General features: G+C 48.1%; 3 protein-coding genes and 1 pseudogene across 10 annotated transcripts; 2 read left to right on the top strand and 2 right to left on the bottom strand.

Moving 5' to 3' along the window:
- Positions 1-43,402: 43,402 nt before the first annotated feature.
- Positions 43,403-51,180, bottom strand: LOC103648522 (protein phosphatase 2C 50-like; annotated as a pseudogene).
- Positions 51,154-52,800, top strand: LOC109943983 (DEAD-box ATP-dependent RNA helicase 30). 5 transcript variants are annotated; one of them, XR_002267129.3, is made up of 4 exons: positions 51,154-51,455; positions 51,562-51,771; positions 51,902-52,014; positions 52,519-52,800. XR_002267129.3 is itself a non-coding variant. In XM_020548238.3 (4 exons), exons 1-4 carry the CDS (start codon positions 51,179-51,181, stop codon positions 52,553-52,555), a joined length of 660 nt encoding a protein of 219 aa, XP_020403827.2. In that variant the 5' UTR covers positions 51,169-51,178; the 3' UTR covers positions 52,556-52,800. The 5 variants fall into 5 exon arrangements, 4 of the variants coding, with proteins under 4 accessions (XP_035821122.1, XP_020403827.2, XP_035821121.1 ...); XM_020548238.3 differs by having other exon boundaries at positions 51,169-51,455; positions 51,879-52,014; XM_035965229.1 differs by lacking the exon at positions 51,902-52,014 and having other exon boundaries at positions 51,162-51,455.
- Positions 52,801-60,995: 8,195 nt separating this feature from the next.
- Positions 60,996-65,511, top strand: LOC100382635 (uncharacterized). 4 transcript variants are annotated; one of them, XM_020547863.2, is made up of 8 exons: positions 60,996-61,283; positions 61,911-62,033; positions 62,206-62,295; positions 62,398-62,769; positions 62,878-63,126; positions 63,649-64,032; positions 64,163-64,403; positions 64,541-65,511. In XM_020547863.2, exons 1-8 carry the CDS (start codon positions 61,235-61,237, stop codon positions 65,211-65,213), a joined length of 2,181 nt encoding a protein of 726 aa, XP_020403452.1. In that variant the 5' UTR covers positions 60,996-61,234; the 3' UTR covers positions 65,214-65,511.
- On the bottom strand, positions 65,463-68,081 carry LOC100277268 (uncharacterized). The gene is given in 6 exon segments (NM_001150885.1): positions 65,463-65,778; positions 65,854-65,941; positions 66,308-66,372; positions 66,449-66,574; positions 66,817-66,949; positions 67,671-68,081. Coding segments are annotated over 6 exon segments (681 nt in total). The 5' UTR covers positions 67,866-68,081; the 3' UTR covers positions 65,463-65,704.
- Between the last annotated feature and the right edge of the window lie 3,514 nt (positions 68,082-71,595).

The following is a 71,595-nucleotide window of genomic DNA, read 5'->3' as shown; positions in this document are numbered from 1 at the left end:
TAGAGTTCCATGACACCAGGGACCTTCCTAAGAATTGGCACGTCCCCGATGTACTCTTCCTATCGACCTTACATCCAGCATAGTCGGAATCTGAGTACCCAATCAAGTCAAAGTTAGACCCCTTTGGATACCAGATCCCGAAGCAAGGCGTAGCGACTAAATATCGAAGAATTCGCTTCACAGCCACTAAGTGACACTCCTTAGGATCGGATTGAAATCTAGCACACATGCATACGCTAAGCATAATATCTGGTCTACTAGCACATAAATAAAGCAAAGAACCTATCATGGACCGGTATGCTTTTTGATCAACGGACTTACCACCTTTGTTGAGGTCGGTGTGTCCGTCGGTTCCCATCGGCGTCTTTGCGGGCTTGGCGTCCTTCATCCCAAACCGCTTTAGCAAATCTTGCGTATACTTTGTTTGGGAGATGAAGGTGCCGTCCTTGAGTTGCTTCACTTGGAACCCAAGGAAGTAGTTCAACTCGCCCATCATCGACATCTCGAATTTCTGTGTCATCACCCTGCTAAACTCTTCACAAGACTTTTGGTTAGTAGAACCAAATATTATGTCATCGACATAAATTTGGCACACAAAAAGATCACCATCACAAGTCTTAGTGAAAAGAGTTGGATCGGCTTTCCCAACCTTGAAAGCATTAGCAATCAAAAAGTCTCTAAGGCATTCATACCATGCTCTTGGGGCTTGCTTAAGTCCATAGAGCGCCTTAGAGAGCTTATACACGTGATCGGGGTACCGTTCATCCTCGAAGCCAGGGGGTTGCTCCACGTACACCTCCTCTTTGATCGGCCCGTTGAGGAAAGCGCTCTTCACATCCATTTGGTATAACCTGAAAGAATGGTGAGCGGCATATGCTAGCAAAATACGAATTGATTCTAGCCTAGCCACAGGAGCGAATGTCTCCTCAAAGTCCAAACCTGCGACTTGGGCATAACCTTTTGCCACAAGTCGAGCCTTGTTCCTTGTCACCACCCCGTGCTCGTCCTGTTTGTTGCGGAACACCCACTTGGTTCCCACAACATTTTGCTTGGGACGAGGCACCAGTGTCCAAACTTCGTTGCGCTTGAAGTTGTTGAGTTCCTCCTGCATGGCCAACACCCAGTCCGGATCTAGCAAGGCCTCTTCTACCCTGAAAGGCTCAATAGAAGAGACAAAGGAGTAATGCTCACAAAAATTAACTAATCTTGAACGAGTAGTTACTCCCTTGCTAATATCACCCACTATTTGGTCGACGGGATGATCCCTTTGGATCGTCGCTCGAACTTGGGTTGGAGGTGCCTGAGGTGCTTCTTCCTCCTCAACTTGAATATCCTGGGCTCCCCCTTGATCATGCGCCTCCACTTGAGGTACATGTTCGTCATCTTGGGTTGGGGGATGCACCATTGTTGAGGAAGACGGTTGATCTTGCTCCAATTGTTCCTGAGGTCGTTCATCTCCAATCGCCATGGTGCGTATTGCGGCCGTTGGAACGTCTTCTTCATCTACATCATCAAGATCAACAACTTGCTCTCTTGGAGAGCCATTAGTCTCATCAAATACAACGTCGCTAGAGACTTCAACCAAACCCGATGATTTGTTGAAGACCCTATACGCCTTTGTATTTGAATCATAACCTAATAAAAACCCTTCTACAGCTTTGGGAGCAAATTTGGAATTCCTACCCTTTTTCACTAGAATGTAGCATTTACTCCCAAAAACACGAAAGTACGATACATTGGGTTTGTTACCAGTTAGCAGCTCTTATGAAGTCTTCTTGAGGAGGCGGTGAAGATAGACCCTATTGATGGTGTGGCAAGCCGTGTTCACGGCTTCCGACCAAAAACACTCGGGGGTCTTGAATTCTCCAAGCATAGTCCTCGCCATATCAATGAGTGTCCTGTTCTTCCTCTCTACCACACCATTTTGCTGAGGTGTATAGGGAGCGGAGAACTCGTGCTTGATCCCCTCCTCCTCAAGGAACTCCTCCACTTGAAGATTCTTGAATTCGGACCCGTTGTCGCTTCTTATCTTCTTTACCTTGAGCTCAAACTCATTTTGAGCTCTCCTGAGGAAGCGCTTGAGGGTCCCTTGGGTTTTAGACTTATCCTGCAAAAAGAACACCCAAGTGAAGCGGGAAAAGTCATCAACAATAACTAGACCATACTTACTTCCTCCTATGCTCAGATAGGTGACGGGTCCGAAGAGGTCCATATGCAGCAGCTCCAGAGGTCTTGACGTGGTCATCACGTTCTTGTTGTGATGTGCTCCTCCCACTTGTTTACCTGCTTGACAAGCTGCACAAGGTCTATCTTTTTCGAAATGAACATTGGTTAGACCTATCACGTGTTCTCCCTTTAGAAGCTTGTGGAGGTTCTTCATCCCCACATGTGCTAAGCGGCGATGCCACAACCAGCCCATGCAAGTCTTAGCCATTAAGCATGCATCTAGACCGGCCTCTTCTTTTGCAAAATCAACTAAGTAAAGTTTGTCGTCTAGTACACCCTTAAAAGCTAGTGAACCATCACATCTTCTAAAGACAGACACATCTACATTTGTAAATAAACAGTCATATCCCATATTACATAATTGACTAACAGATAGTAAATTATATCCAAGACTCTCCACTAAAAACACATTAGAGATAGAATGCTCATTTGATATTGCAATCTTGCCTAAACCTTTCACCTTGCCTTGGTTCCCATCACCAAATATGATTGAATCTTGGGAATCCTTATTCTTGACGTAGGAGGTGAACATCTTCTTCTCCCCCGTCATATGGTTTGTGCATCCGCTGTCGATAATCCAGCTTGAACCCCCGGATGCATAAACCTGCAAGGCAAATTTAGGCTTGGGTCTTAGGTACCCAACTCTTGTTGGGTCCTACAAGGTTAGTCACAATTTCCTTAGGGACCCAAATGCAAGTTTTATCACCCTTGCATTTTGCCCCTAATGTCCTAGCAACTATCTTCCTATCCTTCCGACAAATAGCAAAGGAAGCATTCAAAGCATGATAAATTGTAGAGGGACCATTCATAACTTTTCTAGAAGCATGAACAAAATTTTTTCTAGGCACATGATGAACATTTTTCCTAGGCATATCTCTACCATGCATATAGGAATAACTAGGAGCAAACATAGCATACGAGTCATGTGAATCAAAAGCATTGCAACTCCTATGAGACTGTCTTCTATTGTTGTACATAAAAGCATGGTTCTTTTTAGTGCTCCTTGCCATAGGGGCCTTCCCTTTCTCCTTGGTGGAGATGGGAGCCTTATGGCTTGTTAAGTCCTTGGCTTCCCTCTTGAAGCCAAGTCCATCCTTAATGGAGGGGTGTCTACCAATCGTGTAGGCATCCCTTGCAAATTTTAGTTTATCGAAATCACTTTTGCTAGTCTTAAGTTGGGCATTAAGACTAGCTACTTCATCATTCAATCTCGAAATCGAAACTAGGTGTTCACTACAGGCATCAATATCAAAATCCTTACACCTAGTGCAAATCATAACATGTTCTACACAAGAATTAGATTTATTTGCTACTTCTAATTTAGCATTTAAATCATCGTTAACACCTTGTAAAGTAGAGATGGTTTCATGACAAGTAGATAGTTCATAAGAAAGTATTTCATTTCTTTTAACTTCTAAAGCATAGGATTTTTGTGCCTCTACAAATTTATCATGTTCATCATACAACAAATCCTCTTGCTTTTCTAAAAGCCTATCCTTTTCATTCAAGGCATCAATCAACTCATTGATTTTATCAATTTTATTTCTATCCAATCCCTTGAACAAGCTAGAGTAATCTATTTCATCATCGCTAGAATCATCCTCACTTGAAGAAGCATAAGTAGAGTCTCGAGTACATACCTTCTTCTCCCTTGCCATAAGGCATGTGAGACGCTCGTTGGGGAAGAGGGATGACTTGTTGAAGGCGGTGGCGGCGAGTCCTTCATTATCGGAGTCGGAGGAGGAGCAATCCGAATCCCACTCCTTTCCTAGATGTGCCTCGCCCTTTGCCTTCTTATAGTTCTTCTTCTTCTCCCTCTTGTTCCCTTGGTCCTGATCACTATCATTATCGGGACAGTTAGCAATAAAATGACCAAGCTTACCACATTTGAAGCATGAGCGCTTTCCCTTTGTCTTGGTCTTGCTTGGCTGCCCCTTGTGACCCTTTAGCGCCGTCTTGAATCTTTTGATGATGAGGGCCATCTCTTCATCATTAAGTCCGGCTGCCTCAATTTGTGCCACCTTACTCGGTAGCGCCTCCTTGCTTCTTGTTGCCTTGAGAGCAAGGGGTTGCGGCTCGTTGATCGGACCATTCAAGGCGTCGTCCATGTACCTCGCCTCCTTGATCATCATTCGCCCGCTTACGAATTTTCCAAGGACTTCTTCGGGCGACATTTTGGTGTACCTGGGATTCTCACGAATATTATTCACCAAATGAGGATCAAGAACGGTAAAGGACCTTAGCATCAGTCGGACGACGTCGTGGTCCGTCCATCGCGTGCTTCCGTAGCTCCTTATTTTGTTGATAAGGGTCTTGAGCCGGTTGTATGTTTGAGTTGGCTCCTCGCCCCTTATCATCGCGAACCGTCCAAGCTCACCCTCCACCAACTCCATTTTGGTGAGTAAGGTGACGTCGTTCCCCTCATGAGAAATCTTAAGGGTGTCCCAGATCTGCTTGGCGTTATCCAAGCCGCTCACTTTGTGGTATTCATCCCTGCACAATGAAGCTAGAAGAACAGTAGTAGCTTGTGCATTCTTATGAATTTGTTCATTAATGAACATGGGACTATCCGAACTATCAAAGTGCATTCCACTCTCTACAATCTCCCATATACTAGGATGAAGAGAGAATAGGTGACTACGCATTTTGTGGCTCCAAAATCCGTAGTCCTCCCCATCAAAATGTGGGGGCTTGCCGAGTGGAATGGAGAGCAAATGCGAATTTGAACTTTGTGGAATACGAGAGTAGTCAAAAGAAAAGTTCGAATTAACCGGTTTCCTTCTCTCGTAGTCGTTGTGGTCGTCGTCCTTTTTGGAAGAAGTAGACTCATCGTTGTCGTCGTAATAGACGATTTCCTTGATGCGCCTCGTCTTATTCTTTTTCCCTTCCTTCCGTCTATGGCCCGAGCCGGAGTCAGTAGGCTTGTCGTCCTTCGGCTCGTTGACGAAGGATTCCTTCTCTTTGTCGTTGATCACGATTCCCTTCCCCTTAGGATCCATCTCTTCGGGCGGTTAGTCCCTTTGTGAAGAGAACGGCTCCGATACCAATTGAGAGCACCTAGAGGGGGGGTGAATAGGTGATCCTGTGAAACTTGAAAACTTAAGCCACAAAACTTGGTTGATCGTTAGCACAATAATTGCCAAGTGGCTAGAGAGGAGTCAAAACACAATAACCACAAGAAATCAATCACAGAGATGACACGGTGGTTATCCCGTGGTTCGGCCAAGACCAACGCTTGCCTACTCCATGTTGTGGCGTCCCAACGGACGAGGGTTGCAATCAACCCCTCTCAAGCGGTCCAAAGACCCACTTGAATACCACGGTGTTTTACTTGCTTTTTCTCAATCCCGTTTGCGAGGAATCTCCACAACTTGGAGCCTATCGCCCTTACACTTTAAGATCACAAAGAAACATGGAGCAAGGGAGGGATTAGCAACGCACTCAAGACAAGAAATCACAGCAACACCACGCACACAAGTCGCAACGAGAGCTCACAATACAACTCAATGAGTTCACCACTCAACTAGAGCTCTAATTGCTATCGCAAAGAATCAAAGGCGCGGAATCGATGTCTTGGTGCTTAGGAATGTTGTAGGAATGCTTGGTGTACTCCTCCATGCGCCTAGGGGTCCCTTTTATAGCCCCAAGGCAGCTAGGAGCCGTTGAGAGCAATCTAGGAAGGATGATCTTGCCTTCTGTCGACTGGCGAGACAGTCCGGTGCACACCGGACATGTCCGGTGCCCGATTTCTTTCCATAAATGGCGCAGTCGACCGTTGGCAGCCAGAGAGCCGTTGGCGCACCGGACATGTCCGGTGCACACCGGACAGTCCGGTGCCTTCTTCTAGCCGTTGGCTGGGCCACGTGTCCCGCGCAGATCGCGCGGCCGACCGTTGGCCCGGTCGACAGTTGGCTCACCGGACAGTCCGGTGAATTATAGTCGTACGACGTCGGTGAATTCCCGAGAGCGGCTAGTTCGCCCGAGCCAGTCTGGCGCACCGGACACTGTCCGGTGCACCACCGGACAGTCCGGTGCTCCCAGACTGAGCAGACTTTGGCTGAACAAAGCCATCTCATTTCCAATTCAATTTTTCCTGTTTCCAGCACTTAGACACAACACATTAGTCCATAAAATAATGTACTAAGTCTAGAAACATACCTTTTGACATGATTTGCACTTTGTCCACCATATTGCATAGATCAACACAAAAGCACTTGCGTTGGCACTCAATCACCAAAATACTTAGAAATGGCCCAAGGGCACATTTCCCTTTCAGAACTCCGCTCCGCCCGACCCAGGGCTCGGACTCGGGCTTAGCCCCGGAAGACGGCGAACTCCGCTCCGCCCGACCCAGGGCTCGGACTCGGGCTCAGCCCCGGAAGACGACGGACTCCGCTTCGCCCGACCCTAGGGCTCGGACTCAGCCCTGGCCTCAGCCGACGGTCTCCGCCTCGCCCGACCCAGGGGCTCGGACTCGACCACGGCCACGGAAGACAGACTCGACCTCGACCTCGGAGGAGCCTCCACCTCGCCCAACCTAGGGCACGGACCGACCATGTCGACAGGAGGCGCCATCATTACCCTACCTCGAGCTGACTCAGGCTACGGGGAACAAGACCGGCGTCCCATCTAGCTCGCTCCGCCAGATAGGCAATGATGGCGCCCCGCACGCTCTGTGACGATGGCGGCTCTCGGCCCCCTTACGGAAGCAAGAGGACGTCAGCAAGGACTCGACAGCCCCAACAGCTATCCTCTCGCCAGGCTCCAGCACTCCTCCGACGGCCACGACACCACACGAACCGGGTGCCAAAACCTCTCCGGTTGCCACGACGGCGTGTACTTAGGGCGCTAGCTCTCCTCCGCTAGACACGTAGCACTCTGCTACACCCCCCATTGTACACCTGGATCCACTCCTTACGCCTATAAAAGGAAGGACCAGGGCCCTCTTACAGAAGGTTGGCCCGCGCGGAGAAGGACGGGACGGCGCTCGCTCAAGGCCGCTCGCTCCCACTCCCGCGCGGACGCTTGTATCCCCCTACTGCAAGCGCACCCGACTCAGGCGCGGGGCTAACACGAAGGTCGCGGGATTCGCTCTCTCACACGCCTGCCTCCCTCTGGCTGCTTCCTTTCCCCCCTTCGCGTTCCGCCTTGCGTCAACCCATCTGGGCTGGGGCACGCGGCGACATTTCACTCGTCGGTCCAGGGACCCCCCGGGTTTCGAAACACCGACAGTTGGCGCGCCAGGTAGGGGCCTGCTGCGTGTTGACGAACAGCTTCCCGTCAAGCTCCAGATGGGCAGTCTCCAGCAACCTTTCCAGCCCGGGACGGTGCTCTGTTTCGGGAATCTTGAGTTCATGTCCCTCGACGGCAGCTACGACATGATACTCCTTCCCCCGCCACGCGACAGCGACAATGGCAGTCGACAACCCGCTCGCCGGCGGGGAAATCAACGACACCTTCCCCACGTGGTGGAAGGACGACATTCGGGCTTGTCCCGTCCCCTCCCCCGCCGACGGAGGAGGAGGCGGGGCAACCAACGCCAAGCAGGAAGCGGCATCTCGTTGGCTGTCGAGCGAGTCGACGGCGCCGGCGCCCCCAACGGAGGGCGCGCCGGGCATCGATCTCGCGTCTGAGACGAAGACGAGCGACGCCTCCCCGCAACGCGCTGATCTCAAGCAAACGCACGACGCCAGCACGCTCGCGAAGGACTTGCTGGGCGTCACCCTTGTACCTGAGACGACGGTGCAGTCAGTCCTAGACGCGACCTCGTCACCGACCGTCGACCGAAAGGTACCGATCGATTCCCATCTCGTGTCTTTTGGATTCGGCCTCGACCCACCGAGCGACTCCGCTTTGGTGAGCACTTTCATAGAGGCGAGTCCAAACCCCCGGGGGTATCGTGTGCGGTCACCTTGGGACCGACTGACGGCTGACTCGACCTACGAGCCCTCGGGGTCCGAGGAAGATGGCGAGCTCGACCTCTGTTGGGACTTCTCCGGACTTGGTAACCCTAGTGCCATGCGGGACTTCATGACCGCATGTGACTACTGCCTTTTCTGACTGTTCCGACGGCAGCCGCGGCCTCGACGACGAGGACCGCGGCCCAAGTCGTGAATGTTTCCACGTCGATCTAGGGGGTCCCGGCGAAGGTAACCATCTTGATATGCCGGAAAACGGTGATCCCCCTAGGCCCGCGCCTCGCGTTGACATCCTTCGGGAGCTAGCTGTGGTCCCCGTCCCGGCGGGGGGTCCTGACCCACAGCTCGAGCAAATCCGCGAGAGGCAGGCCAGGCTCGACGAGGGAGTAGGAACGCTTGTGCCGATCCGCCGGGACGTCGGGCAGGAATGGGCGATCAACCCCCGGCCGGAGAAGTGCGTCATCTCCCCCAGGACATCCAGCACCGCATCACCGACGACGTCAGGGTGAGGCCGCCGCCGGATTCCAGCGGAGTCGGCCAGAACCTGGCGGCAGCAGCAATGCTTCTCCGCGCGATGCCGGAGCCATCAACCACCGAGGGGCGGCGTATCCAAGGAGAGCTCAAGAATCTCCTGGAGGACGCCGCGGTCCGATGGGCCGAAAGCTCTGCCTCCCGAAGGCAGGGGTACCCCTCGGAACATCGCGCCGCGACTTCCCGACTCATGCGGGAAGCCTCGGTCCACTCCGGGCGCACGCGCAACACAGCGCCTGCGGCCCCGGGATGCCTCGGCAACGAGCGCCATCATCACGGCCGTCAGGCCCACCTCGACGACAGGGCACGCTGAGGCTACCACCCCAGGCGTGGGGGACGCTACGACAGCGGGAAGGATCGGAGTCCTTCGCCCGAACCACCCGGTCCGCAGGCTTTCAGCTGAGCCATACGACGGGCACCGTTCCCGACCCGGTTCCGAACCCCGACTACTATCACAAAGTACTCAGGGGAGACGAGACCAGAACTGTGGCTCGCGGACTATCGGCTGGCCTGCCAACTGGGTGGAACGGACGATGACAACCTCATCATCCGCAACCTCCCCCTGTTCCTCTCCGACACTGCTCGAGCCTGGCTGGAGCATCTGCCCCCGGGGCAGATCTCCAACTGGGACGACCTGGTCCAAGCTTTTGCCGGCAATTTCCAGGGCACATACGTGCGCCCTAGGAACTCCTGGGATCTCCGAAGCTGCCGCCAGCAACCGGGAGAGCCTCTCTGGGACTACATCCGGCGATTCTCGAAGCAGCGCACAGAGCTGCCCAACGTCACCGATTCAGATGTCATCGGCGCGTTCCTCGCCGGCACCACCTGCCGCGACCTGGTGAGCAAGCTGGGTCGCAAGACCCCCACCAAGGCGAGCGAGCTGATGGACATCGCCACCAAGTTCGCCTCTGGCCAGGAGGCGGTTGAGGCCATTTTCCGAAAGGACAAGCAGCCCCAGGGCCGCCCACCGGAAGACGCTCCCGAGGCGTCAACTCAGCGCGGCGCCAAGAAGAAGGGCAAGAAGAAGTCGCAAGCGAAACGCGACGCCGCCGACGCGGACCTTGTCGCCGCCGCCGAGTACAAGAACCCTCGGAAACCTCCCGGAGGTGCCAACCTCTTCGACAAGATGCTCAAGGAGCCGTGCCCCTATCATCAGGGGGCCGTCAAGCACACCCTCGAGGAGTGTGCCATGCTTCGACGACACTTCCACAAGGCCGAGCCACCCGCGGAGGGTGGCAAGGCCCCTGACGACGCGAAGGAGGAAGATCACAAGGCAGGAGGGTTCCCCGAGGTCCGCGATTGCTTCATGATCTACGGTGGGCAAGTGGCGAACGCCTTGGCTCGGCACCGCAAGCAAGAGCGTCGGGAGGTCTGCTCGGTAAAGGTGGCGGCGCCAGTCTACCTAGACTGGTCCGACGAGCCCATCACCTTTGACCGGGCCGACCACCCAGACTACGTGCCGAGCCCGGGGAGATACCCACTCGTTGTCGACCCCATCATCGGCAATGTTAGGCTCACCAAGGTCCTCATGGACGGAGGCAGCAGCCTCAACATCATCTACGCCGAGACCCTCAGGCTCCTGCGGATCGATCTGTCCTCGGTCCGAACGGGCGCTGCGCCTTTCCACGGGATCGTCCCCGGGAAGCGCGTTCATCCCCTCGGACAACTCGACCTACCCGTCTGCTTCGGGATGCCCTCCAACTTTCGAAGGGAGACCCTCACATTCGAAGTGGTCGGGTTCCGAGGAACCTACCATGCGGTACTGGGAAGGCCATGCTACGCGAAGTTCATGGTTGTCCCCAACTACACCTACCTCAAGCTCAAGATGTCGGGCCCCAACGGGGTCATCGCCGTCGGGCCCACGTACCGACACGCATTCGAATGCGATGTGGAGTGCGTGGAGTATGCCGAGGCCCTCGCCGAATCCGAGGCCCTCATCGCTGACCTAGAAAGCCTCTCTAGGGAGGCGCCCAACGTGAAGCGCCACGCTGGCAACTTCGAACCAGTAGAGACGGTCAAGTCCGTCCCTCTCGACCCCGGCAACGACGCCTCCAAGCAGATCCGGATTGGTTCCGAGCTCGACCCCAAATAGGAAGCAGTGCTCGTCGACTTTCTCCGCGCGAACGCCGACGTTTTCGCGTGGAGTCCCTCGGACATGCCCAGCATACCAAGGGAAGTCGCCGAGCACTCTCTGGATATTCGAGCTGGGGCCCGACCCGTGAAGCAACCTCTGCGCCGATTCGACGAAGAAAAGCGCAGAGCCATAGGCGAGGAGATCCACAAGCTACTGGCGGCAGGGTTCATCAAAGAGGTATTCCATCCCAAATGGCTTGCCAGCCCTGTGCTAGTAAGAAAGAAAGGGGGGGAAATGGCGGATGTGTGTAGACTACACTGGTCTAAACAAAGCATGCCCGAAGGTTCCCTACCCTCTGCCTCGCATCGATCAGATCGTGGATTCCACTGCTGGGTGTGAAACCCTGTCTTTCCTCGATGCCTACTCAGGGTATCACCAGATCAAGATGAAAGAGTCCGACCAGCTCACGACTTCATTCATCACACCCTTCGGCATGTACTGCTATGTTACAATGCCGTTTGGTATGAGGAATGCAGGGGCAACGTACCAGCGATGCATGAACCATGTGTTTGGCGAACACATCGGCCGAACGGTCGAGGCTTACGTTGATGACATTGTAGTCAAGATGAGGAAGGCCTCCGACCTCCTTTCCGACCTTGAAGCGACATTCCGATGTCTCAAGGCAAAAGGCGTGAAGCTTAATCCCGAAATGTGTGTCTTCGGGGTCCCCCGAGGCATGCTCTTGGGGTTCATCGTCTCCGAGCGGGGCATCGAAGCCAACCCGGAGAAGATTGCGGCCATCACCAGCATGGGGCCAATCAAGGACTTGAAAGGCGTACAGAGGGTCATGGGATATCTCGCGGCTCTGAGCCGCTTCATCTCCCGCCTCGGCGAAAGAGGTCTGCCTCTGTAGTGCCTCTTAAGGAAAGCTGAGTGCTTCACTTGGACCCCTGAGGCCGAGGAAGCCCTCGGGAACCTGAAGGCGCTTCTCACAAACACGCCCATCTTGGTGCCCCCCGCTGCCGGAGAAGCCCTCTTGATCTACGTCGCCGCGACCACCCAGGTGGTTAGCGCCGCGATCGTGGTTGAGAGACGAGAAGAAGGGCATGCATTGCCCGTCCAGAGGCCAGTCTACTTCATCAGTGAGGTACTGTCCGAGACCAAGATCCGCTACCCACAAATCCAGAAGCTGCTGTACGCGGTGATCCTGACACGGCGGAAGTTGCGACACTACTTCGAGTCTCATCCGGTGACTGTGGTGTCCTCCTTCCCCTTGGGAGAGATCATCCAGTACCGAGAGGCCTCGGGTAGGATTGCGAAGTGGGCGGTGGAGATCATGGACGAGGCGATCTCTTTCGCCCCTCGGAAGGCCATCAAGTCCCAGGTCTTGGCGAACTTCGTGGCTGAATGGGCCGACACCCAGCTCCCGACGGCTCCGATCCAACCGGAGCTCTGGACCATGTTTTTCGACGGGTCGCTGATGAAGACGGGGGCCGACGTAGGCCTCCTCTTCGTCTCGTCCCTCGGGAAGCACCTACGCTACGTGCTACGCCTCCACTTCCCGGCGTCCAACAATGTGGCAGAGTACGAGGCTCTGGTAAATGGGTTGCGAATCGCCATCGAGCTAGGGGTTCGACGCCTCGACGCTCGCGGTGACTCGCAGCTCGTCATCGACCAAGTCATGAAGAACTCCCACTGCCGCGACCCGAAGATGGAAGCCTACTGCGATGAGGTTCGGCGCCTGGAAGACAAGTTCTACGGGCTCGAGCTCAACCACATCGCCCGACGCTACAACGAGACTGCGGACGAGCTGGCTAAAATAGCCTCGGGACGAACAACAGTTCCCCCGGACGTATTCTCACGAGACCTGCATCAACCCTCCGTCAAGACCGAGGACACGCCCAAGCCCGAGGCACCTTCGGCTCCGCCTGAGGCACCCTCGGCTCAGTCCGAGGTACCCTCGGCCTAGTCTGAGGTACCCTCGGCACGGTCCGAGGTACCCTCGGCTCATCCCGAGGTACCCTCAGCCCCCGAGGGTGAGGCACTGCGCGTCGAAGGGGAACCAAGCGAGGTCATGCCTAATCAAAGCTGGCAGGCCCCGTACCTGCAATATCTCCACCAAGGGGAGCTGCCCCTCGACCAAGCCGAAGCTTGGTGGTTGGCGCGGCGTGCCAAGTCTTTCGTCTTGCTGGGAGACGGGAAGGAGCTCTACCACCGCAGCCCCTCAGGCATCCTCCAGCGATGCATTTCCATCGCCGAAGGCCAACAGCTCTTGCAAGAGATACACTTGGGGGCTTGCGGCCATCACGCAGCACCTCGGACCCTCGTTGGAAACGCCTTCCGACAAGGATTCTACTGGCCGACGGTGGTGGCCAACGCTACTAGAATTGTCCGCACCTGCGAAGGGTGTCAGTTCTACGCGAGGCAGACCCACCTGCCCGCCCAGGCTCTGCAGACCATACCCATCACCTGGTCGTTTGCTGTGTGGGGTCTGGACCTCGTTGGCCCCCTGCAGAAGGCACCCGGGGGCTACACGCACCTGTTGGTCGCCATCGACAAATTCTCCAAGTGGATCGAGGTCCGACCCCTAAACAGCATCAGGTCCGAACAGGCGGTGGCGTTCTTCACCAACATCATCTATCGCTTTGGGGTCCCGAACTCCATCATCACCGACAACGGTACCCAGTTCACCGGCAGAAAGTTCCTGGACTTCTGCGAGGATCACCACATCCGGGTGGACTGGGCTGCCGTGGCTCACCCCATGACGAATGGGCAAGTGGAGCGGGCCAACGGCATGATCCTGCAAGGACTCAAGCCTCAGATCTACAACGACCTCAACAAGTTCGGCAAGCGGTGGATGAAGGAACTCCCCTCGGTGGTCTAGAGTCTGAGGACAACGCCGAGCCAAGCCACGAGCTTCACATCGTTCTTTCTAGTCTATGGGGCCGAGGCCATCTTGCCCACAGACCTAGAATACGGTTCCCCGAGGGCAAGGGCCTACACCGACCAAAGCAACCAAGCCAACCGAGAAGACTCGCTGGACCAGCTGGAGGAGGCTCGGGACACGGCCTTACTACACTCGGCGCGGTACCAGCAGTCCCTGCGACGCTACCACGCCCGAGGGGTTAGGTCCCGAGACCTTCAGGTGGGCGACCTGGTGCTTCGGCTGCGACAAGACGCCCGAGGGCGGCACAAGCTCACGCCTCCCTGGGAAGGGCCGTTCGTCATCGCCAAGGTCTTGAAGCCCAAAACGTACAAGCTGGACAACAGCCAGGGCGAGGTCTACAGCAACGCTTGGAACATCCAACAGCTACGTCGCTTCTACCCTTAAGATGCTTTCAAGTTGCTCGTATACTTCGTTCACACACCAAGTCTGGTCGTCAAGGAAGGGTCAGCCTTGCCTCGGCAAAGCCCGACCCTCCCTCAGGGGCTAGAAGGGGGCAACCCCCTCTGCGTCAAAATTTTCCTCGAAAAAAGAAAAAAAATCTTTTCTGCCAGAATGCCTTTCGTGCTCTTCGACTACTTCAAAAGTGGATCCTGAAAACGACGGAGTACACGTAAGCAGCCAAGGCTGACCGAGCCGAGGGACTCCTGCGCCTCCGGGATACGGATACCTCACTCATCAACTTCTGCGATAAGTAACTCGCGCTCGGATAAGTGACTCCACGGACCGAACAAGTCTTCATGCTCGAGAAGCTCCTCTGCCGAAATGATTTTTTGGGCCTTCTCAACTGCGTCGGTAACAGAACCCTATGGACGAGTAAGAGCGCGCGTAAGCGGCAAGGCTGACCGAGCCGATGGACTCCTACGCCTCCGGAATACGGATACCTCACTCATCACCTTCCGTGAAAAGCAACTCTCGCCCGCGCAAACAATTCTGTTACCGATAAATGAGTCCGGACACTCGAAACAAGAGGAAAAGAGACGCAACTTTACAACACGACGACGGTGTGTTTAGGCCTCGGCGGCCGCAGAAAGCATACACACACTACAAAGACGACCTGATCCTGCAGGCTCGGACGTCGACAGCCGAAGGGGCAGCAGCACCCTCGGCATCAAATACACCTTCGGCGGGGTCTGACCTAGCCTCGGACGGCGACGGGGTCGAAGGGCCCCCACTCAGAAGGACGACATCAGCACCACACCCGGGCCATTGCCGCCAGGGTCTTCTTCGAGAATCCGGCCCGAGCAGGCGGCTCGGCCGGCCACCCCGAGGCCTCGGCCAGCTGACCCTCAAAGACATCAGCTCGGCTTGTGGCCTCGGCAGCTCAACTCCGGTGTCGGCTCCGCCAGTGGACGACCCGGCCAGGCTCTGGCCAACCACACCTCCTTTTCGAAGCCAACTCTGCCTCCGTCCATGCTGACACCACTACCTCCGGCTTCGGCTCATCGAAGAGCAGCCGAGGGGTTCCTTTAACTAAGCAAGAGGGGCCTCGGACAGCAAGGCCAACCGAGCTGAGGGACTCCTACGCCTCCGGGATACGGATACCTCACTCGTCACCTTTGCACGAGGCAACTCACGCTTGGCGAAGCGGTTCAGATAATCGACAAGGCGAGTCTTAGTGCTTGAAAATGAAGAAAAAACACGGCTCTGCGCCGAAAATACATACACGTTCAGGCCTCGTCAGCCACAATGAACAAAACACCGGCATTCAAGGTGCCAATACAAACGGAACTCCGGTTCCGTCCCCACGGCAGCAGTGATGGCCCCAGGGCGGAAGCCGCTGCAACCTTGCCCTCGCCCGCGCCGACGCTCGAGGGGCGAGGACAAGTACAAAGAGCTGGAGGCTCGGAGCACGGATGGTGGCAATGATCCCGCCGGCGACGGGAACTTCTCGGGCCGCATCCACCTCGGCACCTTCGAGTGGAGCATCAGCCCATCGGCAGATCCCCACTCGGATCCTCCCGGACGAGCGGAGCACCGACCTCCGCGTGGAGGCCCCGTACCGTTGCAAAGGCAGGACCGCCCCAGAACACGAACGCCGCTCTAGCGGCGCGCGATGTCTTGGGCGGTCCACCCATGCGCATGGCGCGACAGCCGCCCTCACGGCGGGAGGGGGCACCGGGAGCCAAGCCGGCGAACCCAATGTGCTGGGGCTGGTGACACCCGTCGTCGACCAGCCCCGCGTTGTCGAAGTCCGCGCCGCTCGCAGGGCCGGTGAGCGCCCTCTCCCTTGGGTGCAGAAGGGGAGGTGGCCAGCCGACCCGCGCGGGAGGTAGAGCCCCGGCTCGCCTCGCTTTCCGCCCCAGCAAGGATGATGAACATCCTTGAAGCTGAGGGCGGAACCAAGATCGCAGCCTGGCTTGCTTCTCCCCGTCCAGAAGCTGGGGGTCACCGTCTTGGGAGACCACCGGTGAGGGGATGCAGCCGGGCTGCCTGATGAAAATCCTTGAAGCCGAACGATGGCTGAAAGGTACCAACTTCCACGAAGTTGCGTTCGTCCGACGACAAGACGGAAGGGTTCCGGGCGTCCTCCGCCTGGGGGCTCGGAAGGTGGAAAGACATGATGCATGTGGGGAGCGCGAAGACATGGCTGCCCTCCAAGGGGGTCGCCCCCCTTTTAAAGGCGGCTCTCCCTACCTGCGCCCTCAACCGTTGCGGGTCGAGTCTTCTCCAACACGCTCCAAGATTCTCCCCCCCACGGCGCGGGGGCTGGGTCCCACACGTCATGCAAGCCGGTCCAGAGCAAAAGAAGCCAAACCGCCGCGCGCGGTGCATGCAACCGCCCGGCGGTTACAAGCACTCCTCCGCTTTTGCCCAGACCAGCGGGCGAAAGGGCGGGCAGCCATGTAGGCGGCATGCAACCGCGCCAAGTGGGCGCACCTCCTTGACTCCAACGAGCCCAGCATGGAGGTCCCGGCCCACGCGTCATGCAACCGGCGCGCCGGTTGCTACGTGTGAGCAACTGCATCGCCACTCACGCCACTACCGCGCCCCCTCGACTGCGGAGTCAATACCGCGACTCGAGGCAACCCTGCAGTGCCAGCCAAGCGTGACGGTCAAATGCGGTCAAAAATGGGCCAGCAGTAACGGCGATGACAGACGGGCAGGAGCAGCGGTCACGTCGTCAGCCAAGCTTACATCCCATCCAGGGGCAGCGAGGGAGCCCTCTCCCACGGTGTGAAGACGGTGCGCCCATGATCCATTCCTCGAACGGCTCGCGCACGCGCAACGGCCGCCCCGCGAACCGCTCGCCCCGTCGCATTAACTACGCGGCAGGACAGGCGGCGCCTCAGGCGGGAGAAGCAAGCGACGCTTCACCTTCGCCATAATGACCGCGTCGAAAAAGGTACGCATCGCATCCTTTTCCTTTTTCCTCTTTCTCTCTCTTACAACAGGGACCGGGAAAGGCGGATACCCCGAAAAGGACCCTTCTCCGTGAAGGAAACAGGCTCCGAGCCTCCCTACTGATCAGAGGTTCGAAGGCTGGCCCCTCGGAGGGGTTCAATAGCCGCCTCAGAGCATGTGGGCTCCACACCCACTACTGGTCAGAGGTTCGATGGTCGGCCCCTCGAAGGGTTCAACGGCCGCCTCAGGCCACTCGGGCTCCGCGCCCACTACTGATCAGGGGTTCGTAGGCTGGCCCTCGAAGGGTTCACAGTCGCCTCAGACACAGAGCGAGGGATGACCATTGGTACGTTCGATACATAACCAAGGCTCAGGCTACGCTCCCGAGGTACCCTAGGACATTTCCGAGACCAGCAGGAACGATCTTGTAATGGAATCCCATCAGAGGGAGGCATCAAGCCCTCGGACCCCGTCGACAGGGGACCGGGTCCGGCAGATCACCCGCAGGTACTTTTGGGCGCGCCTCTGGGCCTCTAGCCGACCCCTATCAAATGGGGCACGGACGTACGCTCGGATTACCCGCCAGCAGCTCACTGGAGACACCATGTTCGGCGCCACCTGAGGGCAACATGGCGCTTTCCCCCTCCTCCTTGCGGAAAGGCGATGCAGGGGCGTATGTAAGAAAGTCGAGTCTGTCCTTGACCGTCGTCTCGCCCTGTGCAGAAGCTCGGGGGCTGCTCTCGCAAACCCGGCTCCGGCCAAACCGTTGACAGCGTCAACATACCAGCCCGAGAACTTGGGACCCGACCGTGCACTCGGGCTACGGCCAGCTCGCATGAGGGAACAACTAGACCAGCCGAAGTGTTGCGAAGCGCACTAAGACCTCGAAGGAGTAAAACTACTCCTCCGAGGCCTCGGGGGCTACACCCGGCGGGTGCGCTCGCGCGCACCCACCGGAACAGAATGCAACCAAAAAAGGCTGGTCCCCTTGCAAAAAAGTGCGGCAAAAGCCTCCAAGCGAGTATTAGTACTCCCTTGGAGGCTCGGGGGCTACTGTCGGGGACCATAATTAGGGGTACCCTCAAGGCCCCTAATTCTCAGTTGGTAACCCCCATCAGCACAAAGCTGCAAAGGCCTGATGGGTGCGATTAAATTAAGGATCGGTCCATTCAAGGGACACGATCGTGCCTCGCTCGAGCCTAGCCTCGGGCAAGGGAAGCCGACCCCGGAGAACCTACGTCTCGCCCGAGGACCCCCCCCTCCAGCAACGGGCACACTATCGGCTCGCCCGAGGCCCAGTCTTCACCAAGAAGCAACCTTGGCCACATCGCCACGCCGACCGACCAAATCGCAGGGGCATTTAATGCAAAGGTGGCCTGACACCTTTATCCTAACGCACGCCCTCCAGTCGACAGGGCCGAAGTGACCGCTGTCACTTCGCCGCTCCACTGACCGGTCTGACAAAAGGACAGCGCCGCCTGCGCCGCTCCGACTGCTGAGCCACCCGACAGAGTGAGGCTGACAGCAGCCAAGGCCGGCCTCGGGCGTCATAGGAAACTCCGCCTCGCCCGACCCCAGGGCTCGGACATGGGCTCGACCCCGGAAGACGGCGAACTCCGCTCCGCTCGACCCAGGGCTCGGACTCGGGCTCAGCCCCGGAAGACGGCGAACTCCGCTCCGCCCGACCCAGGGCTCGGACTCGGGCTCAGCCCCGGAAGACGGCGAACTCCGCTCCGCCCGACCCAGGGCTCGGACTCGGGCTCAGCCCCGGAAGACGGCGAACTCCGCTCCGCCCGACCCAGGGCTCGGACTCGGGCTCAGCCCCGGAAGACGACGGACTCCGCTTCGCCCGACCCCAGGGCTCGGACTCAGCCCTGGCCTCAGCCGACGGTCTCCGCCTCGCCCGACCCAGGGGCTCGGACTCGACCACGACCACGGAAGACGGACTCGACCTCGACCTCGGAGGAGCCTCCACCTCGCCCAACCTAGGGCACGGACCGACCACGTCGACAGGAGGCGCCATCATTACCCTACCTCGAGCTGACTCAGGCTACGGGGAACAAGACCGGTGTCCCATCTGGCTCGCTCCGCCAGATAGGCAATGATGGCGCTCCGCACGCTCTGTGACGATGGCGGCTCTCGGCCCCCTTACGGAAGCAAGAGGACGTCAGCAAGGACTCGACAGCCCCAACAGCTGTCCTCTCGCTAGGCTCCAGCACTACTCCGACGGCCACGACACCACACGAACTGGGTGCCAAAACCTCTCCGGCTGCCACGACGGCGTGTACTTAGGGCGCTAGCTCTCCTCCGCTAGACACGTAGCACTCTGCTACACCCCCCATTGTACATCTGGATCCACTCCTTACGCCTATAAAAGGAAGGACCAGGGCCCTCTTACAGAAGGTTGGCCCGCGCGGAGAAGGACGGGACGGCGCTCGCTCCCACTCCCGCGCGGACGCTTGTATCCCCCTACTGCAAGCGCCCCCGACTCAGGCGCGGGGCTAACACGAAGGCCGCGAGATTTGCTCTCTCACACGCCTGCCTCCCTCCGGCTGCTTCCTTTCCCCCCTTCGCGTTCTGCCTTGCATCGACCCATCTGGGCTGGGGCACGCGACGACATTTCACTCGTCGGTCCAGGGACCCCCGGGTTTCGAAACACCGACAACTGTGTAGGTATTTATGTAATTCGATACACTGTGTAAAAATATTGTAACACCCATGGTGTTTATACTCCGCTCGACAACGAGTATGGATTTAAGCACGTAATGTCAGTGGATAAAACAGATGCTAAATTTTAATCATCTTCGTCTATCGCGATTTTAATATTGCATCTGTTTCGTCTGTCGCTAGTTCGACATCATTTTTATCTATCCGGGCTCTTTCTAAATTTTCGTGATGTGCGGAGCATAGTTGTTTCGAAAATCGGTGTGTCCGATGATTATTTAAAATTCATCGCTCGTGCATATACGAATTTAGAAATTTAGTCCAGTCCTCTGATTTTTTATCCAGAACAAATTAATTGGAACTCGACAATAGAAGTGATGCAAAACTAAATCGGACCAAGGTAACTAGAGTTGAAATCGAATAATTGTTAACCAGGCCGATTTCAATTGGGATCCGTCGCAGAGTAAAATATCGAATCTGATGTACTCTGGTTCAGTCTGTTTACATCGTGCCCAGAATAATCACGAAAATTATCTAACCGAGATTTGGACAGAATCGTCTAAGCTGTTATTTCTTTGAGTTGTCGTTTCATAATTCATAGAATAAAATGTGCAGCCGTGTAGCGTTTCGACCTATTACCCATTGCTAAAAATCGGGATTCAAAAATATCTACGAAATTCTTTAAAAAGGGAATATAAAAAAATCTGAAAAACTAAAAAAAATCCCGCCCGGCCTTATCCCCACGTCGCTTTCCTCTCTGATATTTTATTGCCGCGCGCGGGCGTGGAAATTTTTTTCGGCCGCCGCTCATCTCCTGTAGATATCCACCGCCCTGACCTCCTTTCTTTGCCGCGGTCTCTCCTTTCTCTCCCTCGCGGTGTCTTCTTCACCGCGCGGCGCTCACATCTTCCGTCGGAGCTCTGCTCCCTCTCTTCCTCAGCAGCGACCGAGCTCCATCTCTGGCGATCTCGCCCTGCCCCACGGCGTTCCTCCCCTTTCTTCAATCTCCTACCACGCCATGCCGAACTCCCTGTGCGCGCGTGCCTAGGATTTTTATTCTCTCCATGGCGCTTCTCTCTGCTCCGTCTGCCGCGCGTGAGTTTTTTTTCCCTGGTGCCCTGCTCGAAGCTCCCTCTGCCCAGCTCGGATCTCCTTCTCTGGTGCGCGCGGCTCCCAGGAGCTTGGCTTCTCGTCGCCGGCCGCTGCATCCTCTCGGGCATGGAAGTTGCGCGCGCCCCTGCTCCTCTGCGCGCGCCCAGTCATGGTCTCCAGCGTCGGTCGGAGCTCCCCTGCTCCCATGGCTGCTTGCTCAGCGCATCTCTCTCTGGTGTTCTTCCATGCGCGCGCGTTCCGTTCTTCCTGCGCGTGCTGCCGTGAGCTCCTCTGCCCGGCCGCCGTCGTGCTCCCTGCGCTCATTTGGCCATGCTCCGCCTCGCTGCAGGCACTCGTCTCCTCCCTCTCCTCAAGCACGTCGTGCCTGGCTCACCCCCTGTGCCACGCACCGCTTCACCAGCTCGCCCCTGCGCATGCGTCCTCCCGCGCCCGCGCCGTCCCTACTCATCGCCGCGCGCCTGCTTCCTATGCGCGCAGCCGCTCCATCCCAGCCGTGAAGCTCCCTTTTCAGTTCTCCTCCGTCGCGTTGTCGTGCGCGTGAAACTACTCGCAGTCGGCATCAATTTAACCGCTCGGCCCTGTTCCCTGGCCAGCGCTCGACTCTGAGCTCCGATCTTCCTGCATGCCGTCGTTCCCCTCGTAGCCTGTGGAGGTGGACCTCGGCAGCGTCCCCACCGCGTCGTCGACCTCGTCGCTTGTCGTCGTTCGTCGTCGCGTCGTGTGTGCTCGTCCTCGCCAAGATCTGGCCCTACGAGCTCCATGCGCCTTGGTTGTGCTCGCCGTGTCCTCTGTAGATATTTTCGACTAGCCGTGCGGTCCTTGTCGTCGTCTTGGTCGTCGATGCCACGCAACCATCCACGTGTTGTTGTCCTCATGGACACCGCTTCACACCATCACCCTGTTTTCACCATCCGTAGCGTCGTCAAGATGTCCTGGCTGCAGCACGAGCGTCCTCGACCTTGCCCAAAGCTCTAGGTTGGATTCGTCAGTGTGCTACTCGTCCGCTAGCTCCTCGTCGTCGCGCTGTCATTTCTTACCATGTCGGGACACCTCCCCTCTGCTCAGATGCTCGACTGGGACCCCGTCGTCGACAACTTTGGTTTTACGTCGCCGGGTCTGTGTTTCAAATAGCAACAACCTTATTGTCGTTGTGTTCGCTCCGACTTTGCCTCTATGTGCTCGCCTTCGATCACCGCTGCAATTTTTAGGAATTTGAGTGAAGAAGTGAAGCCCGCTGGGCGCTTGTCAGGGGCTCGATAGAAGGCATGAACAAGAATCAGCAACGTTTGCTTGAAATTCTAATTGAATAGGTAACCGTTCTTTAGTTCGCTATTTTTTAATTGATTGAGTCGATGGATTGAATAGATATATATTAATCGTAATAATCCTCGTGTTAGCATAGGCGCGTTGTGGTAGTGTTAAATATGTGTGAGATACGATGGAGTTAGTAATGCAAAAGATAGATTAATTCGTGTGATATTCGGGCGAGCTGATGACGTAAAAAAAGGTTTAGTATTTCTATCGGCTAGTTAATAAATTTTCTAGTGTTATTATGTCGGCTTGGTTAATAGATGAAGTCGATATCCTGTGCTAGTAGTTAGTATCATCTATGTTTGTGATCGATAATGTTGGAGTCGGATATTGAGTAATTAGATTAATATGCTTCTTTACTCTAAATTGTCGGTATTTAAAAATAGTGAATGTTTTACTCTAAATTGTCGGTATTCAAAAATAGTAAATGAAAATATGACGAGTAATTTGATATTGGGTGTTTCGATAAAAGACTTGTGCTTAGCCTATTATTACTTGATGTTTAAAGTAGATGCGATCACGCTAGAAAAATGTGATAATTGAGCGTAGTCGTATATCGATAACTAGTGTTTCCGTATGAAATTGTACAACGCCTCGCCGCTAGGTGTTTAATTCGCTATCGCGTAGCACTATTTAGGTATGTGATATTCCTGTCTATATGCATTCATGTGCATAATGCATTTCATTCAGGTACGTGAATTAACCACGTGATGTGGAGAACCAGAACTAAGTCGACCACAAGATGCTGGAAAGCGTGAGCTTCTCCACAAGATGATGTTGGTGGATTAACCTGAAGATGGATAGACGAAGCAAGTATCGGAACAAAGGCTGATCGTCAAGTAATCGACGTCTAACAACACTAACCTAGTGTTCTTCCAGGCAAGCCCCGATGCATGCAACCCCTTCCTTGTGTTTTTAAATGATTTTTACACACTTTAAGTCTAGCAAAATGTGCATTAGGTTTATAGGAGTTGCTTGGAAACTCTTTGATGCATTGGCTACCTTGAAATCTATTCCTTTTATAGATACTTCTGGTGAAGTATCAAATATGATTTACAAAATTTCTTAGCCTTGCCTAGAGGTAAATCTTGCGGATAGAGGTTGTCCTTTGCGTTAATGCCTAGCTTAGGGGTTATCCTGAGGAAGGATGGCTTCTGCCTGCAAGAATATTTTAATTGGGAGCAATGGTGGGATCTTACTGCAAAGTTCCCTATAATGCTCTTTTCATCCTAAGAACACAAACAATCCTGAGGATGGAAGTACTTAAATCGAGACTTGGGCTAGGAACAGGTGATGTTCTACCCAGGTTGGTTAAGGATTATAGAGAATGTAGGCCTGATGACCGAGGATCTTTTAACTAGTCACATGCCTCGTCATGGGTAAGCTTTACCTCGGGCAGACTAATACCAGAATAGGACAACACGCAATGGGAGTGGAGAGATGGCGAGAGTAGCGTGTACCCTCCGTGGCAAGAGGCTGGACGGTGGTGTATCTGTGCTCTCGGTTGGCGTGAACATGATCTGGTCTTAAGAACCCCGGTGGCGAGTTGACATATTCAAAGGTTAAGTGCTACATATATCGTGTGATTGGAGATCCCCAGCTAGGTATTAATCGATTCAGGATCGCCATTACTTCTCGGATATGAAGACTTGGTCACTGACTTGCAATCTAAGTCATGGATGGAATCATAATGAGCAAAAATCATGTTGTATTGATTAAAGTGATGATGAAATTAGACTAGATGCAAACAAGGTCTATTAATACTTAATCTAGCATTAAAATGTTGAAAGTAAGGATCCGCTCATAGTAAGCTTTTCTGTAAACAGAGTCCTTGATTCTTGATAAGCCTTACCTTAAATCCTTTTAAAACTAGCATACCCTGGAGAGAGTCTTTTCTTTAGTCGGGTAAGTCTTGCTGAGTACTTGCGTACTTAGGGTTTTATTCCCATTGTTGCTGCAGGTTATGAGTCACTTTGATTGTGATTGGTGTTAAGCGCCGGTGGGCACGACCTTCTATAAGTCTAAGTACTTCTTTTATACTTCTTATTGAGGATGGTCACTTAAGCTAGTATATATTTCAAACATATAAATGTTTATACATTCAAAACATAGTGTAATTACTCCCATCATGTACATTGTAAATTTGATGTAACTTGTAAAATTTGGTAATAAGATTTTCGCTGCAAAAATGTTGGTGTGTGATTTGTGTTTACTTAATCTTGCGGTCCTGGTTGTAAGTGGTTTATCCAGGGTCCTTGGGGCACTCGAATGGATCCTGTTAAGTTATCTGGTGCACATGCATAGCCGTCTGAGGTCTTTGAGACAAGGGCAGGTGCATGTGGGCCCGATAACTTGGAAGGTTCTGCCACAAATATGTTTCCTGTTGCATACGCACAAATTTAAGATGACAGGAATGTGCGATCGAAGAAAAAATAAATTGGCATGCATGGAAACTGTTGGTACCCTAGAACAGGGGTACCCCTTACTGTCGTATAAAGGCACAGTACCCACGCGGCTATCCTTGGTCCCGTGGTAAAAGACCTGTATGTGGGACCAGACCACGACTCGCCCAAGCCTCGGGCCACTACTCTGGACCAGCAACAATACCTGACCCCACCACATGGGCAGGTCCGGTGCCGCCACGTGTCCAGAGAATCTGACACTGAGGCACCTCCAGTGAGTAGGTCTGGACCCCCATGTAAAGGTACCGGACCCCTGTATATACAGTCCGGGCCTCCGAGCATGGTTTAGGACCTCCACATGTGCAAACCGGACCCCTAGGATGGGATCCGGACCCCTCTGTGTGGGGTCCAGGCCGCTCACAGCAGGGTCCCGGGATTCCAGGACAGAGCATACCCAAGCCTTAGACAAGGCCCAGGCGAGGGTCCGGTGCCGACACGTGTCCGGACCTTATCGTATACACTTCTGCTCCCCGCCCAGGCGGAGACCCGATCAGCCACGTGGCCTACTGCACGTGACGTAAGCCAACGGACGGAGCCTGGTGTAAAGCCTCTAGGCTACACCGCCCCTGCATTTATTGCATATAAGACGAGCGCCTGTCCATTCCAGTGGCATGTGGCGCGCCTGGTCCACGTTGCGTGGGCTGCGCTATTACTCATCATTACTCGCACGTTACCAAGAAATCGGTCGCCGCCTATTAATACTGCGTGGACTGCGGCCATCATGGCGCCCGGTGATTACTCAGGTGTTATTAGTATTAATTATCCACATAATGTATTCCATCCATTATGCTCCTGGGCCCACATGTCGGGGCTCAGCATCCTTGTATGTACCTCCCTTAAACTATAAAAGGGAAGAGACACTGCACTACAAGGATAGGTTTTACACAAGCTCTCAAGCTATCAAGTACACATACACAGACTCTCAGACTCAATACAACATACACACAGTGGAGGTAGAGTATTATGCTCCGGTGGCCTGAACCACTATAATCCCTTGTGTGCTCTCGTGTTCATCCCAAAATCCACATAACAGGCAAAACACTTAGGCCCCCTCCTCATCTTAGGGTTAGGGCGGGTGCATTCCGCCACCCGTCGGAGGATTTTCTCTCCGACAGAAACAAAAAAAACCTTATTTAAATGCTATATTTTCTCTATAAATATAGGATCGCTCCAACAGCCATTGAGATCCAAAAATTATGGCAGATCGTGGGAGTTTCCATTGCGTACGCGTAACTTTTATATGTTGTTTTCGTTTCCACTGTCTCGAAATACTTACACCGTGTAACATAATTGAAAAAACATAATATCGGTCCAACTAAGAACGCCAGCGCGAATTAGGGACAACTTTATGGCAGACGTAAAAATATGACAGTTACGAACATAAATGATTTTATTTGATTTTTTATGGCAAACATAAAAATTTGACTGTTAGGAACATAAGTGATTTGATTTGGTTTTTTATGATAATTATGAACATGATAAATCAAGGAATTTTCTTTTTGATGTGCATGAAAAAAATATGTATGCAGTAAACTGATGTATGAACTCCGTGATCTAGCATAAAATCCTACAGTTTTTAGCGTAAACAGTGTATGTGGTAGGCATAAAACACAATAATCGAAATGCATAACACGGATCGGAGGAGGTAGTCGCTGGAGGACGCTGTCGAGGACACAAGAACGGATGGAGGTCGTCACTCGGGCCGCCCGAATTGCACCGGATCGGAGGATGTCACACGCGACCATCGTCGCTCGATCCTCGTGCGACGTCGTCGCTAGTCGCACATCAGGGTGTGCCACCGTCGTTCGTGGGTTAAGGTGTGTCGCTGCCGCTAGGGCTTGGAGGTGCGTCGTCGCTTGTTCGCTCGCCTCGGGAGTATCGTCGCCTCTCGGACGCCTCGGGGCCCCGAGGTCGCCGCCGCTTGCCCGCACCGTGGCAACGCCATCGCTCAGCCTCTAGATCTGGGAGCCGTCGCCATAGTGCCATCGATCCAGGAACCACCGCCACCGCGCGTTCGGGTCAGGGAGCCGCCGCCGTCGCCGCCCGCGCTCTCGGCAACCACCACCGTCGCACGCGCCTAGGTGGCCGCCGTCGCTCGTGAATCGGGGTGGGGAGTCAAAAACCTGAACCCTAGCGTTCTGAGTCTTCTGACACCCGGACCTAGTCCGACTTGACCAGATGGCACCGTCTAACCTAGGTTTCCTATATATATACTAGGTCCATGCCCGTGCGTTGCTACGGGAGTAAAAAAATTATGTGAAACATAAATACGGAACGACAAACATCACTATGACATGCAAAATCAGTGTGGCAAACATTATCAATATCACTTTAAATTATTTCTAAAGAGTCATGTTGGCCTAAAACACAAGCAACACAAATTGCCTCAAACAACACACAACAGGTACACCAACTTGTGTTGCTGTTAGTTTTGTGTCTATGACCACACAACAACACAATGCTAATTTGATAAACAAAAGGCACACAGACACATAACTGGAACTGATCTCCAATTCTTAGATAAATTTCACAACAAAGCATCAGCACAGGTTACACTCATAGCAATGTTCATACATCATAAGTTCACAGCCAAATAGCGATGTGCCACTGAATCCAACGCATTGGCTTCCTCGGCGACGACACTGGCCACAACAACAACAACAAATCCCACCTTGTCCATAGCGATGGCGGCTAGCTTTGCAGTAGTGGCGGCCTTCTTCTCCATCTCCTTGGCGGTAGTGCGCGCTTCCTCGGCAGTGACTGTAGTGGCCCTCGTGGCGTCCAGAGCTTCAACCACGCCTAGCGTCAGGGAACCATGCCTCATCCCACTGTTATAATAATCTCCTTCCTCCCCCACTCTTCATTGTAGCCATAAGCAGGTGGAGGGTGTCACACCCGGTTTTAGAAGGCAAACCGAATGCGAACCATGTACGTGCCAGGATCAGTTATTCACGTACACAGCAGTTACATAATATGGACATCATCACACAGTGCTCAAAATGGTATTAATAAGGGAAATAGTCGATTACATCATACGTCTGAGACGTCCATATGGTTCTTACAATAAATCAAAGTGCGGAAAAGAAACGTAGATAACACGGCCTTCACAGGCAGCCGACTGGGGGTTGCCGCTAACCCACACCTAGAACTCGTCGTAATCTTGGAACTCCTGGAAGTCTCCTTCCACAGCTTCATCTTCGCCTGAGCAGTGGTTGCAATGCTGACAACCTGGGGGGGGTTTGGTGTGTAGAGCAAGGGTGAGTACACATCAACATACTCAGCAAGTATCCTGTTTGGCTGTAGTGGACTAGCTTTATGTGGGGATAAGTCAAGCAGTTGCTTTTAGTTGGTCAGGTTATTACTTACTAGTAGAAAGCCAGGTTTTAACATTAACCCAAGTTGTTAACCCGATGTACCCTTTCCAAACGGAAAGAATACCACTTACCAGCACCATAATCATAACCAGAACCATCAATCTCATAACCACCTGTACCAAAATATCTCTGATCAAGTACCACTAATCACTGGAGCTCCCTTGGCCGCTCATAACCGCGAGCACGGCTGATATATCAGTTTCATAACACTCTGCAGAGGTTGTGCACTTTACCCACAAGCCGTGATTCCCTCTCTAGCCCGGGCTTGCAAGACCCTTATTCACTCCCGAGGTGAATGGCCAGGGATTCACTACGAAGCCTTTACAAAGATTCCCCGGGGCTGTAGCCACCCGTTAGGTTTCCTAAATGCACCGCACTCCTCCCCAAGGGGCGAACCCAAACTTGGCAGAGCGAGCCGCATACACCGAGCCCCATTGACGGCACGACGGCTAAGTGAACTACACCCCGGATCCTCTAATTATTCAGCTAAGGGCACCCCATTCCACCCTCATGGTTGCACTGTTTTCCCGGGCGGTCATCCATAGAACAGGTCCTTACGGAGAGGCACTCGAGAAACCGCTCGAGTCCCCTTGAAAACCACAAGTATAATCATAAAGAAGAACGGGAAAACAGCGTATCATAGATAATCACATCATGTTCATTGATTAGAGTTGAGCAATAGCATCAGACTAAGTAGTAATAATCCGACCCAAATAGGTAAACAAGGACATGGATAACAAAAGCTAGTCAATCCTTAGGTATAAAGGTGTAATGCGGGAGGTGAATTAAAGAATGAATAGGACATAGATAGGTCAAAGGACACTTGCCTCCACCAACCGACTGCTGCTCAGGGGCTTCTCCTGCGAATTCCTCGGGCTCTTCGACCGGATCGTTCTCTATGCGAGCGCAAACATACATACATACATCCACATATTTAATACAAAAGAACAGTACACCATACAAGATAACCAATAAAGCGAATATGCATCAAGTATGACATTCGATAACGCATTTGTTATGGTTAGAAAGAAACGGGAAAGGTCTCGCAGGGGGTTAAATCTTATGCACTAATGACACAATTGGTTTTTTAACAAAATAATTCTGTTATACATAATTATATATACTAATGGGAACCTAATCACTTTTAGTTGATCAACATTGCACAGGGTAAACAATTAACTACGGGAATCAATAGCATAACGGAATTTTAAATTAAACTTCCTATTTTCCCATAGCATGAACAGTGATTAGCCTACTTAAAATACAGTAATTATGATCACAGAAAGTAAATAAAATAAAATAAAAAAAAATAAAAAAAACAGAAGGGGGGGGGCGGTTGAACCGGCCCTAGGGCGGTTGAACCGGCCCTAGGCGGGGCGCGCAGGGGCGGCCGAGCTGGCGAGGGCGGGGCGGCCGAACCGGCGGAGCGCAGGGGCGGCCGAACCGGCGGGGCAGGGGGCGGCGCAGGGGGCGGCCGAGCCGGCCGTGGGGCGGCCGAGCCGGGCGAGGCAGGGGGGGCGGGGCGGCCGAGCCGGCCATGGCGGCTGGGCTGGGCGGCGGGCGGCCGGACCGGGCGGGCAGGGAGGCGGCCGAACCGGCCATGGGGAAAGGGGAGAGGGGATGGGGGAGGGAGGAGAGGGGGAGGGGGGAGCTCACCGGGGAGGGGCGCGACGGCGAGGGGCGGTCGGCGGCAGGGGCGGCCGAGGGCGGCGGTTGGGCAGGGGGCGGCGGCGGCTTAGGGCAGGGGTAGGGGCGGCGGCTTAGGGAGAGGGAGAGAAAATGAGAGAAAATGAGAGGGAGGGAGAAAGAATTGGGGGAAAAAGGGGAGGTGGGGGGGGCGGTTGGGCCTATTGGGCCCAAGGGGGGGGCGCCAGGGGGCGGCTGGGCCGGCCGGGGTCGGCCCAGGGCGCGGGAGAGAGAGAGAGAGGGGAGAGAGAAAGAGAGAGAGAAAAGAGAAAGAAAGATCTTCTTCTCATTTTCGAAATCCGATCTTTCTACATGAATGCATTTGCACTTTCAAAGCAATCAAAAGAAATGCAAGGGCGGCATGGTGCATCAAACAACATAAAGTATTTAGGGTTTTTATACGTACGGGAATTCCAAACCGAATCCCGCTTAGAACTTTGGAAAAGGTCAAGGTTTAGCGAGGGGAAAAAGAAAAGGGAAAGGTAACGCCCGAATTTTGGCGAGTAAAGAAAAGAAAAAATTCAACTGCAAAATTCGGGGCGTTACAAACCTATCCCCCTTAAAAGAATCTCGCCCTCGAGATTCAGGGCTGGCTAGCAAAGAGCTCCGGGTACTTGGCCATCAGATCATCTTCACGCTCCCAGGTTGCTTCTTCCTCAGAGTGGTGACTCCATCTGACTTTGCACATTCTGACGGTCTTCCTTCGGGTGACTCTATCTGCAATCTCAAGGATCTGAGCTGGCTTCTCAACGTAGGTCAAGTCCTCCTGGACTTCCAGACCTTCCACTGGCAACTGCTCTTCTGGCACACGCAAGCACTTCTTTAACTGAGACACATGAAAGACATTATGCACAGCAGACAAACTCTCTGGCAAACTGAGCTGATAAGCCACTTCTCCTCGCTTTGAGAGAATTTGATACGGACCAATGTAGCGGGGTGCTAGCTTGCCTTTGACTCCGAATCTTCTGACTCCTCTGATCGGTGACACTTTCAGATAAACAAAGTCTCCGACTTCGAAACTCAGCTCTCTTCTTCTTGTGTCTGCATAGCTTCGCTGCCTCGATTGCGCTATCTTCAGATTCTCTCGAACCATCTTGATGTTCTCTTCGGCTTCGAGCAAAATGTCTGGCCCAAACACCTGCTTCTCTCCAGGCTGATCCCATTGCAACGGAGTTCTGCAACTCCTTCCATACAGCGCTTGAAATGGTGACATCTTCAAACTGGCCTGATAACTGTTGTTATAGGAAAATTCTGCATAAGGCAATCGCTTGTCCCATCCGGACTGATCTTGCAACGCACAGGCTCTCAACATATCTTCAAGAATTTGATTGGTTCTTTCAGTCTGACCATCTGTCTGCGGGTGATAAGCTGAACTGAAATTCAGATGCGTGCCCAAGGCTTCATGCAACTGCTGCCAGAAATGAGAGGTGAACTGCGTTCCTCTGTCTGACACTATCTTCTTTGGCACACCATGAAGACAAACGATCCGAGACATATACAATTCTGCCAATACTGCACTGTTGTAGTTGGTCTTGACAGGTATGAAGTGGGCTGACTTGGTCAAACGGTCCACTACTACCCAGATGGAATCGTAGCCGGCTCGAGTGCGAGGCAATCCGACTATGAAATCCATACCAATTTCATCCCATTTCCACTGAGGGATCTGCAACGGTTGCAACAATCCAGCTGGTCTCTGGTGTTCTGCCTTAATTCTTCGACAACTATCGCACATAGCCACATGCTCTGCGATTTCTCTTTTCATTCCGTACCACCAGAATTTCTTCTTCAGATCCTGATACATCTTCTCACTGCCAGGGTGAATCGAATAAGCTGTCTCATGAGCTTCCTTGAGAATCAACTCCCGAATAGACTGGACATTGGGAACACACAAGCGGTCTCTGAACCATACCACTCCTTCTGCATCTTCTCGAAAGTCTTTGCCTCTGCCATCTAGAATCAATCGCCGAATCTCACTGATCTTTTCATCATTCTTCTGCGCTTCTTTGATTTCGCGCTCCAAGGTAGGTTCCAACTCAACTGTGACTCCTCGCGAATTGTTCAGAAATCCGAGACTCAACCTGTCAAACTCTTTGGCCAACTCATAAGGCATCGGACGAGCAACCATCAGATTGACTTGACTCTTTCTGCTCAAAGCATCTGCCACTACGTTTGCTTTGCCTGGATGGTAATGAATCTCCAACTCATAGTCTTTGATCAACTCTAACCATCTTCGTTGCCTCATGTTCAATTCTGACTGAGTGAATATGTACTTCAGACTCTTGTGGTCTGTGTAAACATCGCATTTCTGTCCATACAGATAGTGCCTCCATGACTTCAGTGCGTGAACCACTGCTGCCAACTCTAGATCATGGATTGGGTAATTCTTCTCATGAACCTTCAGCTGTCGGGACGAGTAAGCCACAACTCTTCCCTCTTGCATCAACACACATCCCAAACCTGTGTAACAAGCATCGCAATACACCGAGAAGGGCTTGTGCACATCAGGCAAGACTAGGACAGGCGCTGTAGTCAACTTCTCTTTCAGCGCTTCAAAGGCCTCTTGGCATTTCTGGGTCCACTTGAACTCAACTTTGTTGCCTAGCAACGCTGTCATTGGTTTCGCAATCTTCGAAAACCCTTCAATGAATCGCCGATAATATCCGGCCATTCCAATGAAGCTCTTGATTCCTCTAGCATCCGTTGGCGCTTTCCAGTTTAGAATGTCTGCCACTTTCTTCGGATCCACAGCCAATCCTTCTTTGTTGATTATGTGACCCAAGAACAGGACTTCACTGATCCAGAACTCACACTTGCTCAACTTTGCATACAACTGGTGCTCTCGCAATCTCTGCAATACCATCCTCAAATGATCTGCATGCTCTTCTTCACTTTGGGAATAAACCAGAATGTCATCAATGAATACCACCACGAACTTATCAAGATAATCCATGAATACACTGTTCATCAAGTTCATGAAGAATGCTGGCGCATTGGTCAAACCAAAAGACATCACTGTGAACTCATATAAACCATACTTGGTAATGAATGCCGTCTTCGGAATGTCCGAAGGTCGGATCCTGAGCTGATGATAACCTGACCTTAGATCGATCTTGGAGAACACACTGGCTCCTCTCAACTGGTCGAACAGATCTTCTATTCTGGGCAAGGGATACTTGTTCTTGATCGTGACTTCATTCAAAGCTCGATAATCGATACACATCCTCTTGGTACCATCTTTCTTCTCCACAAACAAGACAGGGGCGGCCCAAGGCGAGGTGCTTGGCCGGATGTAACCTTTCTCTGACAGCTCATCAATTTGCTTCTTAAGCTCATCCAACTCTGGTCCAGATATTCTGTAAGCTCTCTTGAAGATAGGGGCGGTTCCAGGAAGAAGCTCTATAGCAAACTCAACTTTCCGCTCTGGTGGCATACCCGGTAAATCCTTTGGAAACACATCTGGGAATTCAGACACAACCTTGATACTCTCAATTGGATCTGCTTCACTGCTATCGACAGCCATCTGATAACAACTTCCTTTCTTCGGCTCAGGCGGGACTAACTCGGTCACCACTTCCTCTCCTAGTGGGGACACCAACTTGATTGTCCTTTTATCACAACTGATAACTGCCTGATACTTATCTAGCCAATTCATCCCTAGGATGACATCTATTCCCTGAGTACCCATTACTATAAGGTTGGCGGGAAATGCTATCCCCCTTATTTCCACACTTACATTTAAACAAATGCTATCAGCTCGAATTCTACCACCGGCTGAGTCAATTTGAATGGGGGTTGACATGGTAGTAATTGGAAGATTATGTGCTTCTACCCATGATGCAGTAATGAAAGAATGTGTTGCTCCAGTATCAAATAACACTTCTGCAATATGGGAATCGACTGGGAACATACCTACTGTCATGTCGGGGGTCTCCTGAACTGCTTCAGCCTCCAAGTGATTCAATCTTCCATGATTATAGCGCTGCTGAGAGCGATTGCCTGCTCCAGGCTGAGGCACATTCTGCTTTGCTGGGGCATTGGGGCCTAACTGCTGCTGGGCTGCCTTCTTCGGACATTGCATCACCCAGTGGCCTTGCTCTCCACAGTGGAAACATGCCCTGTTTCCAACTTGAGCTGGTGCTGCCTGACTGTTCTGCTGATTTGCTGGGGCAGGAAGACGAGGTGCTTGCTGATTCTGCTTCTGAAACTGACCTCCTGACTGATTGCTCTGACGGTTCTGGTACTGATTCTGAGGGTACTGCCTTTGGAACTGCTGATACTGCTGACGCTGCTGATGCTGCTGAGGTGGACGCTGGTTCTGCCTGAACTGCTGAGGTTGATTGCCTGAGAAACGAGGACGACTGCTGCTTCCAGGCTGGGGTCCACTGATCTTGCGCTTACGATCTTCCATCTCCTTACGCTTCCTTTCTGTCATGATTGCTCTGTCAATCAGGTGCTGGAATGTCGGGAAGGTGTGATTCATCAGCTGATACTGCAGAGGGTCAACCAAGCCTCTCAGAAAACGGTACTGTCGCTTGGCGTCGGTGTTGACATCTTCAGGAGCATAGCGAGACAATTGCAGAAACCTGTCTCGATACTCACTGACAGACGATGACCCTTGCTTAAGGGCCAGGAACTCCTCCTTCTTCACTGTCATCAGACCTGCAGGCACATGATACTGACGAAAGCTACTTCTGAATTCTTCCCAGGTGATGGTGTCGGGGTCGGCATGGGTGGCGAGGTAAGACTCCCACCATGACTGGGCTGCTCCTCTCAACAGACGGGGACCATACAGAACTTTCTCCCTGTCATCGCACTGAGCGGTATGCAACTCCCGCTCCACAGTGCGCAGCCAATCTTCAGCATCCATGGGGTCAGAAGAGTGAGCAAACGTTGGTGGATGACCTCTCATGAATTCAGCACGCTTGTCTCTAGGCATCTGAGGCATCTGAGGCTGGGGTGGTGCTTGCTGCTGTTGCTGCTGCTGCTGCTGCTGAATGGCGGCCAGAGTCTGACCGATGGCTTGAACTGCCTGAGTCTGCATCAGAAACATCTGCTCAATCGACATCGGGGGCGGGGGCGGCAGGTGCTGCTGCTGGGGCACCTCATCCTGCGGAGCGGCTCGCTCCTGCTGAGCACGCCTTCCTCCTCTACGCCTGTTCTCTGACATCTGCAGAACGCAACCACACATCAGAACTGATCTGGCAAAGCTTGCAGCATAAGAAAAGAGTATAGAATTCTCCAACAGCACTGAACAGATGAGCATCTTCACTGATCTCCAACACAGACCACACAGCTTCTCAGATAAAGAGGAAAGGAGAATAATGGGTTTCCCAACTATATAACTAACTTTATTGACATAGTATGTAAACCAAAATGCAGGGGATACCCACACTCTGGTGACAATCATTACAAAGATCCAAACCAAACATAGTTCATCATGACAAACATAAATGCACAGGATATAGCAAACTACCCTGTCTAACTAAAACTAACTAAGACCGAGACTAACGCTAAGACTGAAGCTTCTATGTATATATTTATTTCGTATTAATTACAAGATCCAACTCTAACGATCTATGGTTCTAGATTTATCTTGGTCTTGCAGGCGGGATTGCCATAAGACTGGTGTCCACGTTGAGGTGAGCGGTACGGGTGCTGAGTCCCAACGGGAGCGGGGGAACCACCGTCCAGAAAACGACGTTCCGCGCGCTCAGCCCGCAGCAGGGCGATCTCAGCACGAGCCCTACTCAGCTCGTCTAATGCATGGTCCAGCTCCGTGTTTAGCACGGCGGCTAGGTTGACTGTGCTGCTCAACCTAGGATTGCCCTCACCGACAGGTGAGACAATCACACCTCCTGTGCTGCCAGATGAACGGCGGGGGTAATACTTCAGGTCAAGACCGTCAGCTGCCCCACCGAAAACCGAGCAGTAGTGCGAAAGCGCACGCCGTGCAGCATCTTGCATGGCTGCCTCAGCTGAGTCCCGCTCAGAGATAGAATAGTGCTCTGAACAGGCCTCTGCACCCTGGAGACTGTCCTCCGGGCAGCGCACCAAGCAAGTTGCCTCCCAGCGGTCCGGGTAGACCCCGCGACTATGCTGGTAGACCACACAGCGATACTCGACGGACCAAGTATGCCGGTCAAATGCCCGACGTAGCAGGGTGTCGAGCGCATCGTGGAAGTGACACCCGCGAGCAGCGTCGCGAGTGATGGGTCGAGCAACCCATCCTTCCGGCTCAGGGTTAGCAGAGAAGTCGGTGTCGTGGCTCGAGCTGTCGTCGCCATCTCCGTCGTCTGGGTCTCCTCCAGCAGCTACTCCAGAAGCTGGGGCGCCCAGTGGTGGTGCAGGGGGCGGCTCCAGAGGAAGCACAGGGGAGCAGCTCCTCACAGACTCTATCTCCTGGTGGAGCGAGAAGGAAGAGCTCTGCTGCTCCTGTCGTCGACGTTCCTGCTCCTCACGCAGGCGGTGGTGTAGTCTCTCCAAGTGGCTGGACTGTCCGGCCACGGGACGGCGAAGCGGACGCTCAGCAAGGCGGGAGGGTAAGAAGGGGATGACTGACTTTCGTGCAGTGTGTCTAAGTCGAGCCATCTACAAAAGACATCGCAAGCAAAAGGGTGAGAACAGAATTAATATGACCAGCAAGTAATAAGTAAATGAAGGATCAGAATAAAACACAATTTTTAGCAAGGTATAATATATAGTAGAACATAGGTTTGGTCGGTAGGACCAACTTTTGAAGGGATATCAAAGTCAAGGAAGAGACAGAGGTCTATAATCCTTAGAACGACCATTCTACTCTAGGTTAGCGGTCCTACAGTCAGCACGGCTTTGATACCACTTATGTCACACCCGGTTTTAGAAGGCAAACCGAATGCGAACCATGTACGTGCCAGGATCAGTTATTCACGTACACAGCAGTTACATAATATGGACATCATCACACAGTGCTCAAAATGGTATTAATAAGGGAAATAGTCGATTACATCATACGTCTGAGACGTCCATATGGTTCTTACAATAAATCAAAGTGCGGAAAAGAAACGTAGATAACACGGCCTTCACAGGCAGCCGACTGGGGGTTGCCGCTAACCCACACCTAGAACTCGTCGTAATCTTGGAACTCCTGGAAGTCTCCTTCCACAGCTTCATCTTCGCCTGAGCAGTGGTTGCAATGCTGACAACCTGGGGGGGGGTTTGGTGTGTAGAGCAAGGGTGAGTACACATCAACATACTCAGCAAGTATCCTGTTTGGCTGTAGTGGACTAGCTTTATGTGGGGATAAGTCAAGCAGTTGCTTTTAGTTGGTCAGGTTATTACTTACTAGTAGAAAGCCAGGTTTTAACATTAACCCAAGTTGTTAACCCGATGTACCCTTTCCAAACGGAAAGAATACCACTTACCAGCACCATAATCATAACCAGAACCATCAATCTCATAACCACCTGTACCAAAATATCTCTGATCAAGTACCACTAATCACTGGAGCTCCCTTGGCCGCTCATAACCGCGAGCACGGCTGATATATCAGTTTCATAACACTCTGCAGAGGTTGTGCACTTTACCCACAAGCCGTGATTCCCTCTCTAGCCCGGGCTTGCAAGACCCTTATTCACTCCCGAGGTGAATGGCCAGGGATTCACTACGAAGCCTTTACAAAGATTCCCCGGGGCTGTAGCCACCCGTTAGGTTTCCTAAATGCACCGCACTCCTCCCCAAGGGGCGAACCCAAACTTGGCAGAGCGAGCCGCATACACCGAGCCCCATTGACGGCACGACGGCTAAGTGAACTACACCCCGGATCCTCTAATTATTCAGCTAAGGGCACCCCATTCCACCCTCATGGTTGCACTGTTTTCCCGGGCGGTCATCCATAGAACAGGTCCTTACGGAGAGGCACTCGAGAAACCGCTCGAGTCCCCTTGAAAACCACAAGTATAATCATAAAGAAGAACGGGAAAACAGCGTATCATAGATAATCACATCATGTTCATTGATTAGAGTTGAGCAATAGCATCAGACTAAGTAGTAATAATCCGACCCAAATAGGTAAACAAGGACATGGATAACAAAAGCTAGTCAATCCTTAGGTATAAAGGTGTAATGCGGGAGGTGAATTAAAGAATGAATAGGACATAGATAGGTCAAAGGACACTTGCCTCCACCAACCGACTGCTGCTCAGGGGCTTCTCCTGCGAATTCCTCGGGCTCTTCGACCGGATCGTTCTCTATGCGAGCGCAAACATACATACATACATCCACATATTTAATACAAAAGAACAGTACACCATACAAGATAACCAATAAAGCGAATATGCATCAAGTATGACATTCGATAACGCATTTGTTATGGTTAGAAAGAAACGGGAAAGGTCTCGCAGGGGGTTAAATCTTATGCACTAATGACACAATTGGTTTTTTAACAAAATAATTCTGTTATACATAATTATATATACTAATGGGAACCTAATCACTTTTAGTTGATCAACATTGCACAGGGTAAACAATTAACTACGGGAATCAATAGCATAACGGAATTTTAAATTAAACTTCCTATTTTCCCATAGCATGAACAGTGATTAGCCTACTTAAAATACAGTAATTATGATCACAGAAAGTAAATAAAATAAAATAAAAAAAAATAAAAAAAACAGAAGGGGGGGGGGCGGTTGAACCGGCCCTAGGGCGGTTGAACCGGCCCTAGGCGGGGCGCGCAGGGGCGGCCGAGCTGGCGAGGGCGGGGCGGCCGAACCGGCGGAGCGCAGGGGCGGCCGAACCGGCGGGGCAGGGGGCGGCGCAGGGGGCGGCCGAGCCGGCCGTGGGGCGGCCGAGCCGGGCGAGGCAGGGGGGGCGGGGCGGCCGAGCCGGCCATGGCGGCTGGGCTGGGCGGCGGGCGGCCGGACCGGGCGGGCAGGGAGGCGGCCGAACCGGCCATGGGGAAAGGGGAGAGGGGATGGGGGAGGGAGGAGAGGGGGAGGGGGGAGCTCACCGGGGAGGGGCGCGACGGCGAGGGGCGGTCGGCGGCAGGGGCGGCCGAGGGCGGCGGTTGGGCAGGGGGCGTCGGCGGCTTAGGGCAGGGGTAGGGGCGGCGGCTTAGGGAGAGGGAGAGAAAATGAGAGAAAATGAGAGGGAGGGAGAAAGAATTGGGGGAAAAAGGGGAGGTGGGGGGGGCGGTTGGGCCTATTGGGCCCAAGGGGGGGCGCCAGGGGGCGGCTGGGCCGGCCGGGGTCGGCCCAGGGCGCGGGAGAGAGAGAGAGAGGGGAGAGAGAAAGAGAGAGAGAAAAGAGAAAGAAAGATCTTCTTCTCATTTTCGAAATCCGATCTTTCTACATGAATGCATTTGCACTTTCAAAGCAATCAAAAGAAATGCAAGGGCGGCATGGTGCATCAAACAACATAAAGTATTTAGGGTTTTTATACGTACGGGAATTCCAAACCGAATCCCGCTTAGAACTTTGGAAAAGGTCAAGGTTTAGCGAGGGGAAAAAGAAAAGGGAAAGGTAACGCCCGAATTTTGGCGAGTAAAGAAAAGAAAAAATTCAACTGCAAAATTCGGGGCGTTACAGAGGGGCTATTGCTAATACCTGTTCACATTCAAAAGAAAAGCATAGCTCTTTCTTGTTTTAAGGTTAACCATAAGGCAGCACCGCAATTCATTCCTAACGATGATCTATACAGTAGCAGGGATCAAAACTTATACTTACACATATTTAGGGAATAACTCAGAGAATCACAAACATAATTTCGCAAGCTCTTTCTGGTTTTAAGGTTAACCAAAAAATTCCATGTCAGTAATGTTGGACAACAGGTTCAGCTAGAGAGCACTAAAACAAAAGTGATCAAAGAAAAGCATAGCTATGGAAGATGACACCAGATTTTGAACATTTAGACTTCACAAAAATATTGAACTTAAGCAGCAGGAGACATGACTCAAAGTGGACTATGCCTACTCCTAGCCTTGTTTAGGTGGAAGCATGCACTAAAATAAAAGTGATCAAAGCAAAGCATAGCTATAGAAGATGACACCAGAATTTGAACATTCAGACTTCACAAAAATATTGAACTTAAGCAGGAGGAGACATGACTCAGAGTGAACTATGCCTACTCCCAACCTTGTTTAGGCGGAAGCATGCTAGTTCAAAAAAGGCAGGAGGAAGCAAATTCTAAATTACCATCTTATGTCCAAGTGAATAGAAACAAAGAGGGTGTCTCTATCCAAGTGAACAGAAATAAATTAACAATCCTCATAGATTAGTCTAAGTGAACAGAAATAAAGAGGGATGCTTCTATCCTAGTGAACAGAAATAATAGTAACAATCATCACATTAGTTCAGAAAAAGACAGGTCTCATACCTCACTCAAGCAGGATGTCAATGATTAGAGAGTTGCCGGAGAATGAAAAGGTGCCCACCCCCCTCGCCCTTCGCGTTCAGCAAGCTTGAGAGCCCTAAAACAAAAGTTATCAAAGCCAACATGACATTATTATCGTGAAACATAGCTCATCAGGTGACACTAATCAGATCACTGATATGGTACACATAAGTTACTAAAATTCAAAAAACAATAGTAGTGTCGATAACAATAAAGGTATTTAATGACGCTAAATATCATTACCAGATTCCCGACCTAAGTTGCTTTGAGTCTGGTAGTAATCTATAGCCTCATTACAGATCATGTCTATTGGTTATATCTTCTTGTTCCGTAAAAAGAATCTGTAGCCATGTCAAAAGGAACCTAAGCACCAAAAGTAATCAGACCATATGGTATACTGCATGTTCTGAATTGAGATGGCCATGGACTTACGAAAGTGCAAACAAATGCTAGTTGAACTTTGACAGCTGCACCTTTGATTCTGTGTGCACACAGCCCCTAGATCTGCGCCACTTCTCGCTAACCTCCTCAGCAATCGCCGACATGTACTCATTAAAACTAAATTGTGCACATATCAGTTACCAGCAACATGTTATGTAACCTATACCTTATGTTACATATATAAAAATTCTGATCAGGTGGGGACTCTTTGTCCCCCCGTTGTCTGTTCAAAAAAATTACCAACAACCACCTAAACATCCAGACTTAATAGCAACCACAACTTCATGCCTTCAACAGACATGCACTATACGGATCATGCACATATGCATTAACAGCAACCACATGAAATAGAATTGTGGAACATGAACGGCCACATAAACAGTCAAATCCTTGAAGAACCACATAAACAGACAGTTCCTTAAATAGGGTTTTCTAGGCAGATACTAAAAGTTGCAGACATACACATAAACAGACAGACAAATCCTTAAACAACCACTTGAAAAACTAATAACAACCAGAATTGTGCAACCTAACAGGCTACCACAACTTCATGCCTTTGTTTATTACAGATAATGGAACATGCCCTACAACAATACCACATACGACTGTTGGTATACTGTACCAGTCCTCGTGAGCATCTTGGATATTTGGGCTTGGTAGCGGCATTGCTGCATTGAAATTTTGGGACTGGCCATGAGGCAGACAGTCGACCCCAAGTTAATGGCAATCAGTAGTATTTTAACAAAACATCATCGCAAAATGATATTTATGGAAGGAAATAACCAAAAAAAAAGGATCTTACAATACTTGAATGATATCTTGGAGCTTTTGGTAAATAGGATTGGCAGACCTGATAAACTGGAGGTGGAGTAATGGCTGTGGGTAGGAGGTGACGTCTACGAGGATTGTTAGTCCCTCACCAAGGCATTCGCCAAACTATTATTCTCAGCATACTCATACACCAATAGTCTACTATTCCATTCAATGCAACAATCAATCAACCTGACAAGGTTTGGGTGCCTAACATTTGATCTAACATTAATTTCTATCAATAATTAACCAATTCTTTGTTTTGACTCAGCTGCAAAACTTTTAATTGCAATTTGAATGCCATATTCCGGGTTTCCCCCAAGTGAGGAACATGTTGTGTTAGCCATTGACTACAGTATTTGCAGAGTTCCTCGAAACATGCATTTAGAGTAGAAGCAACAAATAAAGCATGAATTTTTTAAAAATGCATAAACAAGTCCTAGGCATACCTCCAACAGCTAGTGTCAATTATTTTCTGCTAAGGGAACTTTAAATGCGTTTAAGTAGCACAGCCCCACAACTGAATTTCTCACAAAAAATCAGTTAAGTACATTTTATATATATTGCAACCCAAATCCAACAGGTGCCAAAAAAATCAAAAAAAAACTTGCAGCAATCGCAGTATACTTGGTGACCTCCTCAGCAATCGCAGTATGTACCTGACGGATGTGAAGAGTCATCCTAGATGTGTTCACTGGAGATTGAGAAAAAGTGCTCAACCAGCTAAAACCAAAATGATCCATGAATAAGTAGAAGAAATTGTTACTGGAAGGAAATAATCGATGAATAAGAATTGTGGATTTTGAACAACCCTGCATATGTAACAGCCACATCTGTTTGGCATTTACATGTCCACATTGGTAGATAGGATCATAGCAATCAGAATAACATTGATCAGATCCAAAGTTAATCTTCCTTAACTGCCCAATAGCCATAGAAATTGAACTAAGAAACAGAAGATGCCTCAGTCTAAGGAAGATTAAGCACTGTTTATTTCAGTTACCATTTCAGGCTTCTTGTGGCATTGTCTAATCAGTTCCTCCCACAGTTCGTCATCGTGCTGCTCCGTAACAATTTCAACAACCTACATGCATTTTCAAGATTTATATTATAATTCAAGCCTATATATCAAGTTGACTAATATAGAACAGGATGTCTTAGAAATGGTAATATAATGGAAAGGCAAGTTAGAACCTCCTGCATCTGCATGACTTCCAGTTTGTTTATAATTGTCGAAAGAGCTTCCTTAGCATTTCCCATTCGGCCAAGGACAAAGACCTGCTTCCTTACAAGTTCCTTTTCCGAAGTACTTCTAGTACTACATGCATAACATAAAGATAAAAATTAAATTCAGAATTGTGAAAACTAAACAACATTAACCATTAATTGTAACCAAAACAAAACACCAAGGAGAAATGCCATAAAATCAAACCAAAACTGTATATTTGAAATCAAATTGTTCCTGGTTCACTTTACCACCAGTCCACCACAGCTAGCAGAGTATGAAAACAAGATAAACAAAAAATACAGTAGTTAGTGAAAATATGTTAACAGAAATGGTATGGGACAAATCCCAAAAAATGGATCCTGAGGGTGAAAAGGAAAGAAACATACTAAGAGCTAAATCGACAATGTGCACAAGCCTCTGTTGTACTAATGTTGAATTTTTTTTCACACAGCTTGGAGAAAATATAAAATATCATATGAGGTTGAGAAGGAATAATACTGTAAGTTGTAACTGATATTTGGCATGCCTAGGTCTGATATTGATAGCTAAATCAGCCATAAGCAAGTTTGCTTACTTTCTGTTTATTCAGTTATTCCAAACTAATACTACACCTATAATACTCTAATTTGGCACAACTGTTCATCAGTCACCCCTCGAAAGCACTAAGAACACTTTGTTATTAGCTTGCACCTAGGAATAAAAACATTTTTATCTACCATCATGTCGATCAAGAGATACAGTTGATCAAAGAAAAAAGATACTACAAGGCACATATTTAATTCTCTGTTTCATAATAGTGGTACTGTTGCATCGATGTTCATGAATCTAGTGAGCATGCCATAAAGAAACAACATAAGCATTTTCATGTTGCTATAACTATGCTTTCCACCTCACATAAAGAGTCATTCTACCAAGATCTAGCTGAGGAACCAATGTACATACCAATCAATCTTTACATACCAAGTATACCGGAGACTCGATAGCCATTCCATTGGATGACCTTGCACCCAGTCCCAACGCCTCAATCCTCGCCTGCTCATCCTTAATGTCAGACTATAACAACCATGGGTCAATCGCACGATCGTCATCATGGCTCACTCCAAGTAAAAGAAAAAGGCTCACCGTGCGATCAATCGATGACTCTATTGTCTCCTTTCCACGGCGGAGAACGACATGTGAATCCCCGCAGTTGGCAACCACAGCATGGGATGAGCAAACTGGTGACAACCGCATTTGAGCCCACGTTCTTGGCGGCCACCGGCCATGGCTCATGGACGCCACGAACAAGCCTGCTTGCCTGCCTTGACACCTCATCATCCAGCCTCTAGAAACACCCGATGAACAGCTCGCCCTACTTCATGTCAAATCCTTACCAAGTAGCCTCAACTCCTACCTCAAGAGTACCTGGAACCTCTCCCGGCAGTAGTTGGCCACTTGTACAGTGACAAGAAGCGATTCATCAAGGGTCATCGATGACAGGGGCGGCTTTCTAAGGGTTCCCTAGGCCCACAGGTGTACCTCGACACCGTCGTGTCCGTAGAAGATGCCAAAAATGTGCGTCGACAGGCGGAGTGCGTCGGCGTCGAGGTCCAGACTGGCAAGGTCATGGCGGCTGGCATGCAGGCGCACCGGCACGTCGGCGAATCGCAGGGCCACGGTGGAGGCGTCCTCCATCTCGTCAATAGGGCCGCTCGTGGACGCACAACCCCATACAGACCGCGGTCTACGAGGTAGACGCTCCTCTTGCCGCCTGCGGCGCTGACAATAGCGAGTTCTAGCTTCTCGATCACTGCACATTCCCCGATCGAGAAGAAACCCTAGGCTCACCCTGAGAGGAGGCGAGTTCCCAGCGGTAGCGGTGGAGGACGACAGGATCCTCAGAGGGAGCGGGATGTGAGATCCTCAGAGGGACGGGATTTCGTGGGGGAGCTGGGTCCTGCCCGCCCGAGCAGGCGGCGGCAGAGGCGCGACTCGCTGGTGGATGTGGAGTCGGGGGGAGAGAAGCTCAGTTGCCCAGCGATGGAGAGGAGAGGCGGAACATGCCTAACAGCGTGGCCAGTTGCGCAGTAACATCGCGGAAGGGAGGGGAGGCGGGAGGGACGGCGTACCTTCGCGTTGAGCCTTGGATCCCCGTAATCGCATAGCAGAGGCCCGTAATCGTGTAGCAGAGGGGGAGGAGGGTGGGGATCCTCGGCAACCTTCCATGACTGGCGATGTTGCCTGCGATGGAGGGCGTTGATGGCGGCCTTGGTCCCCGTAATCGCGGAGCAGAGGGGAGGCGGTGTTGCCTGCGACGGAGGAGTGTGGGGGCGGATCTGCGTTGACGGCGGGGAGACTGGCAGAACCAAGCTTGTGCACGCCTACGGTACTCTCTTAAGGAGTAGTAATAGATATATATATATATATATATATATATATATATATATATATTGCAATCCCTCACATTTATTATTTATAGATCCATACAAACAGAGTCATAACTGTTTGGGACTTTTTGTAACTTCAGTCTATGTGAACATGTAGCTGATAAATATGAGAGGCTAAAACATGATGGGTTTTCATTCAATATGTATAGAATATTCCCCTCTAACCACCACGCTTCATTCGTTCCTTACTATTGCCCGTTCGCCCATGGGAAAAAGCACGTTCTGCTCTATCGGTGTACATTTAGGTTGAGTCGGATGGTTGGTCTGAATCACAAAAAAAAAAACACAATCGAGGTACAACATGATCCGAAATATTTTAATGTCTGACTGATTCAACCTGTTGCATCTTTGAATTAGAGGATGTGATATAACTTTACTTTTGTTATAAACATTAGACAAATAACTGAACTTATGAACTCTGTCTAAAGCTGGTTATATTATTTTTCCTTCCGATAAAAGGTTTTTTTAACGAGGTAGTCATCGTATAGTTCTAGTATCAAGTTTTCTTTGATCAAATTTGTCTGTCTTATCTTTTATTGTTTTTATTAAAGTTTGTTTTGGATTTAAGACTTTGATGTGAATTATGGGCTCGAAATTAATTTTCACGCTTTTTATAATTTCGGTTCACTCAAAATTAGCCTGACACGTTTAAACAATTACGTACCAGATTGTGGGCTGCGAGATAAGCCCGTAGGTCGATCCGACGCGGCCTAAAATAATTAGGAGCTGGAATGGGCCGATATTCAAATGGGCTAGACTTTTTGGGCTTGGCCAGGTCGAACGACCTGAATATACACATATATTCTACCTATACTAGGTGAGTGCCCGTGCGTTGCAACAGGAACATATAATATCATGATAACTTATATACAAAATGTGTGTTATACTGTTATGAGAAAAGGTTTCATAATCCATTTGTGATCCTGGCTATACATAAGTTTTGTTATTTTAATCTAGTTGTTTCACCACTACATTGCAACCATCAGTATCATGCAGATTTCGATATATGTCACGATTTGCATGGTCTCATCATTGAAGAGCACGTCGCATACCTACTAGAAAAAGTTCACTCGTACATCGTCAGCCATCCGGCACGCACCACCATACGCGCTTGCTTAAACAAAAGGCAAGTGTGTGTGTTTGCGTAGAGAATTAAAGGCAGGTCGGCGCAAAAGCTACCCCGACGGTGGCGAGGATGACGAACTGGTCATTGTTGTCGGACCTCCTCTACGTCACCTTCGACGCTGAGATGATGCCACAATCCTTGATATAGTAGTCGTTGAACACGCGTGATATGGCGAGTACCGATGACTCTTGGCTGGGCTGCCAGGCGAAGTGCGCCCCAAGCTCATCAGCGAGGTAGTCCACCTAGTCGTTGCACCACCAGATGCGCTACTCCTCTACATACATCATGTTCGAGGATACTTGAAAGGGAATTAGGCTTACACCTATTTTCTAATTGATTTTGGTGGTTGAATTGCCCAACACAAATATTTGGACTAACTAGTTTGCTCTAGTCTATAAGTTATACAGGTGCCAAAGGTTCACAAAAGGCCAATAAAAAGACCAAGAAAAGGGTTCAACAAAGAGAGCAAGGGATAACCGAAGGCTGCCCTGGTCTGGCGCACCGGAATGTGTCCGGTGCACCAGGGTGCTTCAGCTCGAACTCTTCACCTTCGGGTTTCCCAGGCGCAGCTCCGCTATAATTCACCGGACAGTGTCCGGTGCACACCGGACTGTCCGGTGCACCAGCAGAGCAACGGCTATCTGCGCGCAACGGTCGACTCTGCAAAGTGAACAGTGGAATACAGATGCCAGAGCAGACGGTCAGAGGGGCACCGGACTGTCCGGTGTCGCACCGGACTGTCCGGTGCCGCATGAGGACAAAGCCTCCAACGGTCGACCGACTCCGAGCCCTAACGGGAGGATGACATGGCGGCGCACCGGACACTGTCCGGTGGCGCACCGGACTGTCCGGTGCGCCCATCGCCAGCAAGCTTCTCCAACGGCCATATTTTGTTTGGTGGCTATAAATACCACCCCAACCGGCCACTTCAAGGGGTGGGAGTCCAAGCAACATTCCAAGTCATCTAGTTGACATACTCAAGCCCTCCCAACCACATATATTCATTGATCCATCCTATACACAAGATTTAGACCACTACAACCCACACAAGTGCCACAAAATCGAGAGCAAGCAAAAGAAAGCCTCTCGTGTGATTTAGCTCTAGTGCCTTGTGAGATTCATTGAGAGATAGTGTGTACTACATCTTTGTGTTCATTTGCGCGTGGAGTTTTGACTCCCATTGAACTTCCTCCAAAGTTTTGGAGGCTTGTAAAAGCTAGCAAGAGACACCAAAGAGTGTGGTGGTCCTTGCGGGATCGAGAGTGATCCTTGAGAAGAAGAAGAGCTCACCGATCCTTGTGTGATCGGTGGAGAGAGGGAAAGGGTTGAAAAAGACCCATCCTTAGTGGACTCCTCAATGGGGACTAGGCCTTCGAGGGCCGAACCTCGGTAAAACAAATCACCCGTGTCTCGTGTGCTTATTGCTTGTGATTTGTTTGTCTTTTGTCTTTCTTGGTTCCTCTTGCACTACTCTTTGCTAATTCTATTTGGTGTTGCTTTAAGTTAAAATCTTATTTAGTGAAGCAACACATTGCAAGAGAGAACTTGTGTTATTACTGTTCTTATCTAAGCCTTCTTGCTTTATTCTGATAAACTTGTTAGTAGTATTGATTTATCACTTCCGCATTATTTAAGCGCAATATACTTTACAAGCAAGAACTTAGTTTTTATTCTCCGATATTTGTATATCTTGTTCTAACCACTAATCGAGGGATCTAGTTGGGGGATAAAGTTTTAATTTTCAGGTTTCGCCTATCCACCCCCCCTCTAGGCGACTTTCAATTGGTATCAGAGCTAGGCACTTCATCTTGAGTCTAACAACTCGAAGTGATGGCTCGTAGAAGATCCCAAAAGAACAAGAAGACCCAGGAGAACAAGGAGGTAACTCTTGAGATATTACTTTCCGATTGTTCTAACTATGATTCATGGTCTACTAGAGTGATAAATGCTTTTAGAGCGGTAGATCCACAATTAGAACAAATTTTGGACAAGATTATTATTCCTCCTAACTATGCTAGGGAAAATGCCTCTGAAGAAGATTTAAGATGTATACGCTTAAACTATCTAGCTTATGACATCTTAAGTAAATCCCTTAGCAAAGAAGATTATCATGCCTTCATAATAAAATATGACAACCCCATTTGTGATGTGCATGATATTTGGACTAGAATTAAAAACAAATTTGACGAGTCCAAATATGATAGTTCATTTTGTGCTTCTCCTTCCTTTGGTATTTGTGAAACTAACCCTTTGAAGGAAGAAAAAGAAAATGAACGATGGAGACCAAACGATGAATCCACCTCTCCAAAAGGTTTGTCTTCCCATTTCGATTCCCACATATGTTGTGTGGCTAATGAAAATGATAGCGAAAGCACAAATGAGGATGAGGAGGAAGAAAGAAGCTTCTTGCATCTCTACGCTCGCCTAAGCCAAGAAGATAAGGCGGTCATGCTCAAACTTCTAGAAAGAGCGAGAGAGCAAAGCGAAGCTCGTCAAAGGCTAGAAGATGTTCTCTCCATGAAAATGCTACGCTTTGACGAGTTGACTAAAGAACATGAGGAGCTAAAGTGCTCTCATGTTGATTTGGTCCAAAGGTATGAAACTGTTTCAATTGAGCATGATAACGCTTTACATTATATCGCTCAATTAGTAAATAAGAATACCTTGCTTAAGGACCAAGTAGAAAAGCTAAAAGTTGAAAATCTAGCTTTTCAAGAAAAATATGATATGCTTCTATGTTCTCATGAAAATCTTATGGATGATCATATCATATTGAATTTGACTCATGAGGTTGTGATAGAAAACTTAAAATCCCAACAACCTCACTCGTGCACATGTATTCAAATTGATACTATATTACCATGTGCTAATGCTTGTTGTCCGTCGACAAGCAAATCTTCTTTTGAGCTAGAATTTGCAGGAACAAAAGATGATACATATCAAAAGCTCAAAGAAGAGAATGAGAGGCTAAAAATGAGCTTGACACAACTAAAAGGGAAGTGCATTGCTCAACCTTCTCAAGATAACCGTGATCACATGGTGAAGAAGCTTGAGACGGGAACAACCGTGGTATGCACTACATCCCTTGAAGAAAATGTCAAGGACTTGAGGATTGTCAAGAGGGAGAAACGAAAGATGAAATTCAATACCTCCTCCAAAAGCCTTAACCACGCCTCCACAAAAGGTAACTTCCAAGGTAATGGTCAAGCCACACTTCACATTAAGAGGTGTAGTGAATGCTTTGAAAAGGGGCACTTGATTAGGTCATGTCCCTACATTAAAAATGGCTTGATTATTAACAAGGATGATAGACTTTGTTTTAAATGCTCCAAGAAGGGACACTTACTTAGATCTTGTCCCCATTTAAAACAAAGAGGCATAGGGTTAGAAAAGAAAACATTCACTAACCATGTAGCAAGCAAGAAACAAGGAAGGAAGAAATCTTCGAGGCCTGAAGATCGCCTATGCTACATATGCTGAAAGAAGGGACACCAATGCAAAGATTGTCTCATTGGTAACAACCCCACTCCTAGCTTGTCAATTAATTTTCATGTAACTAGGCAACCCAAAATTGCAACTTGTGCTAGAAAGGTAATGAGTTTACCTAGTGCTAACACAAAGGACTTTTGGGTTCCTAGATCTTTGTTGACTAACCGTGATGGACCCATCAAGCGATGGGTACCAAAATATGCTTGACAAGCTTTCCAGGAGAAGGAGATGATATGAAGCTTTGGGGTGCTTGAGAGAGTCCATTCAATACTCAATAACTCAAGCTATCAATCTTCAATAATCTATATATCCAAGATTGACCCAAAGTTATTTCAATTTATTATGTCTAATGCTCATATCATCTCGAGGAAGATATTATATGTTGTAGGAAATGAAGAAATATCATGTGCGAAAAATCAAGGCCTACAACATGGAGGAAAGCCAAAGGATGGTAACACTTATCTTTTAAGTGCAAATATTTTAGAATATCATTTCTTATGTGTCTTGTGTAGTCACATAGAAAAATTGAAGCACTTCAAACATCTTTAAATTTATATTACCATTCTTTGAAGAATTTCCTCTCATATGGTAGATTGCATACTCATCATTTCCATCCTATGGCAATCTACATGCTTTAAAATGTTGCAAGTATCTCATGGCATGTTTTTCACTAAGTTGTTTTATTATTGCCATGATTCTAGATATAGAGAGATATTTCAAATTCTTAAAAGGATAAGGTGTCATGTAAGGAATTCAAATCCTTAGGACACTTATAAAAAGAAAAACTATCTCTATAACTAGAATAGTGAGACTAATGATTTTATCTAAATAACCCAAGTAGTCTCACATCACTACACGACGGTTGATCTTTAGCGACCCTTATTAGGTACCAACTGTTGGTTGCTAAAGGTTAGGGACCGACGGTCAGTTGCTAAATCTTTTTGTAGCAACGGTCGGTTGGTCGCTAAAAGTTAAGAAATTTAACAACTTATGGTTGGTCGCTATAGATGTCATCGGGGACTAGCGGTGGGTCGCTATAGAGCAATGATAACTATCAAATCTTATAGCCTGAACGTACCCCTATAGATGTTAGTGACTAAAAATTAATTAAAACAAGTAAACATTGATCGCTAAATTGTGTGGTGATTTATTTCTTTTTTATATTGCTTGTATGTTTATTTCATGGTTTGTTTATGTATGGACATGACTATAGTATGCAACTATGTTCTTTGTGCTTATATGATATTAGATTCGAGTTGAAAGTCGTTTCAAATCCTACATAAAGAGTATGGATAAATCATGGATCACAAGTGAATGTTTTTCTAGGGAGACAAAGGTTTATAAACAAGGGGTGAACAGTTTTCTAGCTTTTTATGAATTTTTGAGTAATTTAAAAAAAGTGCTTGTTATTTATTTACCTTTGGAATGATTTTTTATTTATAATTGATTTTTTGGATATTTAATAAACATTTCTTGAAAATCCTAGTAAATTAATAATATAATTGTTATAAATAGTTTTTAGTTAATTGTTATAAATTTTATGGTTATTTAAAATTATATTTTGAAATTAGAGAGGAATTAGAAAAGAAATAAAAAAAACTAACCTAACCTAATCAGCCGGCCCACCAGGCCCATACCGGCCATGTCCCCAACCCTAGCCGCCACTACCCTGCTCCCTCTCCCAAGCCTCCGCCACTCCTTCTCCCTCCCCCTTTCTCTCTCTTCTCTCTCTACCGCCCCAGGCCCCCCCGATCTCCTCCTCCCACTCCGATCGCCCGACCGATCGCCGAGCTTCCCTGTTCCCTCCCCGCCCCCGCGACGCCGCGACGCCATGGAGCCGCCGCACGCTGAGCAGGCCGTCGCCGCTGTAGCAGCAGGAGGAGAGGGTGGCACTGCAAGCCCGGACACCGGCCTCGAAGGTGCTGCCTGCTTAACGTTTTTTTGTTTCGTTCAGATCTCCGGCCGGGCGTACGGCCGCGCGGATCTCTGGTAACCGCGTGGTACGAGAACGTGTGGCTTTTGCAGGGCCGTTGCTTAGCGCGGGGGCTGGACGGCGGTGGGGAAGGGGAGGACGGGGAGCTGGGGGCGGGGCAGGAGGCGGACGCACGGCTACCGGAGCGGCCTGGCGAGGCGGACTGTGGCTACTACCTCCGCACGGCTACCGGACCGGCCTGGCGAGGCGGCTGCGGCTATCGCTGGTGGCGTCGTGGGGTACAGTGACAGCGAGGTGTTCAGGTAACCATCACCGTCGTCCATCGCCACGGCTAGCTAGCAGTACTGCTACTCTTCCTCTCTCTCACGCGTCAACGGGTTCCAGTTTTCAGCAATTCACCTTTTTCCAGCAATTCACCTTTTCCACCTGCAGAGATGCGTCGAGTTCCTCAATTCTCCCAGGCAGGGTGGAACAAGAGGCAGTCAGGCAGATAACTCGATTGGAAGTTACCAGATTTCTCTGTTACCAGAATTTGCTGCGCATATGTGCGTAATCTGACTGCCAACAGGGTCTGCTAGTTTCTTTTGTGCGGTGCAAAGTTATATGTTTACATTTGCAGTTACATGTTCATATATATGTTTGAACTACTTTGTAGTGCATATACGTTTGATGTATTATATTGATGTCCAAAGATGCTGTCAGTGTTCACTTTTTGAAGACAAATTGTCCACTGGTACTCCTAGTCGATCGACTTTTGCCAATGTTATCTGGAAGTGGATGCATCTAGTTACATAATGATACTTGTGATGGTTACACAGGGATCTGCATATCTTTCCAGACAATCGTGTCTGCTCCATATTGCTAGGATCAATGGGAAAAAAATAATCTATAGTCGATGTCGCATTTGATGTCGTGATGACACCATTAAAAACTTATCTATCTTTTTTATAGCTCTCGATACTGTAAATTTAGATAGGATTTATATCTAGTCTATTGGAGATGCTCTAACTTAGGAATCCTTTTGCTTTCATGCCTCCTTCCCATCCCAGCCAAAATGTCTTCGGAGATACAATCTGCGGTTCATGACGTCGTCAGTGCAAGACAAGGCCGGAGCTAGCCCTGACCAGAAGCAGGAGCGTAGCACCAAGAAAGATGAATCTGGCGATCAAGAATCCGAAGCTGTCGGCGATGCGGTGCCATGAAAGGGTGTTTGCAAATATGTACAAAACATAATAACATGTGTAGGTTTTGTGAATGATTTTGTTGTGGTGCTTATTGATGGTTTATGTGATGTGGATCTATCATTGTGCAATACTAATTAAATTTGTATATCTATGTTATTATGTGTATAAAAATTGGTGATTTGTGATGCTTTTGTATATATAACAGTTGTTGAATATTAATTAATGGTATATTATTATTATTAACGACTATAACTAGGGGCAACTTTTTGTTGGTTGCTAAATGTATAGTATAACGACTCACGATTGGTTGCTAAATCTATAGTACAACAACCCACGGTTGGTCGCTAAATATACAATATTAGCAATGGACGGTCGGTCGCTAAAAAGATGTCGGTCGCTAAAGCCTTTAGTGACGGCACTTACAGCGACCATCCTTATGGGTCGCTAAAGGTTTTTAGCGACCAACCGTAGGTCGCTGAAGACCGTTTTAGCAACCAACCGTAGGTCGCTGTAAGTGAACCGTCGTGTAGTGCATGTAGAGAATAAGTTTCTCTTTGGAAATGTGTAATCTAACATGAAAAGAAAAATCAATCCAATGATTTATGATGTATTTCTACTTGCTCAAATTGGATATGATTCTTTCTCATTTATCGCTTTCCATATCATGAATTAGATTTATACTCGTAATCTTAAAAGATTATTTGTGCTTATTTTATGAGTTAAAATTAAGCATAACATCATCTATGTATAATCTAGTTTATGCTATGAAGTTTCCATGTTTTAGTAATCTAGCTTTTCATTCCTTATCAAAAATGGTGACAAAAATGGAAACTAGTGCTTGTGTTACTAACAAAGTATCTCTTGAGCCTACTTATGAATATCTACAAAAGAGAAAGTGCACAAGCCTCATGGGTTGCTCTTCACCCAAAAGAAGAAAGGTAGAAGCAAAGGTATGGGAACTTATCTTCTTCATCAAATTTAGTTCTCATCTCAATGGGTATTTAATCTAAACTATCATATTCTACCCATGTGAGGAATAGATTCTTTATTGGACCTAAATCAGCTAGACGTGCATTCAATCTCACTCTTTTAAATGCTCATGTCCATTAGAATCTATTTAATGCCTTTGCGATATTTATATATGTTATCATATTGATTTGCTTCCAAGTAATGATTACTAAAGTCAATATGATGAAGTAAAATCTCCAATGATTATTAAAATGCTTAAAAAGTGCATGTTCCTCCTTCTCAAATGAAATGCACTAATGTTAAGGATTTTACTTCCTGTCTGTGTGACTTATGAATGATGAATTGTCTATATTTCCTATCTAAAGAGATCATCTTTCATCATATACTCCCTTGTTTTATTAACATCTTTCTTGAGTATTTTCAATAAGTTTGAAAGGAAAAAGAAACAACTACAAAGGGAGGACTCTCAAATGAAAGAGGAGGATATCAAGAACAACACCACCTATTTGGATAGTAAGATCTACAAAACAATCAATGGTGTGGTTGTGAGTATTCTAAATCCTTTCATAATGAGAATACTAGGCTTAAGTTGTTTATTGCAAATTTTATGAGCCTTGATCAAGATGTATAATGTTTCTCCCTATTTGTCTTTAAAGTAAATGCATCCATTCATATTCATTCAAATACTTGATGCATATCTCTTGCATGAGAATGAGTTTCTCATGAAGTATGCTACTATTTTTAAACTTCTTGTCTTTCACTCTAAAGTAGCATATGTGCTGGATTCTCCTACTCTAAGCTTAATTGATAATTTATTGTGTATATTGTTCTCTTGATCACATCTGTTATTTGTTTGATCATTGAATGACTTCTATTAACAATCATGCTTCTTAGTGCTGCATATACTATCAATCAATATCTCTTGATATGCACTAAGTTAAAAGGAGAATTCATGATACATTTATGCAATTTGTGATTTATTTGCCATATGCTAACATTAACTTTGAAAAGGGTCACTAGTTGTAGAACTCTCTCTTGTGCAAAATATTTCCATATATTGTCTTGAGTATAGGTCTTAAGCAGCAAAGACTGAGGACAAAGCACAATGAAGAGAGCGTCTCTATGTAAAGGTACAAAAGGGTAAAACTATCTCCTTTCATTTAAACTTGTACCTAAATCTTCCTATACTTTCTTTCCATATCTTGTATAAAAGGAAGAGAAAGCATGTCCATGCATTATCCCTGCTTCATACCTAGTTTAACCTCTTCAAATTTCACTCCTGCATTAATGCATCTTTGCTTAAAATAGATGACGTGATTTTATTGTCAAAGAGCTTAAAGCTTAACCTTGTAACGAGGATAAGCTGCCTTTGTCCCAAAGGTGGATGGTCCTTAAGCCTCTTTGAAATCCTTAAGGGAAATGCTTAAAATATTTATAACATGCTTTCATAAGTGCATAAACTGTCTTGAGCATCACACTTATACTATGACACAATGCACTTCACATTCTGTATGATATAAATATGTTCTCGTTAACCTAATTATGTGAAATTGGCATTTAAGGCCATAATATGTGTTCCTCTCCATGCACATATTTAGGGGGAGCAATCTATGTTATATAGAACTTTGATCATGCTTAATTTGATATATCCTTTTGATCATACCTCTTTTATGTCTATGACTAATGTGCTTTCAAGTGAATTTCAAAACCAAGTCATAGGTGTATTGAAAGGGAATTGGAGTCTTCGGCGAAGACAAGGCTTCCACTCAACTCTATCGGTATTATCTATCCTTCGCCATCACTCCACTCTGTCTCTCCATTGGTATAATCTTTCACTCATATATTATTTTCCAAAGGGGGAGAACACTTCAAGTGCTTATATTTCACTCAAAGTATCCATTTTTGGCGATTCATGCCAAAGGGGGAGAAAGTTTTAGCCCAAAGCAAAAGGACCGCACCACCCCTAATTTTTAAAACTAATGATCTTCAATTGGTAAGTTTCAAATTGGTATCTTATTGTGTTCAAAAAGGGGGAGAAAGTAGCACTTTCAAAAATTGGTATCTCAAAACCCTCTTGAACACTAAGAGGAAAATTTCATCGAGGGGAAGTTTTGTTTAGTCAAAGGAAAAGCATTTGAAACAAGGGGGAGAAAATTTCAAATCTTGAAAATGCTTCGCAAAATCTTATTCATTTACCTTTGACTATTTGCAAAAGAACTTTGGAAAGGATTTACAAAAGAATTTGCAAAAACAAAACATGTGGTGCAAGCGTGGTCCAAAATGGTAGAATTATAAAGAAACAATCCATGCATATCCTATGATAATTTTTATTGGCTCAATTCTAAGTAACCTTTGCACTTACAATTATGCAAACTAGTTCAATTATGCACTTCTATATTTGCTTTGGTTTGTGTTGGCATCAATCACCAAAAAGGGGGAGATTGAAAGGGAATTAGGCTTACACCTATTTCCTAATTGATTTTGGTGGTTGAATTGCCCAACACAAATATTTGGACTAACTAGTTTGCTCTAGTCTATAAGTTATACAGGTGCCAAAGGTACACAAAAGGCCAATAAAAAGACCAAGAAAAGGGTTCAACAAAGAGAGCAAGGGAAAACTGAAGGCTGCCCTGGTCTGGCGCACCGGACTATCCGGTGTGCCACCGGACAATGTCCGGTGCACCAGGGTGCTTCAGCTCGAACTCTTCACCTTCGGGTTTCCCAGGCGTAGCTCCGCTATAATTCACCGGACAGTGTCCGGTGCACACCGAACTGTCCGGTGCACCAGCGGAGCAACGGCTATCTGCGCGCAACGGTCGACTCTGCAAAGTGAACAGTGAAATACAGATGCCAGAGCAGACGGTCAGAGGGGCACCGGACTGTCTGGTGTCGCACCGGACTGTCCAGTGCCGCATGAGGACGAAGCCTCCAACGGTCGACCGGCTCCGAGCCCTAACGGGAGGATGACATGGCGGCGCACCGGACTGTCCGGTGCGCCCATCGCCAGCAAGCTTCTCCAATGGCCATATTTTGTTTGGTGGCTATAAATACCACCCCAACCGGCCACTTCAAGGGGTGGGAGTCCAAGCAACATTCCAAGTCATCTAGTTGACATACTCAAGCCCTCCCAACCACATATATTCATTGATCCATCCTATACACAAGATTTAGACCACTACAACCCACACAAGTGCCACAAAATCGAGAGCAAGCAAAAGAAAGCCTCTCGTGTGATTTAGCTCTAGTGCCTTGTGAGATTCATTGAGAGATAGTGTGTACTATATCTTTGTGTTCATTTGCGCGTGGAGTTTTGACTCCCATTGAACTTCCTCCAAAGTTTTGGAGGCTTGTAAAAGCTAGCAAGAGACACCAAAGAGTGTGGTGGTCCTTGCGGGATCGAGAGTGATCCTTGAGAAGAAGAAGAGCTCACCGATCCTTGTGTGATCGGTGGAGAGAGGGAAAGGGTTGAAAAAGACCCGTCCTTAGTGGACTCCTCAACGGGGACTAGGCCTTCGAGGGCCGAACCTCGGTAAAACAAATGACCCGTGTCTCGTGTGCTTATTGCTTGTGATTTGTTTGTCTTTTGCCTTTCTTGGTTCCTCTTGCACTACTCTTTGCTAATTCTATTTGGTGTTGCTTTAAGTTAAAATCTTATTTAGTGAAGCAACACATTGCAAGAGAGAAGTTGTGTTATTACTGTTCTTATCTAAGCCTTCTTGCTTTATTCTCATAAACTTGTTAGTAGTATTGATTTATCACTTCCGCATTATTTAAGCGCAATATTCTTTACAAGCAAGAACTTAGTTTTTATTCTCCGATATTTGTATATCTTATTCTAACCACTAATCGAGGGATCTAGTTGGGGGATAAAGTTTTAATTTTCAGGTTTTGCCTATCCAACCCCCCTCTAGGCGACTTTCAATACTCATGCAACGTCAGCAACGATCGTCATCCCAGCGTACAAGAATTCATGGCCGGTCAGTAGCGACTTACGTGGTAGGTTGGGCTTCAGGTGGACGATAAGCTAGACGGCGTGATGGCGCCGTTGTCGGATGTGGTGCCGGCCAGAATAACCCGAGAGTCGTCGACGTTGGCGACAACCATGAGGTCCCCCTGCTTGATGATGGATAGCGGTGCAGCCGCTCTAGACCGTGTTCAAGTGACGACTGCGCCGGAGCTTGTCGTACACAGCTGCGCATGCGACCACGTAGGACTGCTTCGAGAGGTTGAACTGGCAGTCACCGAGCTTCTTCTCGTCGTTGATGAGCGACGCCGACGTGAGTGTCTCCAGCTAGTGGTGTTTGTTTGGGTTTCCAAGTAAGAAACATTGATTCATCATTGGTGTTGGTTTATGAAAATGACTCATAAGTTAGATCCATGAAAAAATTATTACGGAGAATAATTGTCACGCATGCGAAAAAAGAAATTTAAGTTAACACTGGCGTTAGCTGATCTAGTACTGGCACGACCACGTTGCAGCTGGATTGGTCCCGTAGTCCCGCTGTTGTTGCGTCTCATCCACCTCCTTCCTCAATCCCCATCCAAAATTGTTGATGTTTGTTGGTTCTGCAGTCTCGTACTTGGGGTGTTGCTGCTCTCGCCATCAACGTATTTGGGTGCTACTATCACATTCACAATTGACGTGTTTACGGGTCTGTTTAGTTTTTTGGGACTGTAACCCGGACGGAGAACGGGGGGAATCATTATTGTCTCCAGTGCTCCCCCCCCCCCCCCCCCCCCCCCCCCCCCCCCCCCCCCGGCCGCCGGACAAAGAATGGAACGAAGAACGTCTCGTCCAACTCTCGACCTTTCGGTTCTGATGCTTCAGGTCCAATGAGCCGGTGTCGTTATTTGGGACCCATTTGGATTGTTTTCATGGGTTCGATCAACCGAACCAGGCCCACGGCCCATCTACGACACTGCACTGCACTGCTGCGAAAGACCATCATCACGTTCATATATGCATGCATGATGCATCTCGACGGCAACTAACGGCCGAAACAAGCAGGGACTTGTTGCGTCCCGGGGGCGGGACGCAACAATCGCACGTGAACGCGTCAACTCATCAGATCATCGCACCCGTGGCAATCCGCGTAGCCTTTTTTCCCCCCGTCGCAACCGACGACTCCCTAGGTGCGCCATCGAGTTTTGTCACCAGCGCAAGCATCATGTAACTCCTGACCAGTCACCCCACTCGCCGGCGTTTATTAGTTTATTATTATTCTACCGACGGCGTCCGTAGAGCAACAAAAGCAAGCAAGCAGCATGGAAGGAGAAGGAACCCTGCCTTGCATTCAATTCGAGTTTTTTTTTCTTCTTTTTTTTTAAAAAAAAAAATCTACTGTTTCTTTCTTTCTTTCTTCTACTCGTATGCTATTATTCTGTACTACCATAAAAATCATCAGTGTGTTGGCCAGCATACGCATGTGCGTATATACGTTTTGGTGGTGCAAATATAAAAGTTTGTGAGCTTTTTTGCCGAGTTGCACTGGATATGAGGTGGGCCTGCTAGGCCTTTATGCTGCTTTTCCTTTAAGCTCACTCTTCTCAAGTTAGCGCCGCGTTGGCTGGCATCGCATCAAAGACCGGCCGCACGGGGGCAGGGCAGCACCGGCACCGCTGTTTTTGTTTGCCTCCCGTGAAAATTTTGTTAGGCCCACAGCTAGCTCGAGCAACGCCATGACCTAAGCTATTTAGATTAATCATGGAATGCATTTTTTTTATAATAAATCTATACGGAGATATAATTCTGGATGCTATTTTTTTATATAAATTTAGTCAAGCTTCCATATTTTTTATTAAGTTGAAACAACCTATAACAGTATTTTTTTATTTTTTTATTTTTGAAACGAAGCAGCACTACTAAACATACCCTTAAAGCACGGTTTATTTGGTTTAATGGACGTGATACAAAAAAATAAGGCTCTGACTTCTGAGGCGCCGCACTCATACTACTCTAAATTCGTACTCTAAAAGAAATATTCTATCCTAGTCAGCAAGATTCTCTACTCTATACCACAATTTTTCGCGGTCATATTTACTCTATATTCCAACTCTATATCAACTATCATATATTATATTATTTTTTTTCACTTTATATTCTCTTGCTGCAAAAATCTGCTGCGCTGGCTACTTGCTCGCATGCTTCCCGTACAGCCAAACCGAGAGAAGGATGTTTGGAGTGAGAAGAGTAGGTACGCTGTAAATAGAGTTCCTCAGGGCCTCTCTACGTTTACAGTCCCGTGTGCAGTGCCCCGCTGCAGATGTTTTTTGACTGTATGTCGGGTAGAATTTGGTTTACAGCATGTCACTGCGAACAGCCTGAGTAGCCATGGCTGGCGGGTACGCGCGCGTGCAACATGCACGTACTTCTAGATTGCATTTTGATTTCTTTTTCGTTATATTTTCTAATTGAAAGGTTTTTATCATTGAACCAATTTCATATTTATGTTCTTAATGTTTTTACAAACAAAACTAGATTACACATGATATAAAATATTTAAAAATTTATTTATATACTCTTCTTTAAAACACGTTCTACTATAAACAATCAAATACGAGTTGTATGGGTCCCTAATGCACTAATGAAAATAAGCAAACAAAAGACTATATATTGATTAGCCTTTGCATAAAACAGTCTGACTCCGCACATACGAGCCAGCAGCCAGGCTACCATCTTACAACAACTAAGGGCATGTTTGGTTTCAATTAGTTCTAGGACTAAACTTTGGTCCTAGGACTAAACTTTAGTCCCTATATGTTTGGTTTTAGAGACTAAATAGATTCTAAAGTCATTAAATACATTGTCCAAAGACTCAAATACCCTTAGAATATACTCATAATATTAGTTATCTATAAAAAGGTAAGGACAATATGATAATTATGAGCTTTTAGTCTCTTTTAGCACCTATGTGAAGGACTAAAGACTAAATCATTTTAGTTCATATTTTAGTCCTAGTGTTTGGCAAAAAAGGGACTAAAAACTAGAGACTAATCTTTAGTCCCTCTAACCAAACACCCCCTAAAAACAAGAAGGCATTAGTTGCCCAGTAGCTGGATTCTACTAAACATGACCTTTTTATGATACGTTTTTTTACCTTTTTCGCTAAAAAAGACAGGTTTGTGAGAAAAAAAATTCAAAGCCTAACACATTTATCTAAAATCCGATTTTCCTGAGTGTACTAGTAAAACCCCATAACGTAATTCCAAAAGTAGCAAAGAAACTGTTTCAAAAAAAAATAAAAAAATTCCAAAAGAGTTCAGAAGCGTGAGAATAGAAGAAACAACTGGGCGGTCTGTCTACTCTGCACCCTGGACCAAAAAAAAATAGTATTAAAAAAACAAGGCACGTCTGGAAGGAAAACCTCGCTCGTCTCGGTGCAGTATCTCCCACCCGCCAATTAATGCTGCTTCGGGACCAGCGCCTCACTTCAATGCGAAGAACCAAAAAGGACTCTGGCGAGGAAAAAAAAGAAAAGAAAGGAAGGAGCAGCAGCGCTGCGGAAGCAGAGCGCGAGGAAGGAGACGGATTTGCTCGGCTGGGATCCCCCGCCAGGGGTCCACATGGCGGCGTCGCCTTGAGCCGGGCCTCTCCTACCCGCGACGTCCTGCGATGCCGCCGCGGGGAGCGGCGCTCCTCCTCCTCCTCGTCGTGCTCTGCGGTGCGTCCTTGAGATTTCTCCTCGTTTCTTCTCAGTGCTTTGCGTTTTTCTCGGGTTCCAGTGGCAATGCCGGGGCGAATTCTAGTGCGGGTTGCGTTCTTGCGGTGGGATCGCGGGGCATGACGTGCGTGGCAAGTTCCACTGGTCTTGTGCGAGGCAGAAGATGGTTTCGCCTTTTGCTCCGTGGAGCTGTTGCTCTCGTGATTCCTCCGAGCGCATCTGAATCATGCCTCAGGCTTTCACATGTAGAAGTTGGTATTCCTTCTGAAAAAAACTGCACTTCGATTCTTTTTGGCTTTGGCGCCGCCGCCGCCGGTGAACTCACTCTCCTGGCATGGTTGTCCGCGTGCCTGAGTAGGACTTCCTGGGTTGTTAAAACAGCGTGCGTAGATATGACAAGAGCTACAGTATGGTGCGAGCGGAGCGTTTTCTGTCTCATATGGAGTTCGAAATTTTTAGGCTTTGCCAGTTCGTTCAACTGGTTCAAGTGTCAATTGTCATTGGACTCTACGCTGCCTTAACTGGATACAGACTGTACAGTTCCAAATGCAGGGAACGAAACCCAATGTTTGGTGCATGACTTGTATACTTTGTTTTTGTTGTTTCTTGTTTGAATATCCAAAGCAGTGCAACTGGGAACATCAAGCTCAACAAGTCTTGCATCATACTTATTCGGATTCTGGAGTAGAACCCACCAGCATCGCTTTCCTGCACTAGCCCCTGGCCCAGCCCCTTCTCCTCAACCTGAAGGTAAAGCACAAAAAACCCTTTGAGGTCTGTGCACATGAATGGTATAAGTGTAGCAATCAGATATAACTCTCAGTTTCTCACCATGAACGAAAATATATTTTTTCAACATGTACCTTTCTATTTGCTCTATTTAGCATTCTTCATACAAATCATTGTTCCTTCTGATACTCAGGCGCCATTATTGCTCACCCAGTGCATAGGCATCACAGAAGAAGACACCATGCTTCCCCACCACCTTCATCATTTTCGCCAGAAAGACAAGGTTTTTTTACCTTCTCAGCTGTACAATATAGATTACAAATCTTATTGTTAAGTATGAAGAAATCAACAATAATAAGACCTTTTCATGCCTGAGTTTTGACAGATTGCAGCAGAACAACTTGTTCTGCTCCACTTACGTCGACTCCAATTGGTTCACCCTGTGGTTGTGTATATCCTATGCAAATTCAGCTTGATCTTGGTGTGGCGCCGTATCAATTGTTTCCAAGAATTGATGAATTAGAAATCGAGGTGGCAGCAGGTACATTCTTGAAACAGAGTCAAGTTCGGATAATGGGTGCTGGGAGTAGTCTTCAAGATCCTGAAAAGACAACAGTGACCATTGATTTGGTGCCATTAGGCCAGAAATTTGATAGGACTTCAGCCTTACTGATTAGCAACAGATTTTTGCAAAAGAAGGTGCCAATAAACTCATCCACTTTTGGTGATTATGTTGCTACATATGTTCATTATCCAGGTGCGTAGATGTTGATACATTCATTTCACTAGCCTTCTGTAGTGGTTTTTGTTGTTTTATTTATCTAATCCTTGTTCTTTTCTTTATCTAATCATACACATATCACAGGCCTTGCTTCTTTAGTACCTATTCCTGGATCATTGGGTCCAGTAAGCAGTAATGAGGACCCTTTTGGTGCAAATATACACAATAGAAGGCACCACAAGATTAACTCTAAAACTGTTGCCATAATTGCTCTATCAGCTGTGGTTTTTGTTTTGACGTGCTTGGCCATTGGCATCACTTGGAGATTCAATGGACTAAAACATTCTCATGCTATGGGCCCTATTTCAAGTTCGTCCATCACTAGAAAAGGAGGTAATTTGGTGACAGTTCGCACATTATTCTATACTTGTGTATTGAACTATAGTCATTTGCATTTGGATTGATTAAGATGCAAATTACATGTTATCCCTTGACCTTGTTAGACAGAGGTACTTTCTACTCCTGTGCCCTGAATTAGAATATGGGTCAGGTGATGCACACTTGACACTCCTGTGTTCCTGCTTCCCATTGCCAGGAACTCACCCTGGTCCTTGACTTTGGTTTTTAAACTTCTTGTTGCTTCATATCTATTTCATTTATGTTCCTCTATCTGGTCCAGTGAGTGGAGGCACTATCAATACTTTGGTTTGTGATGCCTTGAAGTATGTCATGATACAACAATCTTGTTACTATTTACACATCAAAAGACCAGTGAGCACAGAGCATTGACTTGGACACTAAGGGCACTGTCTTGATTTAATTCACGAACAACAATGCATAAAGAAGCATAAAACACCCTAGTTGAACATAAAGTCCCTTTATTTTTTTGTAATAGAATTTATTTTTCTGTTTCAGCTATGAGGTCATCGTTCTCTGGTACGAGCAGCTCGGCAGCATCATTTGGTTCAACAATAGGAACCTGCCCATCCACCGTGAAGACATTTACAATAACTGAGCTTGAGAAGGCCACAGAAAACTTCAGCTTCAACAAAATAATAGGCGAAGGGGGTTATGGACGCGTCTATCGTGGTGTAATTGAAGATGGTGTTGAGGTTGCTGTCAAATTGCTCACAAGGAAACATCAAAACAGAGACCGCGAGTTCATTGCAGAGGTTGAGATGCTAAGTCGTCTACATCACCGCAACCTTGTCAAGCTGATTGGTATATGCATTGAGCGGAGCACAAGGTGCTTGGTTTTTGAGCTCGTTCCAAACGGAAGTGTTGAATCTCATCTACATGGTATTTGAGCACGCTAATTTTCGTAGCATCTTAACAGTACCTGCACAGTTTAAGAAACTTGAACATAACTGTTTTTTTTTGTAGGCATGTAATAATCACTTATTCGTGCACTTCTGTTTTGGTGTTTCAGGCTCAGATAAAATATATGGCCCGACTGATTTTGACACTAGAATGAAAATAGCCCTCGGCGCAGCAAGGGGACTAGCCTATCTGCATGAGGACGCCAACCCTCATGTCATTCACCGGGATTTCAAGGCTAGCAATGTTCTACTGGAAAACGATTTCACCCCCAAGGTTGCTGATTTTGGGCTGGCAAAGGAAGCATCAGATGGGATGGATCATATTTCTACTCAGGTCATGGGGACTTTCGGGTAAGACCTCAGCTAGTGTTAATCAACAAGTGCCATCATACAATTCTTGCATGCACTTTTGATGATGGTGATTTAAACAGTTAATGTTGTGCTATATATTATGGATCATCTGATTCATTTTCCCACATGCTCTGCAGGTACGTTGCCCCAGAGTATGCGATGACAGGGCATCTGCTTGTCAAGAGCGACGTCTACAGCTACGGAGTGGTGCTCCTGGAGCTGCTGTCAGGCCGAAAACCCGTGGACATGACCCAGCCGCCGGGGTCCGAGAACCTGGTCACCTGGGCGCGCCCGCTCCTCACCACGCGGGAAGGACTGCAGCGGCTGGTGGACCCGTCGCTCCCGGCCGGTTACGACTTCGAGAAGCTGGCCAAGGCGGCGGCCATCGCGTCCATGTGCGTGCACGTCGAGGCGTCGCACCGGCCGTTCATGGGCGAGGTCGTGCAGGCGCTGAAGCTGATCCACAGCGGCGGAGGCGGCGACGAGACCTGCAGCGGCTCCTTCGTGGGCGGCGCAACAGAGGAGTCCCCGTGGAACGACGTCAGCAGGAGCTCGTGGAACGACGACCCGCCGGCCACTCCGGGCCCGGCGCTCCCCCTGGGATACGGCTCGGACCCTGCCGGCGCCGACGAGCGCAGGCCACGGTCGGCGTCGAGCGCGGTGCTGGACAAGATCGAGTCCCTGGCGATGTACGACTGGTCCGGCCCGCTGCGCACCAAGGGGAGGGGCAGCTTCTACAGGCTGAGGGGGAGCATGAGCGAGCACGGTCGCCCCTCGGACGACGGTAGCGTCGAAGGTTACTTGATGTAGCCGGCGGCCCGACGACCGTGCGCAGCAGATTGCCGCGGCAGGCATACCTCGCGTTTCTTTTGTCTGTCTAGAATTGTATAGCTGCTGCTTGACGAGATTTTGGTGCCTGTTGCGAAGAATACATCGTTCTGGACATCGGACGTATCCGATGCAGTTTGGTCAAGAGATGTTCAGAATTTGCGTATGTCGAATTGAATCACATATCAGAGCTACATTGGTCGGATCGTCATGGACGAGAATCATGTTTTCATAGTAGAAAATGAGGAGGTTTATAATCAAACCATAATTTCTGACTGCTTCCAGCATGTGTTCTCGCATTCACAGATATGTTAGCAACACCTTCGCAGCGAGTAATCAGCATAGCAAGCATTATATGCTATTTAGTCGTTCTTAAAATATACTGGATCTCAAAACTTAGTTTACAGTTGCTGCGATCTCATGAGTGCTGAATAGATGGTGCCCAAGGTACAAAATCTCATAACATAATGTCTTCACTCTTTTAAGTGGGAGAAACTAGCTAACATATTCGACCTTGAATTTGCTAGCTCCACAATCAAGTCAAGTGCTGCAACAAATACAAGTACAGTTAGATAAAAAAATAGTTTAATCTGGATACAATTTTGTCACGAAGAATCAAAACCTGTTTCAAATGAAAGTTGGGCGGTTCTTAGTTTTGGGGATACCAATCCCCCAAAGACTGATAATGCTTTTGATCTCGCTCTTTGAACCTAATGTGCAAAATGGCCAAAAGGAGAATCAACAAATCTGAACATCCCAGAAGTATAGCAATTTCTTATTCACTGTACCAAAATACAGCTGTTCCATACCCAGCTGTTGATAGAAACCTAACTGAAATTGGCTTAGCATACTGCAATATATTATTCTTGTGGTATTTATGTTAACCATTGGCATATCTTGGATCAAGCATATCAAGGGGCAAATTTCAGCCACTGGTAACTCAAGCACATAAAACCTATGTTTTTGCATTGAACATAGCTCATGAATTAGTCATAAATCTTTGCTCCCTCTAAGCAGTATTTCACTATCTGACATTCCAATGCCTTTGAAGAAAGGAACTTTTGTACCAAACTTACACGATTGCTAGCATCAGCACCTGTAGACAGTGTTGTGGTGTTTGCACTTTCATGGTTTCCCTTTTCTTCAAGTCAAGCAAAGAGATCAGATCAGCACATTTTTTACTTAACAGGGAGTAGAAAAAGGCCACATTTTAATACCTGGGGTAGTAACTGATCCTCGATGCCTCATCTTTGGCTCAGTAAAATCTCTCTCACTGAGATCATAGGTGGAGTGACATTCTTCTTGCAAAGACCACTTTGATAGAGCAAAGTGTGGTATTGACTCTGAAATATGATCAGACATTAATAATTATGAACTGAACAATTGCTGCAAATAGCTCGTAATTTGTGTATGGAATCGCCATTCTAGTTTTATTTAAAAATATGCTTCAGTAAAACAAACCTTGAACTGAGGAACCATATTCAAGAGAAAACAAAAGGCATTCCTAAAATCTAGAAATAGTTCTGCAATGCTGATAGATAGATAGATAGCATCCGGTAACTCAAACAGTAGAGAAGTAATTTACCTGATGATTTCAGGCCATCATGATCAACAACTTGAAGCTTAGTGGCAGCAGACTGCTCCTTGTGATCAAACAGTGTACTCGAAACGCGTGATGTGCCCATAGAATGGCGAGCACTTGCCAGGTCAAGCCAGCCCTGTATTCATGTTGTATGATACAGTGTGGCGGAAACAGGCAAAGATAACTTTCACTCTCAATCCAAAAATCAAAAGCCAAGAGTATGTCGGAGCATCACGTCCAAACATCACATAGTCATTACTCACTACAAGTTGAACATAATAGAGAACGGACAGGCTTTGGAAAATTGATCTTTGCAAGAGTGAATCAAGGTTAATCCAGGGCACTGTAATTAAGTACAGGCTACAAAATGCAGTTGGCAGTGCAACATATCGCACAATATGAGGTAAATGAAAAACAGGATAGAGCACTACAAATACACACTATTCATAATTTGTTGATAGTGTGTATCTCCCTAACTCCAAATCTCATATCCTTGAATTCCCACATGTGCAGGTACAGCTGTAAAGGTCTTTAAAAACATCAGTCTAACTTAGCTCCATGGTAGGAGACATGTTCTACCAAAGGATTTGGTAAGACCCATGCACAAGATTTATGATGGTGCATCTCTCAAACCTCGAATCCATTTTCCTCACTCCTCAGGTTATGTTACAACAAGAATGGGTAGAAACACGGTTCTGCTCAAAGGGTTTGTAACATTGTGCAAATTACTAAAGCAAAGGACTGTGTTTCTTGTTACACCGACCGATTAGTATTTCGCCGCATGTGTTCCGCTGAATCAAGAGTGAATAGACCATGCCATGTTGGGGAACAAATACCAATACTGCAGGATCGCATACCTGACGAAGAGCGGAGGATAGGGAGTCCATGAGGAGCAGGTAGCTGTCCACCGAGTCCATGAATCGCAGGATCTCCTCGTCGTCGCCGCCGCCTCGCGGTCGCCCTTCCTCACCCACCACGCCGTCGACCTCTCCCGGACCTTCCAGTACAGGGATGGATCCCAGGAGCCGCAGTTCCTCTATTGCCGCCGCCATTTGGATCCTGCCCCACCCCGCCACGTCAGAACGGTTGCTGGCAGGGGCGGATTCAGTGATTCACCAATATGGCGAAGTTTGGCAGCCCCCGCCCCCCAGACCTCCCGGCCGGCGAGATCCCCACTGGCCACCCCAACAGATGGACTGCCTAGCCTCGGCGTCTCTGTCCTGTCCTGCCCTCTGCGGTCGCCTTGTGTTTTTCTTTTCGCGAATGAGGAATGACCGAGGTAGACAACGACTCTGTTTGAGCGCATGAGAAAGACAGGGCTGGTCTATTGGGCCACTCAACGCTGGGCATTCGGCCCCGACCAAAAATTGGAAACAGATCTTCCGGGAATGTATAACTGCACATAACACATCCGTACACATATTCATGTATTAAGGCCCGAAACTTATGGGTATTTCGTTCTAGGAATCATTCCGTTTAAAACAAATTGGTGTATCATAAGTCTATTTCTTAAAGTTAATGGGATAATCTCACTCCTAATATTAGTACTAACTAATTAAATATGAGGATTGAGATGATGATGAATCAATTCATTCTATTCCACAAACCAAACAAAAAAAGATAAGTGAGAAGATGATAGACTAGCATATTCCTCAAACTGAACACCCTATTAGTTAGAGCCTCTTTGGACCCTTTGACAAATAGTTTGTCGGTTAATTTTAGCATCTTGGCCTCCAAACAGGTTGACTAATTGTTAGCCGGAGGGCTGACAAACTCTGCTAATATGTGCTAATAGATCGTATAAAGAGAAGACATCTATTAGTCAAGTCTCTAAACATACCCTGACTAATTTTTGCTAGCAAATTATTTACCAGCTAATTATTAGCCACTAGCAAACAATAAGCTAGAGGATTCATGGTCTTAGTCAGGGCAACGACTGCTATGCAAGCAGTTCTTCTGTGCAAGCGTGCAAGCAAATCATTGGATCCATTAGATTACGATCCAACCACAGATACAACCATAGTTTGTTAGGGGTTATTTTATAAAGATTATTGAGCTGGTGGTGGAAGGGTTTAAGTGTTAAATGTGACTTACGGTTGGATCACAATCTAATGGATTAAATGGTTTGCTTGCACGCTTACACAGAAGGATTGCTTGCATAGTAGTCGTTGCCGTTAGCTAAATTAAGCTAGTTAATAAACTAATTGTTATCTATAAATTAGCTAACAATTAGCTGGAGTATTAGTCTAGGGTGTTTAGGAACGTCTACATAACTAACTATTAGCTTACATGTTTCAGGAATGGGTTAAATCTGGATTTTTGATCCAACAGTCAACGGTTGAGCATGTGAGATTTGTTTTAAATATGCACCAGGACACGATGTAGCAACAGTTGAATGTGTGGGTTCTTTTTATAAATATGCACCTAGACATGATTGTTAAGGGTTTGTTCGTTTGTGTCGGATTGGTGGGTCGGAACGATTCCGAGCCGGATTGCTTCTCTAATTTATATAAATTTTGATTAGCCGGAACGATTCCGGGTGCAAACCGATGTAAACGAACAAGCCCTAAACGAATGCATACATTTGCATGGAACATATCCTATACATATAAACCTACCGGTACACTTGTTCACGTTAAATTTAGACGTCCAACAATCAACAACTGAACAGTTCAACAATTGAACGATTTTTTTTTGTAAATATGCTTATATGCATATAGACACGGAGGAGAGTGTCATTTAGGGATGGCAATAAGGAATTCTCAGGAAATGCCTCCCTATTCCCGTCCCCGCGGGGACAAAAATTCCACGTTTCCATCCTCGTAAATAGTCATGGGGGAGATTTCCTTCCATCCCAGTTCCAGTGAGGAATTTATTTCCGCGAGGAATCTATTCCCATCAGAATATGCAATACTTATAGACAAATTCAACTTGATTATATCAAATCAATATAAATTGAGCAAACAAGATTTATCTATACTACTCTATTAAAAACAAAATTTTAACTTGATTTCTCTTTCGCACTGATACTCTAGGTCTGCCCCACGCGCCTCACCTCGACGTCGTGCCATATGGGCCCCACGCCTAACGCCCGCGCAACTCTCTCTTAGCTGCCCTGTGGACCACCAGCGCCCGCACAGCTAGCTACTACGCCTGCCAGCACCCCGACCCCGTCTGTGCAGCTACTGCACCACGCAGAAAAAGTGCAGAGCGAGCACTCAAACCCACGTCCCCTTGCTCTATAAATTTGGGGCTAACCACAAGACAACACGTGTATAGAAAATAAATAATAATTATATCTGAATAAATATCTTAATAACTATTTATATGATATATAACAATCAAAGCAAAGCACGAGCACTGGCTAGTACAATTATAAGAGACATCTACTTTAGACTTTAGTTTCCTATTTTATAGCATGTTATGTACTAAATTTTTAGTATAATTTTAACATGTTTATAGACTAAATTAGATCAAGAGAAGCTCGTGGGACGGGAATGCGAGAACATTGATAGTGATGGTTTCCCGTCCCCATCCCCGCGAACCTGATGGGGACTAAAATTTTCCCGTTTAGATCTTTGTGAGACTAAACTATTATCATTCACGTCCTCTAAGGGATTGTTTGGTTTGAAGTGGATTGGAGGGGATTAAATCCTCTTCTATATAAATTTGTATAGGAAGGGATTTAATTCCATCCAATTTTCCTCTATCCATGCCTAATCGGATATGCTCTAATAGATGAATTTCTCGTGGAGATTCAGGGACCGCGTCCCATTATCATATCTAGTGTCATTCGTCTCTAAAAAAACAGCTAGTGACGACCTGGCCCGCATTTGATGCTAGTCGTACTATTGATAGCGGTCGTAGTCGGCCATGCCCAGTGGCAGATCCAGGATCCATGATAAGGGGGGCTAGAAGATAACTATCTTTTTTTCCTCATATTCTTTCTCTTTTTCTCTTCACCTTCTTATTCCTTCCTCTCCCTTTTTCTTTCCCCTTCCTCTCTCTTTCTCCTCTTCTTTCTTCCTCTCCCTTACTCCCTCCTACTTGTAAGCTGTTGGCGCAGGGGGGCTGGAGCCCACCTAGCCCCCTCGTGGATCCGCCACTGCCCATGACACTATATGATCATGTTGTTTTAGCTTTTTTCAGCTTCTGGTCACCAAAAACTACTGTGGACCGCCAAACGCTCAGTTTTAAGATATCTTCTAGAAAAATCGATTTGGTAAACCATCCAAAATTAACATAAACACATAATCAACCGAGTTGTTGTAAAATTAAGAATCTATCACTTCTAGTTCCTGAATACTATGAACACATTTATCTTACTCCGTACGTAATTTTTATTATTTTTATATTCTTTACTCAGTCAGATTCTTATCACACTCAGATTCACTATAATGCTGGACATAAAAAAGTTAAACCAAACCCATGTCCAGTGAGAAAGCATGTGCCTTTGATGAACTAAAAACCGCGATGCCGTACGGAAACGTCCGCTGCCCTGACATAGACGATCACGCACGCAGTTGACTGACCCGACACTGCATAGGCCATTGTTCGGGGGCGGAGACTTTTCGTGGCGAGTCGGCAACACGCTACACGACTACAAAAGGTTGTCTCGCCTGCTCCCTTAGGCCTTGTTCGTTTTCGTCGGATTGCACCCGGAATCGTTCTAGCTAATTAAAGTTTATATAAATTAGAGAAGCAATCCGGTCAGGAATCGTTCCGACCCACCAATCCGATAGAAACGAACAAGGCCTTAGGGCATGTACAGTGGTGTTTAAT

The sequence above is a fragment of the Zea mays genome, chromosome 2 (genome assembly GCF_902167145.1).
Source record: "Zea mays cultivar B73 chromosome 2, Zm-B73-REFERENCE-NAM-5.0, whole genome shotgun sequence".
Lineage (NCBI taxonomy): Eukaryota > Viridiplantae > Streptophyta > Magnoliopsida > Poales > Poaceae > Zea > Zea mays.
This window is presented reverse-complemented; position numbering and strand designations above follow the sequence as displayed.

Bases quoted from the DNA above. Each gene is read 5' to 3' on its own strand.
- LOC100382635 (XM_020547863.2), top strand. From the start codon at position 61,235: ATGCCGCCGCGGGGAGCGGCGCTCCTCCTCCTCCTCGTCGTGCTCTGC. The intron at 63,127-63,648 runs GTAATTTGGTGA...TTTCTGTTTCAG, and splicing joins GTCCATCACTAGAAAAGGAG to CTATGAGGTCATCGTTCTCT. The intron at 64,404-64,540 runs GTAAGACCTCAG...CATGCTCTGCAG, and splicing joins CAGGTCATGGGGACTTTCGG to GTACGTTGCCCCAGAGTATG.
- LOC109943983 (XM_035965228.1), top strand. From the start codon at position 51,179: ATGTCCCCAACCCTAGCCGCCACTACCCTGCTCCCTCTCCCAAGCCTC. The intron at 51,456-51,561 runs GTGCTGCCTGCT...TGGCTTTTGCAG, and splicing joins CCCGGACACCGGCCTCGAAG to GGCCGTTGCTTAGCGCGGGG. The intron at 52,015-52,518 runs GTGCGTAATCTG...TTCCCATCCCAG, and splicing joins CCAGAATTTGCTGCGCATAT to CCAAAATGTCTTCGGAGATA.